The 72,089-nt window shown below is 40.8% G+C and overlaps 1 pseudogene; it reads left to right on the forward strand.

Annotated features, from left to right (window-relative positions):
• The first annotated feature begins 30,908 nt into the window (after positions 1-30,908).
• Positions 30,909-56,740, forward strand: LOC127192355 (uncharacterized protein C2orf78 homolog; annotated as a pseudogene).
• The last annotated feature ends 15,349 nt before the right edge of the window (positions 56,741-72,089 follow it).

A 72,089-nucleotide genomic window follows, 5' to 3' on the forward strand; every position in this document is an offset into this window, starting at 1 on the left:
GAGCCTCTTGGAGGGGTGGCAGGCTCATTTCCATAGACTCTGAGTTTGGGGTCAGTGGTGCTGGAGTTATCACTAATGACGACCATGTCAACTCTAAAGATTCTACCATCTTAAACTTTAAACCCCTACCCAGATCTAGCCAATGGTCATATAGTCTCCACACTTGAGTGGAGAGAGGGATATGACTTTCTCACGTACTCTGGTGCCTCACATTTGACCATGTCCCCTGGAGGGGGAGACCTGGTGGCACTCAGAGGAAGGACAGCAGGTTACCAAGAAGAGACCTGATACCCTATGAGCATATACAGGGGGAGGTAATCCCCCTCAGGAACAGTCATAGGGGAGGGGAATAAGGGGAAAAGGGGAGGGAGGGAAGAATGGGAGGACACAAGGGATGGGATAACCATTGAGATGTAACAAAAATAAATTAATAATAAAAAATTAAAAAAAAAGATTCTACGATCTGATGACAGGTAGCAGAGGTCACCCTCACTTTTGAGGCTTGCTGCTGTAGGGTCAGCCCTTCCAGTTCTGGGAAGTGATGGGTTGGGGCTCACTCCTAAAGATTTTCCTGCATCAAGGTGTGTGCTTGGGATGAACTCACCAACTTTTATAGTTTCCATCAGCGTCTCAGGAATTAAACTCATACCTTCTACCAATGAAGCCTTCATATCTTCAAGTACCATAATGTGGGCTACCTTATCAGAGTTGGTGTTTTGTGAACATTGTTTTGGGGCCAAGTTTACAGATTTTGTATCTTCTAGTGATGGTCTTGGGGTCAACTCCACCATATTGATATCACCTTACAAGTCCTGTGGTGCTGCTGAATGAATGTGTTCCATACCTTGAAATTGTGAACCAGAAATCAAATTTACAGATTTCTTTGTAACTGCGAATCTGGGGCCAACCCATAAGATTGTACATGTTGGGGCTGTGCTCCAACTGTCAGCCGGCCTGGCTTCCCATCTTGAAGCCGAGACTCTGGGGCTGATGGCACAGAACCTGACTTCACACCTTGAAGCTGAGACTCTGGGGCTGATGGCATGGAATCCTTACTTTGTGATTGTGGAATGGGAGTTAATTCCTCAGGGTATACATTCTGCTGATAAAGTTCTGGGGCCAAATTGGTAGGTACCATCGTTGAGGTCAACAGTCCATGTTTTGCCCTTTCTGGGACTAAATCTGTGGGTATGTCCACAGATTTCATACTTTGCAATCGTGGATCCAGGTCTGGGTTCTCATATATTATATCCTGTGAGTTCCAGAGCAAGTTCACTGAATCCATGAGCTTAGGTTGTGGGAATGTGTGACCTCCCAAATATCCCATTTCTTGAAGTGGCGGTGTAGCTGGCACTACTTTGGATTCTGTAACTGGATGCTGTTGGCTCATTCCTATAGGTATTGCCCCTTTATCTGGTGCACCTAGGGTTATTCTCACGTCTTGGTGATATGACGGTGTCATCTCTAGAGTAGTCTTCATTTGTGGCCAGGTCCTGGAGGTCAACACTGCAGTCTTCATCACTTTGTGACTTTGCCTTGAGCTCACCTCTGAATAGCCCAATTCTTTGCGCCATGGGGTGAATTTCGAAGGGTCCATGTCCTGATGAGGTTGTCCTGGAATTGATGGCTTTGGGGAAAACCTTACATATTTGGTCACCCTCAAGTGTGCTTCTGGGCTGATTCCCAGTAAGTCATAACCTGAAGCAATGTCAGTGGCGTGACCTTTATGCTGGCCTTGGCTGAACACGGCATCTTGGGTGCCAGCTCCACGTTAGATACTTGTGCCTTTTGTGCCTGTACCCATTTTTCTGGAAGATCTATGACCCTCTGTTCTATACTCTGTTCTGACATGTGCATTGGGTCCTTTTTCAGTAAATGAAATGATGAAACACCTGGAGATCTGTATGTATTTTCCTCAGCTCTCTGGGTATAAGCAACTGAGTCTTGGGTCTCTCTTGTTCAGAGACCCCTGGTATCTCTGCCAGATCATTGAGCATTTCCCAGGATTTCTTCACAGGCAGAGGTACTAGTTGTTTCTGCAAAGCAGAAACCTTCTGAGATATATGCCCTTCCAGGTCTCCTCTGACAGAAGGAGAGAGCTGGAGTGGAGACCATACTAGGGCTCCCGGGCTCTCATTCAAAATAGAATTTGGCCCATGTAAGGGAGGAAGAACTGAAAAATCCTGAAAAAACAACCTGATTTTTCAGGATCTGTCATCTTAAAAGTACTCTGGGGTGTGCCTTGGTTCCTGGACATAGAGGGTGCCTTTGGCAGGGAAACAGGTCCACTATTGCTGTGGAATTGCAAAGTTGTTCCTTCAGAAAGGACAGGGAGATAAGACCGGCTTGAGCTGTTGTTGGAGTATTCAGAGGACATGCTGTACTCACTATAACACTTTCCCTTTTTGCAGTAGCAGCCAGGTGAGACAACCTCCTGAGCCACAAAGTCAGAGACAGAGGAAGAAGACACAATGTGGGACTCATGTAAACTTTGTTCCACAAGTGTCGCCCTGAAAAACAAGAGAAATGTTTTCATTTTCATAGGAGCCAGTAAGGGAAAATTAGGAAGAAGAAAGGAAATAGTCATTTCAAATCCAAAATATGCTTGGTCTAAGGGAGAGGTGAGGAGGATAAGGAGTTGCGTTCACAAACATCAGTCATTTACATGAAGAATTCCTCCATCAAGAGCAAGATAGACGAGTCAGTCAGTCAAGCGCATGCCACACAATTAGAAAAGCTGAGGCCCATGCCCATAACCCACATGATAATGAAAGGACAGGGTGCCCTGGTGCTGGGGAAACAGAGACAAGTGCATCCATGGGCTCATGAACTGGCCAGCCATAGCCAATCAGTGAATCCAAGTGGGAGACTCTATCTCAGTAAGGAAGGTGGATGGCGCCAAAGAAGTGACACACTCATTTTACACACACACACACACACACACACACACACACACACACACACACACACCTGTGCTTGCCATTAAGCCAGAAGACCTGAGTTTGATCACTAAGACACACATGTTGGAGAAGAGAACTGACTGCCTTGGCTTGCCCTCTGACTTCCACATGCATGATATGGGACAGATGTGCACACATGCACACACACAAAAGAAAAAATATGGGTAATATGAATGTACTTTTAACAAACAAATACACAAAACCTCACTGCTGTGGGAGCTGGATAGATCAGTTAAGAGCAATGACTTCTCTTCCAGAGAACCCAAGTTTGATTCCCAACACACACATGTTGGTTCACAAACTTCTGTAACTCTAGTACCAGGAGATACATACACTCTTCTGGATGTTGTGTGCAGCAGGCATGTCTGTGGTGCACAGACATACATGCAGGCAAAACATTCATACACATAAAACATAAATACATCTAAAAATGTCTATTATCCAAACTTTTCTCTTTATCTCTCCCTTTTGATTCTGTTTTCTTCCTTTCTTTCTTTATTTTAAATCTTTCTCTACCCTCCACCCAGGAACTATTTCCTGACCTTGCATTTTCTAGTTGTCGTAAGATCCGTTCAAGATGCTTGTATATTGCCCATAGTGCGTAAACCTGGGTCCACTTGATATGAAATCCTGTAATACTGGACACAGCAAAGAATGTCAATGGAATTGAAGTGATTAAGTACCAGTAAGCTAACCCAGTAGAAATAGATAGTTAATCTAGGAAGGAGATAATTGCTCTTATAGTAAATGAAGTACAAATATTTTACTTATAGCATTTACAATTAAGATGGTGCCTTCACTAGGGTTTCTATCACTGTGATTAAACACCGTGACCATAAACAACTAGTGGGGGAAAGATATGTTTCATCTTACAATTCTCAGATCATATTCCACTGCTGAGGGAAGTCAAAGGAGGAACTCAGATCAGGATCCATGAGGCAGGTGCTGATGCAGAAGCCGTGGAGGAACTCTGCTTACTGGCTTGCTTTCATGGCTTGCTCACCCTGCCTTCTTATACCACCTACAACCACCAGTCCAGGGGTGGCACCACCCACAGTGATCTGGACCTTACCATACCAGTCACCAATTAAGAAAATGCACCCTGTCTTGCCCACTGGGCAATCTGGAAGGGGCAGTTGAGGTCCCCTCTTCAACACAACACTGGCTTATATCAGGTTGGCATGAACCAAGCCAGCACAGGTATTTTGTCAGTAGGACAGACTAAAGTCAGACTCTGCTTACCCTGTCACTTCGTCACCACTAATAAAACATAGCCTGGCTTCTTCCACCTGTGAAGCTGGTAATAGGAGTAAAGAAGATGCTATTTAGCATAGTGCCTACTGATGTCATCTAAGAGAACCCCCTTCATTTAACAATCAAGAGGGCAAAGGTGAAGTCGTGCCCATCATGGAGCCAATTAGTGACACAGCACAGCTATCACGATGTTTAAAAGTCCATGCTATGCTTTCTCTATCATGTACTGTAAGAGCCCCCATTAGAAGCATGGGACTGGGAAGTACATGGCAGTGGGGGACACAGAGATCCTGATACATTATTCACTCAAAGATGTCTACCCCAAATCCATGCTAAAGGAATACAGGTAACAGACCTCCCTCATCAAACTCTTGGGGGTTATCTTCATCCACTCTCCTGACCCACTGAATTTCCTTCCCATACTTTGGGCTTTACATAAAAAAATACATGGACAGAAAAGCATGAGAAAGGGACCTAAGGAGGAAAATGGACTGTTTGCATGACTTTGGAAGGAAAGGTGTTAGAAAGATGGTATAATCTCCTGTCACATCCCCTTTCCCCACTTTCTTCCACATGCTGTTAAAGACTAGAATGTTAAAGCAGATCTGCCATCAACCTTGAGGTAGCAATAAGGGGTAGAATTGTTCTGACCTGTGAGCTTCTGGGTCTGTTGCTTCGAAGCCTAGCAAAACACAGAAAGAAACATTAAGTCAGGTTTACGTTCTAGGTTGGAGATTTTATTGACAATACATCTCATCTCATCTATGGATATTCTTATGTCCCACATCAAGTATCAACTCAGTTGTCTTCTGTAGCCATATCATTAGTTACCATCTCATTTATTTATTTGTGAATGATTTATTAAATATACTAAGATACCAGCAAGATAATATCTGTGACACCATGTCTGATGACCTGAGTTCCATCTCTGGAGCTCACGTAGTAAAAGGAGAGAAGCAATTTCCACATGATGTGCTCTCACCTCCCCATGCATGCCATGGCATCTGTGCATGCATGCACACACATACAAATAAGTTGTTTTTTTTTAAACTAAGTTCTAGATTATTGTGTGGAGTACTAACTCTAAAGGTAAATATGAGCCATGTACTCTCGAGACTTGCATTAACAAGGGAAACAGCCACTTAAACAGTGGTCAGTGGGTAAAGGTGCCTGCTGTGAAGCCTTAGCAGCCGACATTGAATTCCTAGGACCTTCAATGCAGATGGAAAGAACTGACCCTTGCAGGTTGTCCTCCTCTTCTACCTGCCCCATCACATGTGCACATGCATGTACACACACACACACACACACTTTCAGCACACTAGGAGTCCTCTGTGCTTCTTCCCACTTGCCTTTTTTCTTTCCCCATAGTTAAACTATTTTGATTTTCATCATACTTTTCTTTTATCACTTAGCACATGTATTATTTTGTGATTTTGAATTTTAAATAAGAATCATGTAGTATACATTCTTTCATTTGGTGAAAGTAATGTTTTCAGTGTTATAGAATGTTTGTTTTTTACTATGTCTTAATTTATCCTTTAGTCAATCGACATCATGTATTATGCTTGAAATAGTGCTTAAATTGTTCAGTTTGGGGTTGTTCAAAGAATAAATAAGAAGAGAAAACCTAGGTTTTCTTAATGAATCTTTTGATCCATAAACGTGATTCTTCTCTCTGTTTTATCTTCCTTTTAATACAATAATAGGTTTTTGCATAAATATCTTACACATCTCTTGTGTTATTTATATCTATGCTTGGTCATTTAATATTTCTTTATTTATCTTTATGTTGGGTTGGGGGTTGAATCCCAAGCTCTTGCACATACTAGGTAAAGCCCTTTACCCTACGTGCTATTTTGGGTGGCCTCTTCATAGAAGCTTGATTCTTTTAATTGATTGTCGATAGTGTAAAGAAATACAACTGATTTTTCCCTATGCTGTTGTCATTCAATTTTGCTTAGCTCATATGTTAATTCCAAGATAAAAATTCTACACTCAAATGTTATCTCCAGATAATAAAGTTTAATTTTTCCTTTCCAGCCTTAGGACTCTCTTTCCCCCACGTTCTTCTGTCCTGGCTAGGGCTCCTAGTACAGAAGAGAATGTAAGACCCTCCCGCCTCTGTCTCCCAAGTGCTGGGATGAAAGGAGTGTACTACCATGCTCAGCCTAAAACTTCTAAAGTGAATTAAGAGAGAGACATGCTGTCTCAACTCTCCCTTTCCCTCCACTCATTTTCTCCTATGGCCCAGAGGCTAAGCATTTATACAAACCTACAGGGGTTCAGCATGTGCTGAAGGTCCAGGATAGAGTGGCTATTACCTACCTTTGTCTTGGGTGCCACCTGCTTCTGGCTCTAACTCCAAGTAAACAACTCCCAAATTCCACTAACTAACAAAATGAAAATTATAAAGCTGAGACTGGCAGGCAGTGGGATACCCAGCTCCCAACCTAGCACCATTTCTCAAGCCTATGCCTCTCTCAACTGAAGAGATTCTGTCTCCAGGCTGAGATTCCATGACATCACAATAGGCACACAGTCAGTGTGCATGCTCAGGTCCCAGCCACTGCTCTTCTCTGTGGTTGTCCTCTGTACTGAGATGTCTGATAGCCAAAGAGCAGGGAAGAATCCATCGAGGAATCTTCTGGTGCCTAGCTACACAAACTGTCATTAAGGGAGGAGTGATGAGGCAAAGTGTCAAAGGGCCTCCGAAATGGCTTGTTCTGATTCACATTTTCTTTGGAGCCGGCCACTGTCCTAAGTTTGGACTGGGTACACTGCCATAAATTTCACACTGTAGCTTAGCACACAGAGTCAAGTAGAATCGAAGAGAGTTAGGACAGTTGAGGTGGGAACCCAAATAGACTTCGAGGTGCTTGGTTTTCTAAGACCACGGGTCTCCATGTTCTCTAGTTTCTGTCACCCTGAGTCATCCTCTCTTAGGACCTACAAATACTACCTCAAAAAAAATCAGTGCCTTTATATTAAGTAAATTCCAGCTGTTATTTGGATCTCGTGTTTCTCCACAAATGTTCAGTATCTAATCCATAGTACCATGCTGGCGAACACCAAGCCCAGAGTCCTCTGAGTCCTAGGCTTTATAACTTTGAAAAGAAAAAAAAAAAAAAAAAAAAGAAGAAAAGGAAAAAAGGCCCTAAATTTGAGTGTCTGTGATGTTCTCTTTATGTTTAGACTGAGATTATGTGTTTGGGGTGGATGGGGATGGGGAACACACAGCAGTGGTACGCCCTTCGTATTCCAGCATATCAAGACTGACATACTGTCAATTTGTGACCCCAGTGCCAAGTACTTTTTAGGCTTGTGTGTGGTACATTTCTCTACCTGAAGTTACCATTTCTCTTTGTTCATACTTTGTTCCTGGACGTGGTCTATAGATCTCCTGTTGGGGGTACAGAGGCTAGCATGACTGAGTCCCCATATCTTGGAGGAATAACATAACACACATATTACTTGAAGCTCTTGGGCACGAAACATTAGCTTTCCTTCCTCCTCATTCTTTGTTCAATTATATTTACTGCTGTGGATGTGTGCATATTTCTCTTGTGCTTTGTATTATGGCTCATTACTGTCATTATTCATCTTGGTGCTCCATTTTTTTTTTCAGTTTTTTCTGTGGTAAGTTCTTCTGCCTGCTTGCTTTGGAATATATGCCATCACAGTATAGTTTGGGGACCCTATAAAACAGAGCTCATTTTTGGAGTCAGTCACCAGCTGACAAGAGACCAGTTCTTCCCTCTTCCATGAGGGGAGTGTTTTATAACTAGTTTCTATATGCCACACTAGATTTAATCCATGTCAACAAACACTGCCTTGAGTTTAAGTGGGACACTGAGCATTTAACTGTGTGTGTTGAGACCATTTGTGGAATCAGGTTGGTACTTTCATCCCCTACCAGGTTCAAACTCCCTTCTTTGACCTTACACACTCTATAACATATTCAAGATCCACACTAGCTGGCCTAAGTTGTGAAAATAACAATGGTCACAAGTTCCATTTTTAATATATTAGGCTTCAAACATGTTCAGTATCCAACTGTCTCCTATCCTAAGTCCTCTTGGTTTTGGTCCAGCAAATGGGTATCAGAGAGATCATTTCCTTTATCTTCTTCAGTGATGGATTCTTCTGGGTCAGCTCCTTGTCGCCATTGTGTCATCATCACTGCCTACTCTCTTGATGTTTTCATCCCCTCAAATGTTCGGTTTCTCCAAAGAGTGCTAGTATTGAGTAGCATGCTGTAGCCCATTTGTCTCTGAGGAATTTTTTAACAGGAAGAAAATCTTGCTGGGTAGCCTCCAATTCAGTCTCCTACCACATCCTCTCACGTGAAGGGATCAGAAGTGCGTGCCTCCACAGCACTCCATTCTAACAAATTTCTGAACTTCTTTAGCTCTTTTAGAATCTCCTGACAAAGACCCAACTCTCTGTTATTCACTCCGTATAACCCCTGTAAGCCTTAAAACATTTCCAAGTTTTGTTTGTCTCGTTTTTGCTTTGTTCTCAACCTCCCCTTGTAATATTCCAAGATAGTCCTAGCCACTAAAAGTTCCTGTAACTCCATGGGGGAGGCTCTGGGGCATTTATTTGTTGGCTATTTCTCTACCACAAGGGGGAGCCAGATCTCAACAGTGAGAGCCTTGGCTGTAGACACCTGAAGACTGGATGGGGATGCATTCGGGTGCCTTTGCTATATCAAAACTTATGACAGCTTAAGTCTAAGGCTGTTCAGACCCCTTCCTAGTGTTGTTGGGTCCAACCACCAAAGGGTACCCAGCACCGCCAGAGTTCCTTATACTCTTTCTTGCAAACACAGGGGAAGGTGTAACCAAAGCTCGCTGTCTTTCTCTCACAAATACTATCTGGAACACAGCTTCTCTCTTGCCTGGAATAAATGAAGGCCCCACTTTACTTTTTTCCATGTGCTGAGTTTGATTACTGACTTCTTGGAGGTTAGGTTCCAAAACAAGACATTAGTTTTATTGCTGAAATCAAAAGACACCAGTAAAAGTGAAAACGGTCTGGCCCAGACTCTCCCTTTCTCAGACCTTTGTTTTGTTTTGTTTTTGAGACAGGGTTTCTCTGTGTAGCTTTGGCTGTCCTGGACTCACTTTGTCGACCCTGCTGGCCTAAAACTCAGAGATCTGCTTGCCTCTGTTTCCCCAAGTGCTGGGTTATAGGAATGCAACATCGTACCCTGCTTCCATTGCCCATCCTTAAAAGAGATGTCACAAGTACTTCATGGCTTGCTAACCTCTATGCTATTGGCCAGAGACCACATTAGATTCTAGGCCTTTTAGCTGTAAAACCACTCTCATAATGCCTGTAAAGGAGTTTCTATGTAGACGCACCTTAAGCTTTAGTGTGCACCTGGAAGTGGAATGATTGTTGCCTGGAAACCTTTCCTCAGATTGTACTGTGTTTCAAATCGCTGACAATAAACTGCCTGGCACTGGACTCCCCATGTCCGATCCAGCCTCATGAAGGAGATCTGCACCAGGTTTTCATTCTTATCTCTTCACCTGCTTCACTTCCTGTGTGACACCTGCTGGGACTCCCTCAATGTACCTGTGTGTGCATGCATGCAGACCAGAGGATATTCCCAAGAAATATACACTGGTGGAGAAAAAAGCCCTTAACCCTACACCGCTCCCCGACTTTGCAAAAATACTTTCTGTGGCAGTCCAAGCTTTGGAGCCTCCCATCATGCTCCCACCTGCAACATGGCCAGTGCCCTTCAAAAGAGCTGTGAGTTGGCAATGCAGAGGTCCAGCATGTGGTTCTTTGGGATCTTCCCCTGCAGCACGTGGGTCCCAGTGCTCTCTGTATTCAACACCCACTTGGGACTTAGCTCACGCTGGAACTTCTAAAATGCAGACACACAGGGCATCAGGAGTTAGCGGCTGGGAGAGCACCAGGGTGAAGGAGCCATATTATAACACAGAAAATGTGATAGGAAACCAGACGCCAAAATGCAGACCATCTGATGACAACCCTTTCAACTTATTATTCTATTCCCATGAGGGCTGAAGCTTATGTAATAAATCCTCTGTAATTAAGCTCATGGCATCAGCATTTCAACAGACCAACCAGTGGAACAAAATAGAAAATCCAGAATGTGCCCAAAAGTGGTGGTGCATGCCTTTATTTCCAGCACTCAAGAGGCAGGCAAATCTCTGAGTTCAAGGCTAGTTGGTCTACGGAGTCTGTTCTAGGAAAGCCAAAGCTATACAGAGATACCTTGTCATGAAAAACAAAACAAAGCCAAAAAAACAAAACAAACAAACAACAACAAAAGGGGGCCTAGAGAGATGGCTAAGAGGTTAAGAGCACTGTCTGCTCTTCTAGAGGTTCTGCCTGAGTTCAATTCCTAGCAACCACATGGTGGCTCACAACCACTGATAATGAGATCTGGTGCCCTCTTCTGGCATGCAGATGTACATGCAGGAAGAACAGTGTATAGATAATAAGTAAATGGATCTTTAAAAAGAAACTGAGAGTTTAAGGTGTTCAAGAATGACCAGAGAAGGAAGAAGATGCAGCCGTGGGAGTAGAAATTACAGAGAAGATTGAGAAGCAGGCTCTGCAGAAGGTCTAGAAATGGAGTCAAATATCCTGCAACAAGGTGTCGTGTAGTCTGGTTAGACTTCCCCTCCTTATAAGAACATATTCAGCAAGCACGTGGAATTCCTCTCTATGCAGATAAGCATTCCCAGCACCTCCACCCCAGTCAATGATGTGCATTCACCCTGTGAACCCCTACCCACTCCCCAAGGTTTGTTTGTTCATTTTGGGTTTTTGAGACAAGGTTTCTCTGTATAGCCCTGGCTGTCCTGGAACTCACACTGTAGACTTGGCTGGCCTCACACTCACAGAGATTTGCCTGCCTCTGCCACAGGAGTGCTAAGATTCAAGGTTTGTGCCACCACTGCTTGGCCTCCCCTTGGTTTAAATAGTCTTTATTCACCCCTCAATAAAGAGAGTTATTTCACTGAAAAAAAATACCTCAGAGAAGCCACCACCACCAACTAGCCCATCTGCCCCAGCTAAGCTTCCTTCTCCTCAGCCCAGCCCAGCCCAGCCCAGCCCAGTGCACAACAGTGCCTGGACACCCTGAGGGGAAAGACTGAACAGGGGTGGCAAAGGACTGAAATGCCATGTTTAAGAAATGTGCAAAAAAAAAAAAAAAAAAGAAAGAAAGAAATGTGCTGTTTACCTAATTCTACCTTTTTGCGGTGATTTTCTTGCTGCTTTAATCCTTTCTCCAACCATTCCCAATTCACCTCCAAATAAATCCCCACTTATCTCCAACTTCACCCTTCTCAGATCTATTTGCTGGAATGCAAAAAAACTGTCAAGATCATAAGCCAACAAAAGACCAAACAGTCTAAGAACACACTTGCTGGTCAGACCTGCTTACACAGACGTCTGTCCCAGGTGCCCCATCTGCCAGTTAGGATTTGTGTTCTCCCTTAGCCCCATCTTTTCCAGTTTATCTCCAAAGTCTCTCAGCTTAACCCACACACACACTCTGATGTAGATGCAGACTATCTAAGGACACACTCTGAGTATCTGTGTCATGTACAGGCCAGAGGAACAATACTGACTTACTGACTCCATGGTCACTCCTGATTGTTGCCAGGTATTTAGGCACAAATCTCTTCTCACGGTAGTGCTTTATAATACAGCTCTAGGAGGACAAAAATGCACAAAATTAGCAATATATACTGGAGAGATGTGTGAAATGAACAATTTCTTCATCAGAGTTTCTTTGGTCAACTCAATGAAAAGTAAGTGTTTTCAAATGCAAAAACTAGCTTACACTTCAGTGGATGCTTGAAACTCTAGCCCTTGAGAAAGAGAAACAGAAGCATCAGGAGATCAAGGTCAGCCTCAGCCACATGAGACCCTGCCTCAGAAATAAAACAACTCCCCAAAAGACAAAAGGGAAACAAAACCTCTAATATACCTAAAACAAGTATAAAAAGTGAGGATTGGTTTGTTTTGAGAGAGTCTTGCTCCTAGCTGTCTTGGAACTCACTATGGAGATCAGGCTGGCCTCAGACTCACAGAGAGTGGCATGCCTCTGCCTCCCTAGTACTGGGATTAAAGGCGTGTACCACCAACCAGGTCACAAGTGAAAAAAATTCACTTCTTACCTTCATACTAAATGTGGATGTATTTTTGGTTTTATCGGCAGTCCCTGAGTTCTTCTCTTCCACAGACCTGTCCCAGCCTTACACATTCACACCACTACATCTAGCCTTGCCTCCAGCCCGGGACTAGATCCACATGTCTAAGCATCTGCTCAGCCTCACCAGTCACCATTCTAAAAATTCATATTAAACATGTACTTAGGAGGCAGTGGGCATTAGAAATACATTTTCTTACAATTTCTTCCATGTTATTTACTGTTCTCGATGGTGCTGACCCTTTCTGCCTCTTTTTCTGATATTTGGGGATACAAATAGTATGTACTTTACATTGCTCTTAAGAAAATAAAGGAAATGGGACTGCAGTGTGCCTCAGGGTCAGAGTGTGAGCTCAGCATGCTGGAGGCCCTGGATTCTATCCCTAGTAAACATAGGGAAAAGAAGTAACAGACAAGGATGCTGTCCAATAGCTTACTCAATTATTATTCTGTGTTACTATGTTCCTCATCAATACCAGTTACTAAGTTTCTGTCAGCCTCTGAAAACAAAGGCAAACGCAATGTAAGGTAGGTAAACTAGCACCTTTTATTCTGGAATTTTGCTTAGAAAGTAGGGTTTTCACCTGCTTAGGGAGGTGGTTTCTTTTCCCAGGTTTTCTTCAGTGAGAACATGCTTAGTATGATCATATAGATCCAGTGTATCAGATCAGCGACAAATCAATGAGATTCTGTCACTTCACGTCAGCCTGGAAACTTCCACTGAGTTTGGATTCAAAGAAAATACATCAACAAAGTGAAAAGCCCAGATCTTGACCCATAAATTATCAGAGCCATAGATGCAGCCATAGAAATCCAAGGAAATATAAGATCCTGGCATGAGAATTCTAATGCTAATTCCAGGAGTTAGCGCTCTCTCTCTCTCTCTCTCTCTCTCTCTCTCTCTCTCTCTCTCTCTCTCTCTCTCTCTCTCTCTCTCTCTCTTCCTCTCTCCCCCAACATATAATCATGTTATGTATTAAGTTAGGTAAGAGATTGGACAATAAAAATGCCTAGAACACCAATTCCTTGTTTGCAGTGTAAACATCAATTTCAAACTTGTATCATGACACATGTATCTCTCATATCAGCACTTTGGCAGCAGGAGGAGAATCACCAATTTGAGGCCAACTGAGCCTACATCGCCAGACTATGTCAGATTGATAAATCCTTGGGACTTTGTTTGATATATGTAAGCATACCGTCAAATACTTTCAGATCACCTTTATCTTATGACTGACATGACAGCTCCAATAGTGCATTGGAATTACTGATTTCTCTTAATAAAGGAATTTCTCACAAGTGACTCTGAAAAATGTGTGCCAAGATACACTGTGAGACACTGACTCTGACCATGAGTAGTAGGTATGAGTGGAGGGTGCTAGACCTTTCGCCATAGCTGCTTCTGACATCAGAATCTCATCTCTAAGCTGGGAACTACCGACCTTCAGTGAGCTCATTACATTACAGGCTTATGGCTGGGGATATGGCTCAGTTGGGAGAGAGCTTGTGTTTCAAGCAGAATGCTCTGGATTCAATTCCTGGCACTTACTGTATCTACCATGGTAGTGTTTGCCCATAGCACATCCCTGGAGAGCTAATCACAAGAGTATAAGTTCCAGATCCTGTGGACTACCTAGGTTATATGGTCTTGTTGGACCCTAGAGTCCAATTCAGGAAGGGGGTCGCCGCGAGAGACCACTCAAGTCACACAGGCTGGAGATATAGGTAAAATTTATTACTGACACATCAGAAGTCCAAATTGTTGATATGTCAGGGTCCCTCAGCACTCGGGAGGTGAAGGACCCCGAGTAACTGTTACAGGCTAGTTTTTAAAGGCTAAAACCACAAAGCGGGGGGGGGGTTGCTTATCAAGTTAGACCATATGGACATTGGTGTTGGGAGACCTCTTGTGGGGACTTGGGTGTGAGTCCCTAGGGCGGTTACTAGAAACCGTATGAGACCTTTGATAGTGGGGAGCTCACATGTAGCTATTCTGGGAACTAGGGTGGAACTCCTGAGGCTAGCAGTAACAAGAACTGGGAGGAGCCTCAGGTCTTACATTTTATAATTTTACAATTTTACAGTTTCTCAGTCTAGCCTAGGTCAAATATGGCATTATTTTGGAATGCTCTTAAAAGTATGCCTTGTTTCAAAACATGAAGCTTTTTTTAGTATTATACTAAAAGTTAAGTTATTGCAAAACAGCAGTTTTCCATGCCTTGACCCAATTTTCTTTTCTTCATATGCAGGACTGCACTCATGTCACCATCCAGAACACCATGGTGACCATCACAGATTTGAGATAATTAGAATCCAGCACACCTCTGTCAGTGGGAATTGATTTCTCTGTGTCTGTGTCTGTGTCTGTGTCTGTGTCTGTCTGTCTGTCTGTCTGTCTCTCTCTCTCTCTCTCTCTCTCTCTCTCTCTCTCTCTCTCTCTCTCTCTCTCTCTCTGACTCTGTGCGTGTGTGATGGTGCTGCCCACCAATGGTGATGGGCTGCCAACAACAGTGAAAAAAATCTGAAACATCATTACCTTAAATCACTTTCTTAGCCCTCTATGTACATGTATACACCTTATAACATGTACACACCTTATAACAAAAGTTTAGACCATCACAACTTAAGCTGTTAAGGCCTCAGACCTTTACAACTTGCATTTAGATAAGTTACATGTTAGACCTCCAGTACTTAACATCACCTTGAAATCCTTTTCTTTTTTTCATCCAGTCAATGCCTTTGCCACCCAGATGGCTGATTGCTGAGCAAAGTCATGGAAAGCAAGTTCCTTTAAACAAAGGAAAGCTAAAAGGTTACTTTGAAACCTGTTGTGTAAATTTACCTCTTTGGAGTGAAGTGTGTCAGCAAGGCACACTGAGTTTGCCTTTCTCAGCAGGAGGCCTATAAGCTCTAGGAAAGGGAGGCCTGAGGCCTGAGTTAAGTGTCTAAAGAGGTAGCTGAAGCCTTGGGCAATGGAGTTGATCTGTTTGCCTCACTAGAGCTACAGTTAGTCAATATCATCAGAGATTTGAGAAGGATAGTTTATCCCAGGAACTATAATCCAAGTGGCCTCTAAATTCATTAAAATGACAGAGCCTTACCCACTAACTAGCCATTTGCTCTAGGTCCTGTGGTCTTGATGGCTTCCTTGGTCAGTCTTTGGCTGTAATGACTGACGACATTCAATCTTCTGCTGCTAGACAAGGTAGGATTGGCCTTCAGCCACCAGACAGAGAAGGTCCCAGAGCTTTCCCTGTAGAGAAGGTACGTGGAAAACCTGACCTTACATTGACCAGGCAGAGTCAATCCAACAGTGAACACAGTTTGGACAGAGCCCTGGTGGAGTGGGAGGCATGAGGTCAGTTCTGTTCGGTGGTTAGCACATTACCACAATCCAGGCAGAATTCTCGTGTCCATTTGTTCTTTGAAGGCTTTGAGCCTTCTGGCATTTCTGCTATCATGGGAAGAATTCTCATCAAACATTTTAGTTCCCATATTCAGCATTAAATATCTGAAGAGTTTGAGGACCATCTTTGAAGTGTTTTAAATAAACTTTACTTGTTTCAGTGACTAGCTTTACGCTTAGCCTTGAAGATATATACAGGAGGCTGAATAAAGATTTTTATTAATATAGATTTCGTAGCAGTTTACAAAGTAGGTATCTCTCATAAAGTTGTCAAGTGACAATTTTGTTTCTGTTAAAATGGAGCCCTAAAAATTTTAGTCGAATACCTAATTGAACAGCCTTTGGCATAAAAATAAGGTATTTAACTATGAATACAGTCCAATCCTTTTTATAGTGAACTATGATAGAATATCACAGCTTCTTATATGACCCAGTTTCTTTGAATAGCTAAAGCTTAACAACATGAGCAAAACAAAGACAATAACCATCTATCTTTAAGTCAGTTTATATTAACCTGAGTAGACTTTAGCGATTTATAAACCTCATTTATTACCTATATACTTAAATTTCGAAGCCTGGTATTGAACAAACTTAACCTAGACTTAAATAGTTAGATGTAAGTCTCTAAGTCAGTTTTTGTCAACCTGAGTATGTCTTCATAACCTTTGGAACTTACTACCATACAAAAACACTCACTCTAATCCAAATATTTTGAAGACATGCTGTGGCTTTTTTAATCTATAAAAGTTCTGCTTTAGTTGTCTTAAGATGATGTGGTCATCTTAAGGTGGAGATGAAGTCAAATAGTTTTGCCTAGGTAAAGATGCTGCCAACCATTTGGTTGCTATTTAATATATCTATTGTAATAGAAAATGATTTTTTAAAGAATAGTGGAATCCAAGTCACATATATACTATTTTTTAAATAAGCGTTTACAGGTTGTAGCAAATTAAAATTACTTATGCATAGATTTTTACCTATGTGCTATTTGTTATAAGATTTAAGATATATTTTATTACATATTTTTATAATTAATTAATTAACTTTATATTCCAACTGCAGTTTCTTGTCCCTCCTTTCCATCCAGCTCTTCTCCCTCACCTCCGTCGCCATCTACTTCTCCACTGTTGTTCTTCAGAAAAGAGAAGGCCTCCCATGGATATCAACTGGCTCTGGCTTATCAAGTTGAAGTAAGAGATGCACATCCTCTATTATTAAGGCTAGAAGTGGAAGCACAGTAGAAGGAAGGGATCCCAAAGGCAGGCAACAGAGTCAGACACAGGACCTGCCACTGCAGTTTGGAGTCCCAATTGAAGACCAAGCTACACAAATGTAACATAACCACAGAGGACCTAGGTCAGTCAGTCCCATGCAGGCTAGATGCTTCCATAGATTTGTTCATGGTGTCCTTGATCCTTCTACCTCCTACATTCCTTCTTCCTCCTCCTCCTCACATCACCAAGCTTTGTCTAATGTTTGTCTGGGGGGGGTCTCTGGATCTATGTCCATCAGTTGATGGCTAAAGCCTTTCTAATGATGATTATGCTAGGCTCATATCTACAAACATATCAGAATTAACAATGCTGGTGTTGGGCTCCCTCTCAAAGCACGGAATATTTTGTGTGTGTGTGTGTGTGTGTGTGTGTGTGTGTGTGTGAAGTCAAGGTGTCCATATCAATGTATATACAAGCAGTCTCTCAGTCAAAAAATTATGTGAATTGGGAAAGTAAAAAATACTGGTGGTGTGAGGAGCTGAATTCAAGAGGAAAGAATGTGGTTTTGAATTTTATTAATAAATATCATATGAATTTTTAATACTTCTACAAAAGAGACTGGCTCTGGGGGCTCATGCCCATGAGTCTATCCCTTAGAAGGCTTAAGCAGGTGAACTCATAAGAGGGAAGAGTCAGGTATATAGTGAGTTCCAGGCTAGACTTGTAATGCCCAAGTCATGAAACGTCACAGACTACCAGACACCAGTCACATGCGATATACACAGGGTCTTTTTAATTGATCTTCCTCCGGAGTGTCCTCCCAGAGGCTGAGGAAGGTGGTGGCCTTGGTTCCTTTGAACAGAAGGTTTTTAAAGCCAGAAACTACAAGCAGTACTTTCCCAACTTTGGCATCACATAATTGGGTAAGGGGTTTAGGGGAAGTTGGCCTTAATTGGTAAGATATAGGGCAGAGGAGCTTTGAGTCATGCTGCAGGGGGACTCTTATCTAAATATTTTATCTGCTGTAGTTGTTACACTGTGGGTCTCCTACACAATTGGTTAAGGGGAAGCTGGCCTTAATCTGACAAAGTGAATTTTTGTTTGGATCTCAGGGAAGTAAGCCTCTCATTTAGCTCCCAAGGAAGTTGACTTCAAGCTGATTGAGCATAGGGTGGGGAGGGGGCTTCTGCTCAGAGAAGCTAGCCTTTGTCCAGTTCCCACAGACTGTGTTGTACCATAAAACCCCATCTGGAAACAACACAAAGGAATTATTCAGTGCTCTTATGATACAAAGTTTGCAATTAAACACATGATTTAGTCTATACTACAGACATGCTATGTCCTAATGTGATAATCATGAGCCTCCATCATATGGAGACCATGCAGACCTCTGACTCTACATTTTTTGAAAAAATCAGACCACTTGGACAAAGACAGAGTGTCACACCATTCACCTATTTACCAATTTACCCCTGGATTAAAACAGACCACTGAAGTTCATTCAACCTTCTTTTTTGTTTTGTTTTGTTTGCTTTTGTTTTTTGAGACAGGGTTTCTTTGTGTAGCCTTGGCCATCGTGGACTCGCTTTGTAGACCAGGCTGCCCTCGAACTCACAGCAATCCACCTGCCTCTGCCTCCGGAGTGCTGGGATTAAAGGCATGCACCACCACACCCGGCCTTCATTCAACCTTCTTATGAATAAAAAGAGATGAGATCAGGTTTGACCTTGGGAGAGTTGAGATCAGTGGGGATCCTGAGGACCAGAGAGAGATAAGAACAGTGGTGATGCTGAGTTTCAGCGAGAGATAAGAGCAAGAGTGAATCTGAGTAATAGACACAGATGGAATCAAGGGTAATTCTAGAATCAGTGCTTGTCACCAGTAGCTTGGCATATGTCCATAAATTTATAGAGTTATTTAAACCAAAAAGCTGCTCATTTGTCTTAAAACAGGGTTTCCTGCTGCCCAAGGAGTGCTGGGACTACAGGTGTGAGCCACGATGCCTAGATAATGCAGGGCTTGGGGTCAACCCAACAATTTTGTGCATCTAGGTAAGCACTTTACTTTACCGATCCACATCTTTAATCTCAAGCCATTTTGTTATGGGCTAATTTATAGTACTTAGGATTAATGCCAAGATATGTCACTGACTCACATTTTTATAGTCTACTGAGCTGAGACACACAGACTATAAAGAAAAGAAGCATAAAGAAAAGTATTGTATATCAACACAGTGAAAGTCACTGTCATTTTGACAATGAGGTGCAACATGAAACCCCTTTGAAATTACGTATGTGGTGACCCTTCTTTTGTAAGTGTCTTCCTGTTATGGTCGGCTCGGATAAACTCTGCCCTTTCAAGGAACTGCAGAAGCTGGTATACATCTCAACACAAAAATTGACAAATCTTAGTGTGTACTTACTTTAAAATAATAATATATTTTAACAATATAATTTTTAACTTTCAGTCAAAAATCCCTTGTAAAAAAACTCTTTGATAAATAACCAACTTGTATATTCTGACTAATATACTTATTCTTTGAATGAAGACTAGAAATAAACTGTTGAGCATCACTCAACAGAGATGATGTGTGAGAAGGTACAAAGTATGTCAATGGTAACCAAAAGTACTTAAAGCCACAAACCAGCTGATAGTTGTGGTAGACTTATGAAAAGAGAATGTTTTACTGAGGTATTAATAGGCCTAGGCTATCTTTATTGTAATGTTGAAACATAAATGGTTCTGTTTGTAATGGCTATCATTATCCATTATACATTTTGCAATATGCAGTACTTAAATATGGTGTGGTCTAGTTTTGGGGTTAAGTGGAAGGGACACTTCAATAATGGTTGAGACTTATGTCTAAAATCTCAAACCTCAGAATATAGACTGTGTAATGTATTCATTGATTTATAGAGTTAAGATATTATTTATGAATCTTGCCAAAAAATGTGCCTTCTCCAATTATGGGCATAAAATTATCAAAATTAATGACTCATATATTCATATAGAGCTAGGTGAATATTTATAGATTTTCAGAAGTTATCATTTAATAAGCCATTTTTTTCTTTTAGGCTTAATTAATTTATATTTTTTCCATACATGTTGTTTTTGGCTAGCTCAGAATTTTCTTAAATTAATTTGTGATGGAATAGTGAAGAAAAGTATAAGAATGTCAATGAAAATGTCTACATGTCAAAAGTCTTAAGAATTCATAAACAAATCATACTCTTTATTATTTTGCTAAAAGAACAGATTCCTAAGAAGCAATAAAACATCTCTTTTTTTTTTCTTTTATTAGAAGAAATTTTCCAGAGCTGTGAGGTCTCTCCTGTGCCCTCTGCATGAACCATTTCTCAGTTCACAGCTCTACCTGAAATCCCAGAGATAGGGAGCCATCAGAGACTATTAATGGCAGCAGCAAACAGGGACTAACAGAGGCCTGAAGCCAGCAGGGATTACAAGAAGTCAGCCACCATCAGTCACAGAGGCTTGCATCCATCAGGGCCTACCAGCTCTACCTATAATCCACAGACTTACTGTCATCAAGGACCACCAGGTTGCCACCACCAGGGAGAACCAGATTGCTCAGGCACCACAAGATCACAGCTATCCTACTACAGCAAGCTCTGGATATCCTAACACACCTGAATAAATCAGAGTTCAACCTAATCTTATCAGGATCATAGAGGCTTTTAAAGAGGAAATAAATAAATCATTCAAAGAAATACAGGAAAATACAACTAGACAGGTGATGGAAATAAATGAAACTGTCAAAGAACTGAAAATAGGAATAGAAGCAGTAAAGAAAACAGAAACTGAGGCAATCCTGGAGATGCAAAACCTAAGAAAAACAATAGGAACTGTAGACATGAGCATAACCAACAAAATACAAGAGATGGAAGAAGGAATCCCAGGTGTAGAAGATCTAACAGAAGCCTTTGATCCACCCATCAAAGAAAATGCTAAATCCAAAAGGTTTCTAATACAAATCATTCAGGAAATTTGGGACACTAAGAAAAGACCAAACCTAAGAATAATAGGAATAGATGAAAGAGAAGATTCCCAAATCAAGTGCCCAGAAAAGATCCTCAATAAAATTATAGAAGAAAACTTCCCTCATCTAAAGAATGAGATGCCTATAAACATTCAAGAAGCTTACGGAATGCCAAATAGATTGCAGGAGAGAGAGAGAGAGAGAGAGAGAGAGAGAGAGAGAGAGAGAGAGAGAGAGAGAGAGAGAGAGAGAGAGAGAAATACTCCTGCCATATAATATTCAAAACACCAAAGGTCAGACCAAGAAAAAAAAGAATATTAAAAGCTACAAGGTACAAAGACCAGGTAACATATAAGTCAGACCTATTAGAATTACACCAGACTTCTCAACGGAGACTTTAAAAGCCGGAAGGTCCTGGGCACATATCATGCAGACTTTAAGAGACCACAGATGCCAGCCCAGACTACAATATCCAGCAAAACTTTCAATCAGAATAGATGGGAAAAGCATGAAATTCCTTGACAAAACTAAATTTAAACAATATGTTTCCACTATCTCAGCACTATATAGAATACAAAAAGGAAAAAATGCAACACAAGGAGGTATTGATCATAAATATTTCTCAAATAGTGGACACAATTCCCCAATACAACAACACAGACTAATAGACTGGGTGCAAATACAGGCTCCATCATTCTACTGCCTACAAGAAGCACCTTAGCAACAAAGATACAGATTACATCAGTTTAAAGTACTGGAAAAAGGTTTTCCAAGCAAACTGACCCATACAACAAGGAGTAGTCATTCCAATGTTCCCGACCCGCGGGTTCAGTTATTTGTGGAGTGGCGAGGAGGGTCGCAACCTGTGAATAAAGAATAAGGCGAGAGAAAGGCACGAGCCCAGGAAAAACTTGCTTATCGAGGGCCGTTTATTATAAGGGGGTATCCAAATTTATAATAAGCTTCTGAAAGGGCGGGGGTGAGAAGGAATGCAGTGGAAAGTTACAAAATCTTCTGGGCCAGGCCCAAGGACAGCAGGTGTGGAGTGGGGCGACTATACAGAAGTCTCGATACACCGAATGTTCTCTTTCTCAAGGTCAGGCTGGATCTTTGTGGTAGCCAGGCAGAATAATTATCTCAAGTATGCAGACAGCTGTGGCTTTCAGCCAGCAGGGCCTCTCAGCCACTGGGGCAGGTCAGGCAAGGTCCTATGGCTCCTGACATTCCAATGTCTAATAGCACAGACATTCCAAAAGTTTATCTTTTCAAAAATACTTTACCAAAAATAATCAAAAGAGACGGAGAAGGACACTTCATAATCATTGAAGGAAAAATATACCATAATTAAGTCTCAGTTCTCAACATAAATGCCCCAAATACAAGGGCACCCACATTCATAAAAGAAACATTATGAAAATTTAAATAACACATTGAGCTCTACACAGAAACTAAACAAAAGTTAAGAAACTAAGCAATGTGGTGAATCAAAGGGACCGAAGAGATATCTGAAGAGTGAACATTTCATGCAAACAGGAAAGAATATACCTTCATCTCAGTTTATCCAAAATGGACCATATAATTGGTAAAACAAGGAGGAGGGGTGAGGAGGAGGAAGAGTTATGAATAGTTGTAAAATTATGTGAGTGCTGAAACTGAGCCTGAGTCCTCTGTAAGAGCAACAAGTGATCATATCCTCTGAGAGAAACCCTGTCTCGAAAACAAAAACAAAACAAAACAAAAAAGAGACTAACCTTGGGATATAGTTCCATGTTGTGATATTATAAAATCATAAATATACAAAAATTAATTTTTCTCAAGATCAAGGCAGTTAGCCAACTAAGATATCCTTCATTCTCACCAGCCTGTATAGACATTGTTTCCATGAAATAGAATTCAGCCTGAGTTCTAATCTTCAACTTATACGGAATTTTCTAAATAAATATTTACCTTGTCAGTATTGTTTGGAATCATCATAACTCTACAAAGACAAATACCGTGTAACTTTTACTGTAAGTTCTCTGACTAGATGGTACAAATGGAAGTCACTCTGTCAGTCTGGGGATCTGTTGGTGATGAGAGGGCTCAGATTTGGTATTTTCTATCTGTAGCTTTGGACTCCTGGCCTGTCAGGTATCTGGCCATGCCTAGAGGGTTGCAAGTACTTCAATCCATCTGCTGACATGATTGCTGCTTCCTGCCTGGGCAGGGGTAACATTCTGATTATGTAAATAGTATCAGGTGACTTAATGATTGCTCTTTTCTATTGGTTCTAAAACATTCATGGTCACTTCTTATCTATTCTGGTTTAATAATTTTCTTTCTCTCCTTTACTCCTAGCTTCTTTGTTTCCTTACTTGCTTGCTTGCTTCCCATCTTCTTTTCTTTCTTCTTTTTTCCTTCCTCCTTTTTGTCACACCAGTTTTATTTGAATAAAAAGCTTTCTCTGATGTATATACATTCAGGACATTTGATCAAAAGACAGCACTGCAGTTCTATCTTCTCTGCTTTTTGTATTATTCAAAGGAATGCAATTTGAAATTATCTCATTCTATCAGCCTCAATTTCATTAACATATGAAATGGGAAAACATGCCACACTGGTACTATAGGTGTTAAAACTGATGAGAAAAGCATGTGCCATTTAATGACAATTTTGAAATACTTGTATGTGATTAAAAAGAAGTTTAAAAATATTCCAGTGCCATGGCCAGAGAATTGGTTCTAGGAGCAAAGATGTTGGCCATGCAACCTTAGCAACTCACAGTCAAGCCAGTAGCAGATGTCCACAAAGAAGAATAAGTTGTCCTCTGATCTCCAAATGTGTTCTATGAAGTACATAGTGCCCCACACATGCACATACACATGCACACACACATACACACACACATGCACACAGATGCAGACAAGACACAGACACACACACACACAGAAACACACACACACATGAAATATTGTCTGAAATAGCATATAATTAACTTTCAGAAAACTGCTATTACAGTTTTTATGCTCTTTATAATATGACTGATTCTTACCAGCACTCTTATTTTTTTGTCATTGCAAAATCACAACCAGTCCCCACAGCTACACACTCAAATGTTTGTCAAAAACAACAGCATCCATCTTAGAAGACCAACACTATCAATAGATGTGGTAGCCATTGTCCCTTCTCTTTGACTGTAATTCAGCAGTCTCCAATAATAACAGCACTTTCATGTTCTGTCTTTACTGTGAGAAATGCAAATGGAGGATAATCACCCAGACTGTGTAATGAAGGCTCTCACCTGGTAGTTTTCATTAACAGACTCTAAATAGCAATGGCGACCATAGAATTGCTATGGTTCTCTCTAATTAACAAAGCAGGGCACCAACTTTAACTAATAACCAATAGCAAGTAATTTAGTTTTAGAGTTTGCTTGCTTTGTGAGCATTAAAATAAAAATATGCTTTCCTCACCACAGCCTTCCATCGTGTTTGGCAGTCAGGGCTTTGGAAGTTCTTGCCAAAGCAAGGTTTTCACTGCATTGGTGTCATGCTTTATTTTATGTTCATATATGGGATATTATAGAGAAATTATCTAGGTCAGTGCCTGTTACCTTCTTGCTCTGACAGTCAACAGGTACTGTTCTAAAGTTTATTCCTAATCTCCTGAGATCTTTTCCTTCAGCACTTCCTCATATCCAAAGCACTGTTTATCAATAGAAAAAAGACTGCAGATGAGAAAAGGACACATATAGGCCAGATGTCAGCATGTTGGACAGCATGGGCCCTCTATAGATGACATAATAGTGTATGACAACTTTGGAACAGCATCTTCTCTCAGCCCAGAATCAGTCTCTACATGCCAAATTTAATGCCCATGATATTAATTTCTCTGAACTTTACATCAAGATTTCTCATGAAGAGCACTCAGAATATCAACCCAAAGACACACTATATGTCCTGTGGAGTATTGATGCCATTGTAAGTGAATGGCCTAGAAGTAGTTTTGTTTTTGTAAATATAGTTAAACATAATATAAAAGATATCCTCTGTATAAGATTTCGCTGTCTCTAGTGGAAATTCTGCCTGATACCTGCAGCAACACAGTGAGTCAAATGTTTACACTTAGAATACCGTTAGCAAAGGTAAAAGTAAACATGGAATAAAAAACATTAAATGGGTTAGGTGTTGAAAGGGCAAGAGGGAGGAAGAATTATTTTGGCAGGATTACATAGTAAGAAATATAGTTCATCTCATGGGCCAGGAAAATGAGTGAAAGGCTGGGGTCCCACAAGTATCTTTGAAAAAGATCTTGGGCCCTAATGTAGACCATTTGGTTCTACTAAAACATCAGCTCCTCAAGCCCCATTGCAACATCTAAGAGCATCACCCAGGAGTCAGAAACTGTGATGCCTCTGCCCTGAGGACTCACACCTATCATCTGTAGAAGATAATTAATGAGTGATTGCACAAATTTATTATTTATTTGGATTTTCTGTTTCCTTGTTTATTTCTTCTGAGCTTTCCAGTTTGATTTTTTGTGTTTCAATAATCTCTCTTGAACCTTTGCATTTCTGTGGTATCCTTTGTCTTCATTAATATTTTTACTTGTTATTCTCTTTTATTTCAAAAATCATTTGCAACTTTGTTTAGTTTTTCAAAACAACTGTTGTGTTAATATAGCCAACTGTTTTCCATGACCTTTCTTTTGTCATCTACATTTTCTCTTTGAAGTTTTTGCTTTAGATAAGCCTGAGGTAAATGAATGCCTGCTCTTCATTGGTGACAATCTAAATGAATCTCTTTACCTATTATTCATCTTCTGCATATATTGGTTCTTACCATTGGTCTCTTGAATGCAGAAAAGGATTAAATCTCATATTTTATCCATTTACTAAACTACATCTTTATATTTGACAATTCATTCTCATCCATGGGCTGGAGAGATGGGTACGAAGTTAAGATCACTCATTGCTCCTGTGGTAGACCTGGGCTTGGTTCTCAGTACCCATGGTGTCACTCACAACCATCTGTAAATCTAACCTCTCTAGTTACTGCACACAGCTTGTGCACAGACTTACATGCAAACAAGAAACACACAAAAAGAACCATACTACAATTCACATACCCAAATCATACAATGGAAAAAAGATAGCATCTTGAACAAATGGTCCTGCCATAACTGGATATCTACTTGCAGAAAATGCAAACAGATCCTTACTTATCAGCTTGCACAAAACTAAAGTCCAAGTGGATTAAAAATCACAACATAAAAAGCCAGACACACTAAATCTAAATGTAGAAAAAGTGGAAAAAAGCCTTGAGCTCATGGGCACAGGAGACATCTTCCAAAACAGAAGACCACCAGCTCAGGCTCTAAGATCAACAATTAATACATGAGACCTCATGAAACTGAAAAGCTTCTGTAAGGCAAAGGACACTGTCAACAAAACAACAGCATACAGACTGAGACAAGATCTTCACCATCCCTACATCTGACTGAGGGCTAATATCCAACATATATAAAGAAGTCAAGAAATTAAACACCATCAAGCCACATAATCCAATTAAACATAGGGTATAGAACTAAACAGCAATTTAACAGAGGAGTATTGAATTGCCAAGAAATAGTTTTAAAATGTTCAAAGTGCCTAGTCATCAGTGAAATACAAATTAAAATGACTCTGAGATTCCACCTTACACCTTTCAGAATGGCAAAGATCAAAAACTAAAGTTACAGCACATGCTAGAAAGGATGTGGAGAAAGAAGAATACTCCTCTGTTGCTCATGGGAGTACAAATTTGTACAATAACTTTGGAAATGAATCTGGCACTTTCCCAGAAAAGTGGGAATATTTCAACCTCAAGATCTAGTTATACCACTCCTAGGTATATACCTGAAAGACACTCCACCATATAACAAGGACATTTGCTCAACTATGTTCATGGGAGCCTTATTTGTAATAGCTAGAATCTGGAAACAACCTAGAGGTCCCTCAACCAAAGAATGTATAAAGAAACTGTGGTACATTTACACAATGGAATACTACTTAGCTATTAAAAATAAGGAAATCTTGAAATTTGCAGGCAAATGGATGGAACTAGAAAATATCATCATGTGTGAGGTAATCCAGACCCAGAAAGACCCACATTGTCTATACTCACTTATAAGCACATAGTAGCCACAAAATACAGGATAATAACACTATAATACATGCCTAAAGACACATAATAACAAGAAGGATCCTAGGGAAGATGCTTATTTCTCATTCTGAAGGCCAAACAGAATAGTCACCTGAAGCAGCTGAATAGAAGGAACAAGACAGGGGCCTGCCGTAGATGTCTTCTAAAAGACTTCACCCAGCAAGGAATCAAAGCAGATGCTGAGAATAACAGCCAAATGTTGGGATGGAGAGCAGGAAGTATTATGGACGAGTTTGGGGATAGAAGAACCTAGAAGGGACAAGAGCTCCACAAGGAGTCCAATGGAACATACAAATCTTGTCCTGGGAGAAGGAGGTGGGCTGCAGAGACTGATGCACCAACCTAGGACTATGCATGGTGAGGACCTAGGCTCCCTCTTCAGATGTAGTCAACAGGCAGCAAGGTTTCCTTGTGGGTCCCGTAAAACAGGGATCAGTGACTACTTCTAGAGTAGACTCTGCTGCCCATTTGTTGATCAATTTCCCTTGCATAGTTGGTCTTGCCAGGCCACAGAGGAAGGTGATTCATGCAGCCTAGATGAGACTTGATAGGGTTGGGTCAGATGACAGGGGAGGAGAGCTCCCCCTTTCTGAGGACGGGGGGTTGGGGGAACATAATAAAGGAGGGGACCATATGTGTGTGGATTCATTTCTGGGTCTTCAATTCAACTCAATTGCTATGCCAGTACCATGCTGTTTTTAATTTACAGATTCAATGCACTCCCTATCAAAATACCTACACAATATTTAAAGACATTGAAAGATCAATTATCAACTTCATATATAAAAACAAAAAAAACAGAATAGCTTAAACAATCCTGTACAATAAGAGATCCTCCAGAGGAATCTCCAGAGGATCTCAAGCTGCATTATAGAGCAATAGTAATTAAAACACCATATAGTTACTTGATTTTTGACAAAGAAGCCAAGTCTATTCAATTGAAAAGGGATAGCATCTTCCACAAATGGTGCTGGTCTAAGTGGATGTCTACATGTAGAAAAATGCAATTAGACCCATATATATCACCATGCACAAAACTCAAGTCCAAGTACATTAAAGACCTCAACATAAAACTAGAGACACTAAATCAGTTAGAAGAAAAAGTGAGGAAGAGCCTGGAACATATTGGCACAGAAGACAACTTCCTGAACAGAAGACCAACAGCCCAGGCCTTAAGGTCAACAATTAATAAATGGGATCTCATGAGGCTGAGAAGCTTCTGTAAGGCAGGAGATACTGCCAACAGAACAAAACAACAGCATACAGACTGGGATAATATCCACTTATAAGTGAGTATATACCACGTGTGTCTTTCTTGGTCAAGGTATCTCACTCAGGATGACCATTTCAGTTCCATCCATTTGCCTACAATTTTCAAGTTTTCCTTGTTTTCAATAGCTGAGTAGTATTCCATGGTGTTAATGGGCCACAGTTTCTTTATTCATTCTTTGATTGAAGGACATCTGGGCTGTTTCCAGATTCTGCCTATTATGAATAAGGCTACTATGAACATACTTGAGCAAATGTCTTTGTTGTATGGTGGAGCACTTTAGGGAATATGCCAAGGGTCTTGAGGTAGCACTATTCCCAATTTTCTGAGAAAACACCATATTGACTTCTAAAGCGGTTGTCCAAGTTTACACTCCCATCAGCAATGGAAGACTGTTCCCCTTTCTCCACATCCTTGCCATCATGTGTTGTCACTTGAGTTTGTGGTCTTAGGCATTCTGATAGTGTAAGATGGTATCAGAGTTATTCTGATTTGCATTTCTCTGATGACTAAGGACATTGATCATTTCTTTAAGTGATTTGCAGCCATTCAATATTCCTTTGTTGAGAATTCTGTTTAACTCTGAACCCCATTTTTTAATTGGGTTATTTCGTTTGGTGGTGTTTAACTTCTTGAGTTCTTTATATATTTTGGATATTAGCCCTTATTCAAATGAGTATTTCTTTAAGTGTTTCTCAGCCATTCATTATTCGTCTGTTGAGAATTCCCCATTTAGCTCTAAACCCCATTTTTAACTGGGTTTTTTGGTTTGATGGTGTTTAATTTCTTGAGTTCTTTATACATTTTGTATATTAGCCCTTTTTCAAATGTAGGATTGGAAAAGATCTTTCCTCAGTCTGTAGGCTGTTGGTTTTTTTTTTTTTTTTTTCTGCTGATAGTGACCTCTGCTTTACAGAAGATTCTGTTTCATGAGGTCCCATTTATTAATTGTTGACCTTACAGCCTGAGCTATTGGTGTTCTGTTCTGGAAGGTGTCTCCTGTGGCAATGAGCTCAAGGCTCTTCCCTACTTTTTCTTCTAACAAACTTAGTGTATCTCATTTTTTTTTATAGAGGTTTCTAATCCACTTGGTTAATTATTCATTTTACATCCCAGTCATAGGCCCCTCCCTCCTCTCCTAGCAGTCCTATGCTTCCTCACTTTTTCTCCTAACCCCTGGATGAAGCGCACCCACCCACCCACCCACACCAACATATCCAGTGGCATCATGCCTGAGAGCATCCTCTTCCCATGTGGCTTGGCAAGGTAGCTCCACCAAGGGAGAAAAGGTAGAGCCATAGTATGTGGCATCTATCCTTCATCAAGTAGTGCCCACTAAGGTCACCAGAGTCAAGCATGTCACTACTAATGCTAATCAATCCAATGCATTAACTATAATCATCACCTTCCTCGTCTATTGCTCGGTGCTCTAGAAAACATGAAGGGCTTTTCATTTGCATGCCACTAGATTTCCCATGAGTTGAAATCCTCCTCCAGAGTACTGCAGCTCAAATCTGACCTGGAGAAGGTACTCCTCCCACATTCCAAGCACTTCTCACAGCATTCTCTTACACAAAAACTGTAGAGACAGGATTAGGGGCAGCCCATGGACAATTCCTATGTTGGCCAAAGCTGCTGCTTCTTTTTTCTTCTGCTGTGGTACTTCAGAGGTAATCCATGGCCAAGATTATACAATAATAAACATGTTCTCTAATACTGTATCACACCAAACCCAAAGGTTAATTTCTTAAATCAAATGTCATGTACTTATAAGAAGTTTGTGAAATGTGGTCTCAAGGAAACCTTGTTTTGTGAAAGGCTTGCCTCACAGCAGTGTCCAATGAACCTTAGATGCCTAAACCCACATTAAAAAACCAGGCATCTGGGGGCATCTGAGTAATGTCATAAAATGAAAGAAGTTGGCAGAGTCAGGTAAGTTCTTGTGACTAATGGGCCAGATAACCTGCCTAATAGCAAAGTTCTTAGAAAATGAGAATCACTGTCTGAAAGAGAAATGGGAAGGCAACAGAGGAGAACACATCAAGGGAATTGGGTTACCATACCCATGGTGACTATGCACACAGTACCCAAACACAAAGCAACACCAAAACGTGAGAAAACATCACAAGGCATCGTAAGCAGAAATGGAACATTCATCATCTGCCTGTGGACAGAAACACTATCAGTCCTGCTCAAGTAGAGCGCATAGGAATGCCTTCCACACAGATAAAAGGGCCTGAGTGCTGTGGTGTTGTGAAAGGAGGGTGGGGGAGTATCTTACTTACAAGGCCCTGACTTCTTCCTTGACTCTTTTTCAGTGGAAAAGGAGATGTCCCTCTGATTGCCACTTTCAGATCAGACACTCTGTCTGTTGCAGAGTCCAGAATTATACAACACCTGTACCTAGGTTTCTAAAATGAGGACATCAACTGTGGACAAAGACAGTACCTCATCAGCCACCATCCACAGTTCTTCAGATTTTCTAGCCTGGGCTCCATCTCCAAGCCTGGAACAAACAGAGAATAAAAGATTGAATGAGACTAAAGCTTAGCTTTCAATGCCTCCAGATGTGGATGAGAGCATGAAAGAAAACCAAGAAACATCACTCCTCCCTTTAGGACACCCTGACATACAGCAGCATCTGCACTGCACTGATGCTGTGAGTTTAGCACAGAAGCCTGCTTCTGACAATAACAGCATGGGAGGCAGCATCCTTGGTCTAGAAGAGCAAGGGAAATGGGACAGTTTGATGATGTCCACTGTCAACTTTGCAGACATCAAAACACTGGTTGCAGATGTCCAACTTCCACAACTAATGAACTCCCTCACAGACCTAGAAGTGCAAGATCCCACAGCAACCAAATCTAAAGTCTCCACAGTTATCAGGAGGGATTGGGCCAAGAGCATCTCAAGGGTTATTAGTGGACCATCAGAGCAGGTGAGGAAGAAAGACCATGAAGTCTCTGAGTTGCTTGATGGAGCTCCTCAGGCCAAAGTCCAGCACTGGGAACTGTGAAGGGAGGGGGATCTGTGGGCAGTGCTGGAGTCATTGACAGGGCTATTGTCAACAGGGCCAAGGCCTTGGAGGGAAAAGCTCAGAAAGGGGCACCCAGGCTCAACACACCTAGGGGACAGGAGCACAACATGACCAAGTAGACCAGAGAAAACAATTACAAGAAAACAGAGGAGCTTATGCAGTCGAGGAGCAGAGTCAAGGCAGAAGAGAAGCCCACCATCCCCAAGACCAGGAGTAAGAAGAATCCTCCTGAGCTCAGTCATAACAGCTTTAAAAAGCCTAGAACCCACTTCGGCATGCACATGCTGGAGTCCGTGCACATCTTTCACCCACTGGGGAAGAAGAGTGAGAAGAAAACAAGCACATGCTTCTCCTGGGCTCTGGGAACCTCAAGAAGCAACAAAGATCCCAGGCCAGGCCTACCCATTGCATTCCTGATGGATGTGACACTTGAGGGCCAAGACCCTGACAAAACCCTAGGCAAGGCACAGAGATCAGAGAGCAGTGCTCACATGGTGTGTTCAAGCTCATCCCACTATGAGCTACCCCCATGTTGGAAAGTCAAGATAGCACCTCTGCCTTTCCCAACCCTGGACAAGCCTCAAGCCAGATGTGTTTCTAGAAAGAATCTTTCCCTGGCTGCAGGGAGGCCCACTGCAGCTTACCTTTCACAGCCTCATTCCTACACAGCTCAGCCTACTCCACTCAGGCCATCCCAGCAGCCTTCTGCCAGCACAATTTTGATGGTCTTTGCTAAGCCAACTCTGCCCATTTCCAGCAGTGCCTCACAACCTAATGTACCCAACGCCATCCAGTCTGGCACTGTGCCTCAGTCTGCTGCATCAAGGCCTGCACCCGACAGAGCATCATTTCACACTTCACTCCAGAGGGAGCTTGTTTCTGCTGCCAGGAACAAGGCACCATCACCTGCCAAACCTCAAACCCAGTATCTGCTGCAAGACTTCAGCCGGCAACCAATTCCATGGAGGAAAGTTATCCAGGGCCAGTTATCTCACAGCCCATCACAAAAGAGCAGAGGCCAGAGAGGGAGGCCATGAAGAGGAGGGCTCAACAGGAGTGAGAGAATGCTGCCAAGTACCCCTCTGCTGGGAAACTGCAGCTTTTCCTTCAGAGGGAAAGGGATATGGAAATTCTCAATATTATGGCTATGCAATGTAAGAGCAGGCCAGATGTTTGTAACAAGTTCCTTTTCAGCATGGGCAAGGATAAATATAGACATCAATGTAGATTTATTCATGGAATATAGAGTGTTATATGAATGTGTACAGATATAAGTGTATATGTAAGTATGTAGATGAATATTCTGACCTTTGCATTTACATAAACAGACCTATTTTCTACAATACTTGTATATATTTGAAGACAGTAAAATTGACTAGAGAAATTTAAGTCATTTAATCCATAGTATATATAGAAGCCTTTTTGTTTTCTCATAATTCATGTATTATTAATTGTTATTAAAGTTGGCAGTGTAATATATGTATATAAATATAGCTTATGACATAAAACTCTGAAAATGTTCATTTAATATTAAAGCAATTCATCAAATCATTCAGTTGTAATGAAATTATTCTCCTTGACTTTTCTTTCATTGTACTAGACACTGAACATGGTACATTTTCTAAAGTTTATATATAAACTCAACACACTCAAGCTGTTACGACAGTTCCTCCCATTTGGAAATTCTCACCTCAGCCCTTAGTCATCATTATTAGGAGAAAGATCTCTTCCTGATATTTCATGAAATTAAATACATGCTTTCATCTATATACAATCTAGTACTCACATATGAGAAGAAACATATCAGGATGACTATTTTTATTAGATGGGTTTTGTAATGTTAATATGTTTGTCTCAAGTTGCATCCATTTTAGAATGCATCCATTTAATATTTTATTTATTTTTTGTATCCCACTGTATATGTACCTTGGCAACACATGTGTTCCATGGCCATACATGGCAAGGGGGGGCATCAGAACTCTGGTTTTAGGATTAAGAAAGGTTGAAAGCCCCTATGAGAGTGTAGGAAATTCTGCCTGGAGACCATGCAAGAACAGCAAGTATTCTAATCTGCTGACCCATCTCATCAGGCCTGAATGAAATCCAGATTTCTTTTTTTAATGTTTTATTATTTTAATTTATTCACATTACATCCCTATTGTAATCCCTTCACTCTTATCTTCCTGTCTCCACCCTCCATCCCTCCCTTTTCCATTCTATTCCCCTCCCCTAGACCTCTAATAGGTGGAGTCCTCCTCTCTCACTGACTAACTGCAGCCTGTCAGGTCTCATCTGGATGGTCTGTATCCCTTCCTCTGTGCTCCCACTGGGCTTCTCCCCTAAGGGGCAATGAACAAATCAAGGGCACCAGAGTTCTTGTTAGAGGCAGTCCCCCTGCTCCACCCTCTCCTTCTGTAGAGAATAAGATGTACTTTGGCTACATCTGAACAGGGGTCTAGGTCCTCTGCTTGCAATGTCCTTTATTAGTGCATCAGTTTCTACAGACCCCCTGGGTCCAGATCAGCCAGCTTTGATAGTCTCCTTGTGGAGCTCCTGACAACTCCCCCTGAACTCCTGTCTTTCCATCCCCAAACTCTCAAACTCTTCCATACAATTTGCAGCTCTTCACCAAGAGTCTGGCTGTGAAATCTCTCAGAGGATGTCACTGTTGGGCTAATATCCACTTATAAGTGAGTATATACCATGTGTGTTTTTCTAGGTCTGGGTTACCTCACTCAGGATCATCATTTCTAGTTCATTTGCCTGGAAATATCAAGTTTTCTTATTTTTGATAGGTGAATAGTATTCTACTGTGTAAATGCACCAGTTTCTTTATTCATTTGTTGGTCGAGGGACATCTAGGTTGTTTCCAGGTTCTGGCTATTATGTTTAAGGCTGCTGTGAGCATAGTTGAGTAAATGTCTTTGTGTGGTAGAACAGCTTTCAGGTATATGCCAAGGAGTGGAGGAGCTGGGTCTTTAAGTAGCACTATTCCCAATTTTTTTTTTTTACTTTTTAAAAATTATTTTATTTTTGTACATATACTTTTATATTATTACACATATAAACAATAGATTACCTATGGCAAGAACAACCATGACACAATCAGGAATTATATAAATGTTACATTCTTAGTGTTTTGGCTATTTGTACTTGACAGGCTTGAAGAAAATATCTTTCCTATCTTGGTGCATCTAACTTTCTGACTATAAATTAATCTCCACCACATATTATCATTATCAATTTTGAACATCTACCTAGACCTAAAAACATCTTAGCCCCTAAACAATTAATCTTCATTGTAAAACTAAGCTACATGGTCTTCAACTATTCCCAATTGTATGAGAGAGTACCAGAGTGATTTCCAAAGTGGTTATACTTTGTACTCCCACCAGCAATGGAGGAGTGTTCCCCTTCCTCTACATCCTCACTAGCATGTGTTGTCATTTGAGTTTTTTATCTCAGCCATTTTGATAGGTGTAAGATGGAAAGAACTCCAAAGAGATTGGAAAAGATTTTCCATGAAATCCAGGTTTCCATATACAACATAATTTCACTTTCTTTATGGCTGAAAATACTTCCCTAGGTACATTCCATTTTCCTCACCCAGACCAATGCTCTTGGACACCAAGCTCAGACTGTGGATGACATCTCCTGGAGCTTCACTGTTCATTTCTCTGATTCCTCCTGAATCTGAATATCTTCATGCTGCATTCACACTTTTTTGAGGACTGTCTATTTTTACCCTCAACAGACTAAGTTGCCTTGTATCCTATGATTTAAATGTATTATGAAATTGTAAATATTCTAGATATTAATCCTCTGCTCCACTCTCTTGGTCATATTACATTAGTATTAAAGCAATTAAAATATTGTACTTATATTAAAATTATTGTTGTTGATTTTACTTCTGATTGTACTATTCACTGAACATGTTTTATTTTTATTGAAGTGTATTTTCCTTACTGAGCACTGTAACTCTCTTACCAAGACCTGCACATTCCTTACTTCTCACCACAATCCATAGTCACCCGTGTTCTTCTGCACAGCATTGCCTCCAGTTTCATGAGTGGATTATATGTCTTGATAATCTACATTCCATATATGAGAAAAATCATAAGGGGATTTTTTTGTGGGCCTGAATGCATTTGGTGCAAAAAATTATCTCCAGCTACATATATTCTCTTGCAAACAATGTGACTTCATTACCATTTTAGGTGAAAATCATTCCACTGTGTGTGAAACTTCCTTATCTACTCCTCTGTTTTTGGACACCAAGTTCTAGTCCTAACACAAATATTGCTGACATCTACTCTGATATGTAAATCATTAATATAGCCCATCCCATAGAATGGTATGCATAGGACATGCATTAGACCTAGTTTCTATACTTAGGGAGACTTCATGCCAAAATACAAAGAAGGTGGAATACTTCATATTGCCAACACCATATTATATGAGCAGTCTCTTGTGGAAGCTTTATTGGAAGAAAAGGGGAGGCCTCCAAAGATACCAACCCTCTCTTGGCATATCAAGTTGGAGTAGGACTAGCTGCATCGTCTCCTATGATCGATAACCACAGCTGCCTAGCTAGGATAAAGGTATACAAAGGCAGGCCCTGCTCCTGCTCTTAGGAGTCCCACAAGAAGACCAAGCTGCACATCTGTAACATATATGCAGAAAGCCTAAGTCTATACCATGATGATCTTGGTTGGAGGTCCAGTCTCTGTGAGCCCAGGTAAATTAACTCAATAGATTTTTTTGTGTTGTTCTTGCGCTCTTGAGGAGTGCTCTTTTTAAACCACATCACAGGAATTTCTAGGACAAACCTGTCAGATGAAAGAGTAAAATGTATCTGAGATAAGCATGGTGGTACATGTGTATAATCCCAACAACTAGCCCTTAGAACCCTGAGACAGGACAGTTGTGGGTTTGAGACCACTGTGGGATACGTAGTGGATTCAAAGACAGACCTTGTCTCAGGAAAGACAGAAAGAAACAAAGAAAGAAACAAAGAAGCAAGAAAATGAGGGAGGGGGAGGGAGGGGGGATGAAGACTGATTAGCAGCATGCAAGAGGTCAGGGGTTATGGATCCATGGTGAACTACTTGCCTGGCATGCATTAAACACATCTGAGTTTAATCCCCCAGCACTATAGAGTAAATAAAAGGGTCATCCAAAAAAGCTTTGATCTTTCATACTAACCCAGTCTTCCTTCTCTGAATAAGGGTAGTAATTATCATAGTTAGATAAGCCTTGGCTATTGTACTCACTCCTAAGAAAAAGTAGCTATTTTTTCTGGTTTTGTGTTTCATCCCCAGGTGTGATCTACTGTGTCTTTTCTCATAAAAAAAAAAAAAGCCAAAGAGCACAATGTGCAAGTACCATATTTCAAAGTTGGACTGGGAGCAGTAGAGGTGATGGCAAAGGTGCTTAATGTCTTCTAAGACTGGTCTAGCTGTCCTTTTCCAGGGAATACTCCTCATCTTCACAGTCAGTATATTAGGCTCCAGCAAGATCTTTTGTGCTGATGTCTTCATGTGCCAGGCTTTTTTCTTAGTGTACCAGAGTCAGCTCTGAGGGACTTGGACTTTTTACTTTCATGTCATCTCCCACTCTGTAGAAAATGACAGCCAGTGCCCACCTAAAACCTGTTTTTATCTTGCTTCTGTATCCTGCTCAGCCCTCAGCACAGTTCATAAAAAAATGTTATAACTTCTATTTGGCTGTTTCAGCATACTTTGCCAGGCTTTGACAGGGCTTACCTTTGGCTCATAAAGAGAACATATCCTTGAAATAAAGGTTTTAAGTGGCCAATAAACCTTGAATTTTACTTGCTTGTGAAAGAAACACCAGGTATGTAATGAAAAGAGCCAACTTGTCCTGATATCAATGATGGATTGTTTAGCTATCCCTGCTTTGTATTTCCTCAAAGATTGTATGTTCTGTATTTTCACTCCCTGCTTTAAAACAGAGAGGGCATCAGTCACCATTGACACACAAACATAAAGCTGGCAGTTAGCTTTAGTCTTGTCTTTGTAGTCAGGTTGGTACAAAAATGGCACAGACAAGAGACACACCCCCAGGAAAGATGCAGCAGATGAAGGCAAAATGAGGAGCCTGTTGCCCAGTGAGGAACAGACTGTTGCAACCCCAACTTTAGAAGGGGTGAAACTAGAGTGTTTTCAGGGCTGGTGCAACTGTGAAGGCCTTTCACCCAGCCCTCCCTAGGAATCCATGTAACTTGACATTGCTGTGTCCTGTTGCAGAGAGTGAATAGTGCCTGAGGTGTACTTCGTGGTTTTTGCCTGCAAGTGAGCTTGGGGCTAACCTTTCCAAGAGTAGCCACACACAGTTCAAAGGCTGAAAAGGAAGGAAGGAGCAATGTGATGCTCACTGTCAGAATTCCTCCTCAAAGGACATGTCCCTCTTAGAACCTCTAGACAGTTTCTCCTAGTGCTGGAATGGCTCACTTCCCTAACAACCCCAGCTCCCTTCCACTTTAAGCTGGCCTAGTGGTCATGACTGATTAAACTTCCCACCCCACAAGGATTAGACTAGTCTGGCATTACAAAAGAATTTTGAATCCCCAGTACAGTAACCTCAAAGAAGCAGGACAGGAAGTCAGTATTTGACCTAGTTATAAGGTGAGACAGTGTCACAACTGGCATATAACTGTTTCTTTTACATCTTGGCTGTTGTGTTTAGCAAACACTTAGAAGAGAAAAAAAATTGAGAGCCTCGGTGGATAGACAGATGGGCCACCAAAGATAGCCGCTCTCAGGGACTGGTTATGAGGGCCCTAGAGTCTGAGAGTAGAACCATGAGCCACACCACCATGTCTCTGAGCAGAAGCTGGAAACCCAGTGGGGTGAGGACCTTGTAAATGCCTTCCTGAAGTCAAGCAGAGCACACTTGAGGTAACAAGACAGGGTCATCTGCAGTGCAAGGCTGTGATCTTGAAATACTTCACTCACCAGAAACCAAATGTGTAAAGGCAGTCTTTACCAGTGTTGTATAATGCTCTTTAGCCACACAGCCTTCCATGCCCCAGAAGGCATGTAGTGTTCAAGGCCCTGGGTTAGCTTCTCTGGGGACTTTGCAGGAAGAGCTTGTTTCAGAGTTGAGCCTGATGTTCTTGACCTTCTTACCCTGTTTTTGTGTGAATGGCCAACAAGACAAATGATAATGACCCCAGAGAAAAGCTTTTGGTTCTCCATCCTCACCTTACAGACAAACCTTCCTCCTTACACAAGGACCTACCTGACAGCATGCACCTCCCAGTGACTTTTAGGATAAACCTCCTGTATCAGTGGGATAAGCATGTCTGATGCTCCTCTGTTCATTTCTCTTGTGCAAAGGAGTTTGGGTGAACAGCTCCTGGGTTAATACGACTGATGTTGCATCATCACCTTCAGATTTTCCCCTTGGTCTGAGCCAAGAGCTCATTGTGAATATACCTGGCCAGAAGGAAAGACTTGAAGGCAAAAGGCCACCACTACTCTTTTAAAGAGAAGAAATCTAGCCTTGAAAAGCTTCTACCAAAAAAGATATTAAGACAAAAAGGGAGGATCCGAGATGGTGGTGAGCAGTGTGGACCGTGTTTGGAGGCTCCAGTGAACAATTCAGGGAATTGCACAGATTTCTGAGCCAGGAACACCGGGGTCCTCACACCGCGGCAGCAGGAGTGCTCCACGGTTCAGAGGGACTAGGGTGCGGAGGACCTGCATGCCTCTGCACATGGGAGGAGCGTGGATTTTCTGGGATCAGAGCAGCAGCAGCAGAGGAAGCAGCAGCAGTGGCACCAGCGGCACCAGCGGCGGTGGCTGAGGTTTGCAGCTCAGAGCCTTCCTGCAGAGGCAATTGGTGTGGTGGCTGGTGGGTGTTGCTGTGGGAGAGGGGACTCTGGGCAGGATTTGGGTTGTGTGGTGCCTTGGGACCCAGACTGGACTCGGGGGACAGTTCGGCCCCAGAGTCCCGAGTTCTGGCTCATCTCAGCAAGCAATTCTGCCCGGGGCACTGACTCAGCGCAGCCACAGCTCCTCTGCTGTGGTGCAGGCTGCGCAGAGCGCTTAGTTCCACCCTAGGCACCACCTCAGCTCAGCGGCAGCTCCCCTGTGGTGACACAGTCTAGACAGAGCACTCGGTTCCACCAGAGACGCTGGCTAGGTGCAGCTGCAGTTCTCCTGCTGTGACGCAGGCTGGGCGGAGCTCTCGGTTCCACCAGTGGTGCTAGCTCAGCGCAGCAGCAGTTCTCCTGCTGTGACGCAGGCTGGGCAGAGCGCTCAGTTCCACCATAGGTGCTGGCTCAGTGCAGCCGCAGTTCTCCTGCTGTGACACAGGCTGGGCGGAGCGCTCAGCTCCACCGGAGACCCTAACTCGGTGCAGCCACAGTTCTCTTGCTGTGATGCAGGCTGGGCAGAACACTCAGTTCCACCAGCTCTAAGACTCCGGTTGGACACAGTGTGCAGTTTGAATCCAGAATTCCTGGCTGAGATTGGCAGACAGTTCGGGCCCTGAGTCAATAACTGACTACAGCACGCACTTTGGGCCAAAAGCCCCTAGCTGAGCTTGGTGCGCAGTCCTAGCCCAAAAATTCTGGCTGGACTCTGTGTGCATTTTGGGCCCAGAATCCCAAGCTGAGCTCAGCAGATGGTTCAGGCCCTGAGAATCTAGCTGAGTTCGGCCCGTGGTACAGGCCCAGTGTTCCTGGCTGGACTTGGCCGGGGACACAGAAGGCTGTGGACACCTTGGCCTGACCCAACGCTCATTCAGAGACCCAGAACGATTGCAGGACCCACAGCACAGGGGAGCTGAGGATCACTGGCTGTGAGAGTCCAAAACAACAGGGCTAACCTCCTAACATCCACACTAATGAAGCATTAGAGCTTCCAGCCTAGGGAAATCATGAAAAAAACAAGTGAATCTATTATCAGACCCCCTCCATCCAACTCTGGAAGCTACCCAACAAAAACAAAGATGGCAAGATGTCTAAAGGACAGCGAAAAAGCATACGCAAAAAAACCCAAAACAGCATGGCGTCTCCAGTCTCCAGCTACCCCAAAGAAAACAACCCAGAGAACTCAAATACAACGGAAATACAAGAAAATGATCTCAAATCCTTAGTAATGAGTATGATAATGGAGGAAACAAATAAAATTCATAATCAAATGCAGGAAGACACAGCCAAAAGGGTGAGATAAATAAAAGAAGCACATAGAGTGGAACTGGAAAAATTGCAAGAAAATGCAAACAACCAGATGAAAGAAATAAATAAAACGGTTCAAGCTCTGACGACCTATAAAGAGGCAATGGAAGAAACTCAGGAATATACAAACAATCAGATGAAAGAAATCAAAAAATCAGTTCAAGATCTGAAAATGAAAATGGATTCAATGATAAACACACAGACAGAAGAAAAACGAGAAGAAGGCGAGGAACACAGAGGTGAGCTTTTCTAACAGAATCCAAGAGATGGAAGAATGAATCTCAGGTCTAGAAGATACAATCACAGATCTTGAAGCAACCATTAAAGAAAATGCCAAATCTGGAAAACTCCTGACACAAAACATCCAAAAAATTAAGGACACCATGAAAAGAAGAAATTTGAGGATAATAGGCATTGAAGAAAGAGAAGATATCAGACTCCAAGGCCCAGAAACTATTCTCAACAAAATCATAGAAGAAAATGTCCCCAATCTAAACAAAGAGATGCCTATAAACATACAAGAGGCCTACAGAACACCAAATAGAATTGACCAGAAAAAAAACTGCCCGCCACATAATAATCAAAACACAAAACATGCAGAACAAAGGAAAAGTATTAAAAGCTGCAAGGGAAAAGGGCCAAATAACATTTAATGGTAAACCTATCAGAATTACACCAGACTTCTCAGCAGAGACCATAAAAGCCAGAAGGGCCTGGACAGAGATCCTGCAAACCCTAAGAGACCACAGATGCCAGGACAGACTACTTTACCCAGCAAAACTATTAATAACCATTGATGGAGAAAACAAAATACTCCATGACAAAAACAAATTCAAACAGTACCTATCCACAAATCCAGACTTACAGAAGGTACTAGAAGGAAAACTCCATCCCAAAGGGTCAAGCTACAACCAAAACTACCCAGGAAATAGATAACTATCCCATGGCAAAAACACAACTACACAAACGCTCAACTGGAAACAACATCAAAATTAAGACTCTGAACAGTCACTGGTCATTAATATCTCTCAATATCAATGGGCTCAATTCTCCAATAAAAAGACACAGACTAACTGAATGAGTGCATAAACAAGATCCAACATTCTTCTGCATTCAAGAAACACATCTCACCCATAATGAAAGGCATTACCTCAGGGTAAAAGGTTGGAAAAAAAATATTCCAAGCAAATGGTCACAAGAAGCAAGCAGGCGTAGCCATTTTAGTATAAAAAAAAATAGACTTTCAACCAAAATTAATCAAAAGGGATGAGGAAGGACACTTCATACTCATCAAAGGTAAAGTCAACCAAGATGACATCACAATTCTGAACATCTATGCTCCCAATACAAGGGCACCCACATTTGTAAAAGATCTCCTAAAAAAGCTTAAACCACACATCGATCCCCACACAATAATAGTGGGAGACTTCAACACCCCACTCTCACTGAAGGATAAGTCATTGAAACAGAAACTAAGCCGAGAAATAACATCATTAACCAATGCCATGGGTCAAATGGATATAACAGATATCTATAGAACCTTTCACCCAAACAAGAAAGAATATACCTTCTTCTCTGCACCCCATGGAACCTTCTCCAAAATTGATCACATCGTAGGTCACAAAGCAAGCCTCAATAGATACAAGAGGATTGAAATAATACCTTGTATCCTATCAGATCACCATGCTCTTAGGCTGCAATTCAACAACAACAGAAATAACAAAAAGCCTACACGTACATGGAAACTAAACAACTCTCTGCTAAATGACACCTGGGTCAGAGAAGAAATAAAGAAAGAAATCAAGGAGTTTCTGAAATTCAATGAAAATGAAGGAACAACATACCCAAATTTGTGGGATACAATGAAAGCAGTGCTAAGAGGAAAATTCATAGCACTAGGTGCCTTTAAAAAGAAATTGGAAACATCGCACATAAGCATCTTAACAACACAACTGGAAGCCCTTGAACAAAAAAAAGAAGCAGAAACACCCAAGAGGAGTAGACACCTGGAAATAATCAAACTCAGGGCTGAAATTAACAAATTAGACACTAAGAAAACAGTCCAAAGAATCAACAAAACCAAGAGCTGGCTTTTGAGAAAATCAACAAGAGAGACAGACCGTTAGCCAAACTAACTAAAAGGCAGAGAGACAATATTGAAATCAACAAAATCAGAAATGAAAAGGGAGACATAACAACAGACACTGAAGAAATTCAAAGAATCATAAGATCCTACTTTGAAGGCATATACGCCACAAAATTTGAAAATCTAAGGGAAATGGATGATTTTCTTGATCAATTTCACTTGCCAAAGTTGAATGAAGAACAGATAAACAAGCTAAATAGTCCCATTTCCCCTACAGAAATAGAAGCAATCATCGATGGTCTCCCAACCAAAAAAAGCCCAGGGCCAGATGGTTTCAGTGCAGAATTCTACCAGACCTTCAAAGGCGTGCCAATACCGATACTATTCAAGCTACTCCAAAAGATAGAAATGGATGGAAAATTACCAAATTCATTCTATGAGGCCATAGTCTCATTGATACCTAAACCTCACAAAGATTCAACAAAGAAAGAGAATTCCAGACCAATTTCTCTTATGAACATCGATGCAAAAATACTAAATAAAATACTTGTAAAACGAATACAGGAACACAGCAAAGATATCATTCATCATGACCAAGTAGGCTTCATTCCAGGCATGCAGGGATGGTTTAATATATGGAAATCCATCAATGTAATCCACCATATAAACAAACTAAAAATAAAAAACCACATGATCATCTCCTTGGATGCAGAGAAAGCATTTGATAAAATTCAACACCCATTCATGTTTAAAGTTTTAGAGAGATCAGGGATACAAGGCACTTTCCTCAACATAATAAAGGCTATATACAGCAAGCCAATAGCCAAAATCAAAGTAAATGGTGAGATACTCAAGGAAATTCCTCTAAAATCGGGAACAAGGCAAGGCTGCCCACTCTCTCGATATCTCTTCAATATAGTACTCAAAGTGCTAGCCAGAGCAATAAGACAACAAAAGGAGATCAAGGGTATCCAAATGGGAAAGAAGGAAGTCAAATTATCCCTATTTGCAGATGATATGATAGTGTACATATGTGACACTCAAAATTCCACCAGAGAACTCCTACAGCTGATAAACACCTTCAGTAAATTGGCTGGATAAAAATTAACTCAAAAAAGTCTGTAGCCTTCCTATACACAAATGACAAGCTTGCAGAGGAAGAAATTAGGAAAACCACACCCTTCACATTAGCCACAAGCAATATAAAATATCTAGGAGTTACTCTAACTAAGCAAGTGAAGGACTTGTTTGAAAAAAATTTCAAAACTCTGAAGAAAGAGATTGAAGATGACCTGAGATGATGGAATGATCTTCCTTGCTCATGGATCAGGAGAATTAACATAGTAAAAATGGCCATCCTACCAAAAGCAATCTACAGATTCAATGCAATCCCTATCAAAATACCTACACAATTTTTTAAAGACATTGAAAGTTCAATTCTGAACTTCATATGGAAAAACAAAAAACCCAGAATAGCTAAAACAATCTTGTACAATAAAAGGTGCTCCAGAGGAATCTCCATACCTGATCTCAAACTGTACTATAAAGCAATAGTAATTAAAACAGCATGGTACTGGCAGAGCAACAGGCTGGTTGATTAGTGGAATCGAATCGAAGACCGAGATATGAATCCACACACATATGGTCACTTGGTTTTTGACAAAGAAGTCAAATCTATTCAATGGAAAAAGGATAGCATCTTCAACAAATGGTCCTGGTCTAACTGGAGGTCTATGTGTAAAAAAATGCAACTGGACCCATATTTGGCATGTTGCACAAAACTCAAACCCAAGTGGATTAAAGACCTCAACATAAAACCAGAGACATTAAGTCACTTAGAAGAAAAAGTGGGGAAGAGCCTGGAACATATTGGCACAGGAGACAACTTCCTGAACAGAATACCAATGGCCCAGGCCTTAATGTCAACAATTAATAAATGGGACCTCATGAGGCTGAGAAGCTTCTGTAAGGCAGGAGACACTATCAAGAGAACAAAGCGAGAGCCTACAGACTGGGAAAAGATCTTCACCAACCCTACATCTGACAAAGGTCTAATATCCAAAATATATAAAGAACTCAAGAAATTAAACACCATGAAACCAAATAACCCAATTGAGAAATGGGGCTCGGAACTAAACAGAGAATTCTCAACAGAGGAGTATCAAATGGTTGTGAAACACTTCAAGAATTGCTCGACCTCTTTAGTCATCAGAGAAATGCAAATCAAAACGACTCTGAGATTCCATGTTACACCCATCAGAATGGCTAAGATCAAAAACTCAAGTGACACCACATGCTGGCAAGGATGTGGAGAGAGAGGAACACTCCTTCATTGCTGGTGGGAATGCAAACTAGTACAACCACTTTGAAAATCGATCTGGCACTTTCTCAGAAAAATGGGAATAGGGCTTCCTCAAGACCCAGCTATTCCACTCCTTGGAATATACTCAGAAAATGCTCCAACACACAGCAAGAACATTTGCTCAACCATGTTCATAGCTGCCTTATTCATAATAGCCAGAACATGGAAACAGCCTAAGTGTCCCTCAGTAGAAGAAGGGATAAAGAAACTCTGGTACATTTACACTATGGAATACTATTCAGCTATTAAAAAACAAGGAATTCCTGAAATTTGTGGACAAATGGATTGAATTAGAAATTATCATCATGAGTGAGTTCACCCAGAAGCAAAAAGAGACAAATGGTATATACTCACTTATATTGAGACACTAGCCCATGGGGTATGTCCCATGAAAGACCTTACTTACCAGGAAAGTGGATCAGAGGGAAGGACATCCTATTGGGACTTTAGGTGAGAGAAGCATGGGAGAATGGGGAAATAGAAGGATCCAGAGGGTCTTGGAAACCTATAAGAAAAACATTATGATGGGCGGATCTGGGTCCTGAGGTTCTGCTCAAACTATGGCACCAGCCAAGGAAAATATAGGCAGTAAAGTTCAAACCCCTACCCAGACCTAGCCGATGGACAGGACATTCTCCACCATTCAGTGGAGACTGAGGTCTGACTTTCATACAAACTCTGGTGCCCCACTTCTGCCCATGTCCCCTTGATGGGGAGGCCTGGTGGCACTCAGAGGAAGGATGACAGGTCACCAAGAAGAGACTCGATACCCTATGAACATATAAAGGGGAGGAGGCCCCCCTCAGTCACCGACATAGGGGAGGGAAGTAGGGGGGAAGCGGGAGGGAGGGAGGAATGGGAGGATACAAGGGATGGGATAACCATTGAGACGTAATATGAATAAATTAATAAAATAAAATAAAATTAACTTGCTATATAATCCAGGCTGAACTTGAACTCAGATACCTGCCGACAGCTACCTGGCATTATCTCCTAAATGCTGGCATTAAAGGTGTATGCCATGACATCTATCTCACTTAATAACAAGATACATCACAGGCATATATGGGTTCAAATGAAAAAAATCACTTTGTACTTCTGCTGGTTGAAAGGAAATGTGGCATTGTAAATCCCTCACCATATGGCCACCTGCCATCTCCTTTTGCTTTCAAAGTGAGGAGCAACATGGAAATGACTGGAAGTCATTATTGGTCCAAACTCTGATATGCCTATATTTTCTTTGCTCATCACATACACAGAAGCATGGAGAGCTTTCTAGATGGCTCAAGGCTTCACTGCAACAGTCAGAATGAGGCAGGGGTCCAGATCTGCTGGTTCCTGTTGGCCACCGTTTGGGCCCAGATAAGCAAACCTACCAGCCAGCTTCTTCCTGAATCCCTGTGAGTCCAGGGATAGGACAACAGCATCTCTGGTCTACCCTAAAAGGGACAAAGTCTCCAGCAACAAGACCTTTGGAAACCAGAGTTCCTTTTTGCTGATGGAATTGTTACTTTTCTAAGACCAGAAGAGGGTGGGAAAGAAGGATCAAGGATCAGGTGGAGAAGAGGCATATGTAGAGTGAATATATATATTAAATAATAAAAATAAGAAAGAGATAGGGAGGTAGGAAAGAAGGAAAGAATGGGGTAGGAAGGAAGGAAGGAAGGAAGGAAGGAAGGAAGGAAGGAAGGAAGGAAAAGAAAAGCAAGCACAGAGAGCACACATGAAATGGACCTAGGCCCTTGGAAAATATATAACAGTTTTGCAGCTCAATCCTCATCTGTAACACCTAAGAACAAGAGAGGGAGGTGTATCTGACTCTGTTGCCTGCCTCTGGATCCCTTTCCTCTAACTGAGATGCCTTGCCTAACCACAATAGAAGATGTGCTCAGTCCTCCTACAACTTGATATGCTAAGACTGTTCATATCCACTGGAGGCCTCCATTTTTCTGAGCCTCTTCTGTGGAGAAAGGGAGGACAGGTGGATAATAAGTAGGTGAGGTGAGAGGGAAGGATTTTAAGCAGAGGAGATGGGGGAGCTGCACTTGGGATGTAAAATTAATTAACTAGTTAAAGATATAGAACATAATATAAATCTCCAGAAAATTTAGTATTAAAGCAATTTCAAAATGTTATATTTGTCTTAAAATTACTCTCATTGACTTTAAATCTCATTGTATTATTTGCTTACTCTTAAATGGTACCACCTATAATTGAAAAGCTTCTCTAGGGCAAAGGATGCTGTCAATTGGACAAATCTATATTCTACAGAATGGGAGAAGAGTTTTACTGACTCCACATCCAAAAGAGGACTAAATTCACAAATATATAAAGAATTCAAGAAACTAGGTATCAAAAGTTCACATAATCCAACTGAAAATGAGGGACAGATCTGAACAGAATTATCAATACACAAAACTCAAGTGGCTGAGAAACACTTAACCATCAATATCTTTAAACATCAGAGAAATACAAATCAAAATGACACTGAGGTTTGATCTTCCACCTGTCAGTATGCGTGATATCAATAACATGAGAGCCATATCATTCTGGTGAGGATGTGGAACAAGAGGAACACTCCTCCATTGCTATGGAGAGGGCATAGCCACCATTGAACTCAATATAACAGTTACACAGAAAGCTGAACTCCATCTACCTCCTGATCCACATATATCACTCTTGAGCATATCCTCCCCTCAGAAAAAAATGTCCCATCCTGCAACAAGGATACTTGTTCAACTGTTTGACATTCTTCATAATAGTCAATAACTGTAAAAAATCTAGATGCCCTTCATCAGAAAATGAAAAACAAAGTGTGGTACATTTACACAGTGGTGTCATACTCAGCTATTATAAAAAAAAAAAAAAAAAAAAAAAAAAAAAAAAAAAAAAAACAATACATTATAAAACTTTTTTTTTTTTTTTTTTTTTTCCAGACAGGGTTTCTCTGTGTAGCCTTGGCTGTCCTGGACTTGCTTTGTAGATCAGGCTGGCCTCAAACTCACAGCAATCTGCCTGCCTCTGCCTCCCGAGTGCTGGGATTAAAGGCGTGCACCACCACGCCTGGCCATTATAAAACTTTTAGGCAAATGAATGGAACTAAAAAAATATTATCCTGAGTGAAGTAACCAAAACCCAGAAAGTTATTGATGGAATATATTTACCCATAAGTGGACATTAGCATTTTAGTAATTTATAACCAAGCTACAATCCATAGATCCAGTGAGGTTGGGTAAAGAGGAGCAGGTTAGAGGGAGGGACACTTGGATCTCTTGGGGAGATGGTAGTATAGTATGTTCTAAAGGCATACTTGGGCTGAGTGTTGATGGCAGTCAAGATGTGGTAGAGGAAGAAAGTTCAGAAAGTGATCACTATGGGTGTGGTATGGAAACTGGAAACCTCCGTTTATCACTGAAGGGGATACATATGAGGACTCATAAAAATGAAGGAAATGGAGTCTCAACAGGCCTTGTCACCTGATAAGTCTTCCAGTGATGTTACTCCATAGCATTCAATTGAGATTTTTGCCATAACCACATGAAATCAGTAAAACAGGCTGTTGCTAAGCAAAGGTATGTTCTTCCCAACCTGACAGAGAGGGGTGCTTTGGATAGGACAACACCAATATTCTCATTTTATAAGAAGATGAGATGATGTCTACATGGAGCTTTCAACCCTCTATTCTAGTGTCCTTACAGTAGGAAGGTATTCTACAGCCTACTGAAAGAGAAAACTAAAAACCAACTCAGCTACAAGACCTTAGACAAAAGATGCAGCCTGAAAAAATATGCTAGTGGAATGTGAAAACTGAATTTGTAAGAGTAGACAAACAATGTCTGCTTTGATTTAGCACCACTCCACAAGAAAGAACGAAGCTATACCTGAAACTGCTTGAGTAACCAAGAAAAAGAAATTTGATAGCTCAGAGAATGGGGGTAAAACCAAACACTACAGGTATTTTACTAAAAGTGTACCAGTAAAATGACAATAATACTATATGACTACACTCACAGGTCAGTGCTTTGTCCTGTCATCATCCAAGGCTTTTTCTGAAACAGTTGAGAAGAGGTGCAGAGATGGTCTCAGACCCAAGCATTGCACAAAATGTGGTAATCTCAAGATTCTACAAAGCCTGCTGCAGTAAGGATGAAGCTACAGTAACTGCCACACTCCTTTCACTTGGAAACAAAGAGAGAAGGGAGCCAGACTCAATGGCTCACAATAATGATTCTAAAAAAAAAAAAAAAAAAAGGAGAGAGAGAGACAAAAAGAATGTCTAGGTGTCTAAAGCAAGAGGGAAATGCACACTGCATTCAAGAACATGAGTCACAGAAGAAATCCTATCTTAGGAAAAAAATATTAGAGAAGAGACAACATCCAGAGGTAGCAGAGTCTGGGGAGAAAATTAGCACCTTGTGCAGCCAGCCTCCCCTCATACGCTCTGCTGTTTGCCTCTAAGGGCAGAACCTACCTTATAAGCATTTCAAGATGAAATTAAGCCCACTTCTTCTGACTGTTCACAGTGACACCACACACTAGTGTACAGGTGCAGTGACAAGCTGGTCCAAGAATCAAAGCCTACAAAGAAGAGATGAAAACAGAATAAAAATGTGAGCCTAGCCATGATCACCACAAGTTGAAGAAGGACTCCTTTATGCAAAATCCAAGAAGAATAATCTTGAAGTTCATCATCCCCTACAAGATGCATTCAATGCATTCAGTCCTGCCCTTCAACACAGTCACAAAGGAGCCCTTTGTTGTCTTCCTTTGGTCATGGACAGATACTGGCAGCTCATAACTCAGATCAACTGAAGGGGTCTCTCAACTGAGTTGCCTCATCATAGATGCCCCTCTCCTTCTACCCAAGTCTATTCTCTGTATGTACAGTGTGCACAGATGGGATACATTCTGTTACAGTGTGAATCTTCACATGCAACTATAAACAGGTTCACCAAGAAACCTGATAAGAAGTACTGCCACCATCTCCTTGGCTAAAAGTCATGGGAAGAGGCTCTGCCATGCCAAGATTACCACCTTTCCACCAGCCCACACCTCAGTTTTTGTGGCTTCTGTTTGTCTCCTGGCATCTTCTCCACCCAATCCAGTCTTTTAACTCAGAATCTGAACTTCCTATTGGCTACTGCCTGATTTATGACATTCTTCCTCTCAACCTACCAGCACTTGGTAGAAGCTTGGGGTTTCCTTGGTATCACATGTAAATAAATTTGCATCTTCACAGATCACATGTAACCAGTGAACAGTGATTGCCCCTAGACCAGTGTGGAATGTGTATCACCAGTATTGGCTGAGCACTTCTATGAAATGAGGGAGGAGCCCTGGCACTTTACAGTTCAGTTTTTCTGAACATGTAGATTGTATCTGCTGATGAGAACTGTAAAGTCTCCTCATCCTCTACAAAGATAGCTTCAGTGTTCAGGGAACTGCTACACCATACACAGGGCTAAACCTATTTCCTTGGTGTTCCCTTCCCTGGCTTGCTCTTAGATGCTTTACCACTTTATAGCTACAATATGCTTGTTTCTTTGAAGAACTCAGAACTGTCAAGAACTTTTATATATAACGTGACAATAACAGACCAACAGATCAGCACAGGCACTAAAATCCCACTTCACTGCCAGGTTGAATTAACATCTTTCCTAAGACTATCATGAATACAGGACTACCCATCTCTGGGTATTAGACAGAAAGTCTACCCACAATGCACTCTTCCATCAATAACTCTATCCTCTGTGTTCTTTCCACTCCCTGCTATTAATGGGAAATGCAGACATGAAGAATAGAAAGAAAACAAGACTTGAAAACAGCTTGCCACGTCATGTTACTATGAACACTGCTGAGAGGCAAGAAATAGAAGACATTGTCTACAACCAGAGAAAACCCTATGCACACTGTACTAGTTCATTTTTCTCAACACAAACCAGAGTCACAAAGAAATAGAAAGCCTCCATTCAGTAGTTGCCTCTGTGCGATTATTCTGTGTGATTTTCTGTGGAACAGGGTCTTTATTAATACTTAATAGAGAAGGGCTCAGTCTACTCTAGTCAGTACTATATATAGGGTGGTGGACTTGGACTACATAAGAATGTTAGTTAAGTAAGGCAGGCTGAACATGCCAGTCAGCAAAATTCCTCTGTGGTCTCTGCTTTTCTCAAGGTCCTGCCTTGTTCTTCTCCCTGGTCTTCCTTAGACAATGAGATGTAAAGTATAAGATGAAAGACTCCCATTCTTACTCCAACTTACTTTTGTTCAGTGGTTTATCATACCCAGGCAGAAACAAACTAAAGTGCACATGTGCGCATACACACACACACACACACACACACACACACACACACACACACACACACACTCACATATGCATCACAGCAGAGTGGAATCTATAGTTTTATTTGTAAATACCAGGAGTGCTTAGATTAATCTATTTAACACACAAAGGCACTGACAGACAACCTAGATTATTATATTGAGCACAGATAACCTGCATGCTTGAAGGAAGTAAAACTTCCCTTGAAGACACAAACTACAGAAATAAATACCCACTGAGTCTAAACTTGAAAAGTTGAGACAAAAAGACCTATGTGCTTAGGAGAGAGATGAATACACTTATGAGGCCACACAAAGGAATTAATGCATTACAACAGTAAAGAAGTAAATGAATATTAGGGAATTGACAAACACTACAAAGTTGGCACAAATTAACATTGATCCATTGAGATGAACCCAGAATAATAATGAAATCAACTCTCTATGAGGACTTACCTGAAGGGTCCATGTAGGCTACATGATTCCCCAGAATTATGCCCCAGTCACATCCACAGCTCTGCAGAAAAATATCATTGCCAACCTTCCCTGCCTATAATATTCCCATCTCCTGTGGATCCCACATATCTTCTCCTTTGAAGGGACAAGAAACATTTGGAACAAAAAAGAGATGGGACCAGAAACGTAAGCCACTCACCACATAATAATTAAAACAATAAACATACAGAACAATGAATGAATATTAAAAGCTGTAAGAATTTTAAAAGACCAAGTAACAGATAAAGACAGACCTATTAGATTACACCTTAATTTCCAATGGAGACTCTAATTGCCACAAGGGCCTGAAAAGATGTGCCTCAGACGGTAAGAGATTGCAAATGCCAGAACAGATAACTAGAACATGCAAATACTTCAATTTCCACAGATGGAGAACATGAGATAATCCATGGTAAATTGAACTTTAAACAATATCTATGAACAAATTGAGCCTTATAGAAGTTACTAGAAGGAAATTTCATTCTCAGGAGGTTAACTGCACCTATTAAAAGAGAGAAAATGAATAATCTCACACATTTGAAACTAAAAGATGGGAAAAATCATATTTGGGCCTGAGATCAATGAAATGGAAACAAACAGAACAAGAGAAGAATCAATGACTCCAACAGTAGGTTCTTTGAGAAATCTGACAAGATAGACTAATGCTTATGCACACTAACTAAAAGGTAGGGAGAGAATATCCAAATTCACAAAAACAGGGGGAAACATAGACATAAAAGACACTGAGGAAATCCAGAGTATCATGAGGACATACTAAATATCCTGTCGCTCATCAAATGGAAATTTTTAGAGAAATAGATCACTTTCTGGATAGGAACCATTTATCTAAGTTAAATCAAGAGCAGATAAACAAATTAAATAAACCTATAACCACTAGTGAAATAGATGCAGTCAGTAAAACTCTACCAAACAAAAACCCTAGTGCTAGATGGTTTTAGTACAAAATCTAACCAGATTGTTAATAAAGAGTTAATGCTAATACTCTTCAAATTATTGCAGATGTTGAAAACAAAAGGAATGTTGCCCAATTCAGTTTATGAGGTCAGAATTACCAGGACACCCAAACTTATGAACACACAGCAAAGGAAAAGAATTATAGACTAATTTCTCTTACGCACATGGAACAGCTCCCAGGTCAGCTTTGAAGAAAGTTTCCTATCCCAATTGGTCTAGCATTTCAGATGGCTACTCTCAGGACTTCTATTAACCCTGGAATTTCTGAACACTTTGTTTAGCCATTTTCCCCAATTTTATTTGGGCCCCTGCAAAAGAATTATTTGCACCAAATCAGCTGGGAGAAAACTTAAGAGAACTATGCCCCATTTCCCCTAAGTGGGGTTGGTTAGGTTTTGGGTTGCCTACCTGGGCTACAGAAGTTTATTTTCTTTTAAAGTTGGTTATAAGTCTTATTCCGAGAGAAAACAAGGTAAGACTAGGGAATGTCTCTTTTCCGTTATCTATCTTTCATAGTTATGGAGATAGGGACTGAAAAGAAAAAAAGGGGAATGAAAATATATATATAGTATTGATAGGACAAAAAGTAGATTATTGAAGCTACTCCTTAACTTAAGGCCTTAATCGTTACTCACAAATAAGGTTATTTTTAATTCATTGGCACAGATTTTGTATATTGATGCAAAATAAGTTTAATTATGTCGGGGCTGGAGAGATGGCTCAGTGGTTAAGAGCACCCCCTGCTCTTCCAGAGGTCCTGAGTTCAATTCCCAGCAACCACATGGTAGCTCACAACCATCTGTAATGAGATCTGGTGCCCTCTTCTGGCCTGCAGGTGTACATGCAGGCAGAACACCGTATACATAAAAATAAATAATAATAAATAAATAAATCTTTTTAAAAAACACATGAGTTTAATTATGAATTAATTAATGGTATTGAATTCAAATTTAAGATCATTCTCCACACACATCATATATATTTATACTCTAATATGTGGTATTCTACCCATACAAATCAATTACTATACACGATTTACTTCCAACACTTTGAAAGTGCTATTGCAAGCTGTTTAGGATAATTAAGTAATACAGGTTAATTGTTAGCTGATCAAATCATGGTCATGTCAATTACTATTTTTATCACAGGAATACACATCCCATGTTTTACAGATAGATGTGATTCTATAGATAGATAAGGTAAAATAGATAATGTCTTCATAAAACTCATGGACCTACAGAATATGGCACTTATAGATGTTTTATTATTTATAAGATTCTTTGACAACAAGACAGGTTAACTACTGGCAACACCCAGCCTACCTCAAAGAAGATGATGAGCATCTAAGCATCTCCTTATGAAGATGGCTTCAAACACAGCAAACCAGTCACTGGGCAAAATGTCATAGTATCAGCCACAGACAGAATTCTGCCCTGAAACTGGCAAGCTTGGATGCAGACAGAGTTGAAAGCCACACTCTGCCAAGACAGGGTAAACAAGTCCTCAATAGTTCCTGCCTCACAAGTATGTCAGATATACTGAGTCACAAGGCTGAAGATCATGCTCCAACATTATAGAGTTTTGGGTGAATGTTCAGGCAGTAAACTGTCTCTGTCATTTTTTCATTTTGGAAGTTGCTAACCTGCACTTCCTGTTTACTCAAGTAATTAATTTTTATTCCTTCTCAAATCTCTGATGGAGTAGAATCCAGATAGTTTAGTTTTACAATTGAACTTAGTTGTTTGGACATTAAGATGTTTTAAGGTCTAGATAGATGTTTTAAGTTGATAGAGATGCGATATGATAGATATTGATTTACATTCAGAATTTTAGACTCATCAAGATAGAAAAGATGTTTTCTACAAGATTGCCAAATACATATTGCCATAAGATTATGAATGTAATATTTTTATAATTCCTGATTGTTTCATGGCTCTTCTTGCTACATGTAGTTTATTGTATTTATGTGTAATAAGATAAATGTGTATGTAAAATTAATAAATAAAATATTTTTAAAAGTTAAGAAGTTACTCCATGAAGCAACAATTCTATATCTAGGTGTAATATACTCAATATAAATGTATATGTATATTAACCAAATATTTATATCCACAGAGGAACAATGCTATCAAAGCTTGAAACTATTCATACAAATATGTGGATAACACAGACTGTTATATATTCTGCTTGCTGTAAAAATCAGAATTGTAGTTATTTTAATCATGCTAGTGAAAGTAACAGAAGGATGTATTGCTATTAAAATTCTTTCCTATAATTAACCAGACATTTTATTGACACCAAGAAATACTCTGTAGCTTTGCTCTACATCAATTTTACATTAGCAGTTACCCACTCTGACCTATAGATCTTTGTCAAACTAATAAAATGATGATCTAAAAAAATTTTAAGAAGAAAAGAAATGTAAAAAAAAGGGGGGGGGGAAGCATGTGGTACATTTACACAATGGAACACTATTCAGTTATCAAAAACAAGGACATCATGAAATTTGCAGTCATTGGTTGAAGCTGGAAAAGATCATCCTGAGTGAAGTAACTCAGACCCAGGACATGTATGGCATACACTCACTTCCAAGTAGATCTTAGCCATATAATACAGGATAACCACACTATCATCCACAGAACTAAAGAAGCCAAATAATATGAAGGACCCTAGGTAGGACAAATAGAACAGAACCTTGAAACAGTTGAAAAGAGGGAAACGGTGGGAGGCTACTATAGAGGTCCTCTGAGAGACTCCACCCAGCAGATCAAAGCAGATGCTGAGTGTCAATGACAAGCTTTGGGCAGAGATCAGGGAGTATTATGGAAGAGTGGGGGATAGAAGAACATGGAGAAGACAGGAGCTCCACAAATAGACAAACAGCCAAGGAATCTGGGCCCAAGGAAGACCTGTGGAGACTGAGGCACTAAACAAGGACCATGCATGGAGAGGACCTAGGCCTCCTGCTTAGATGTAGCTGATAGGCAGCTCAGTCTCCATATGGGTCTCCTAGTAAGGGAGCAGGGGCTGTCTCTGCCATGGCCTCGGCTACTTGCTCTCTGACCACTACCCCCTGGCAGGGTGCCTTAATAGGCATAGAGAAAGGCAGTCCTGATGAGATTTGATAGGCTGGCATAGGTTAATATGAGAGAAGGGCTCCCCCTTTCTCAACACTGGGCAAGGGGCATAGTGGGGAAGAGGGAGGGAACGTGGGACCAGGAGGAGATGATGGAGGGTTCATTGAGCAGAATGTAAAGGGAATAAATTTTTTTAATAACTTGAAATTAAAAAAAAATGAAACATTGCCATCAGTGCCATCAGAAGAGGGTCTGCCATGCCAAGATTATCCACTTTTACCAGCTTACCTTTTGGACTTCATGGCGGCTGTTAGGCTCTAGGCATTTTCTCCACCCAATCCTGTCTTTAAAAAAAAAAAAACCTTCCCATTGGCTACTGCCTCATTTATGACTTCATTCTCCCTCCCAACCTACCAGCACCTGATAGAATCTTGGGGTTTCCATGGCGCTGCCTGTCAAGACTTCAGCTGCCAACCAGTTCCATGGAGGAAAGTGAACATTCCAGGGCCAGTTATCTCACAGCCCATCACAAATGAACAGAGGCCAGAGAGGGAGGCCATGAAGAAGAGGGCTCAACGGGAGTAAGAGAATGCTGCCTAGAACCCCTCCCCTGGGAAACTGCAGCTTTTCCTTCAGAGGGAAAGGGATATGGAAATTTCTCAATATTATGGCTATGCAATATAAGAGCAGGCCAGGTGTTGTAACGATGTGCTTTTCAATGTGGAAACGAAGATATATAGACACAGATACAGCTGTATGCAATGACAGAAATGATTTGAATATAGAAAACTTAGTAGATATAGACAAAATATTTATACCCATATATGTTTGCATACTCAGTAAAATTGCCTTAAAGTATTAAGTTTGTTATTTTACTTATGACATATAATATATATATATATGTCTTCTGATGTTTCTCTTAACATTGATAATGTAATTTGTTTTCAAAGAATTGTATCAAAGAATGTATCATATTTTATGTGAAATACAACTCAATATTTTTATTAATTTATTCATATTACATCTAGATTGTTAGCCCTTCCCTTGTTTCCTCCTATTCCTCCCTCCTTTCCACTTCCCCCTTCTCCCCTCCCCTATGTCTGTGACTGAGGGAGACCTCGTCCCCCTATATATGCTCTTAGAGTATTGAGTCTCTTCTTGGTAATTTGCTATCCTTCCTCTGAGTGACGCCAGGCCTCCCCATCTAGGGGACGTGGTCCGAAAAGGGACACCGGAGTTCATGTGAGAGTTAGATCTCACTCTCCACTCACCGGTGAAGAATATCCTGTTCGTTGGCTAGGTCTTGGTAGGGGTTCAAAGTTTACTGCCTATATTCTCCTTGGCTGGTGCCTTAGTTTGAGGAGGACCCCAGGACCCAGATCCGCCTGTCATAAAGTTCTTCTTGTAGGTTTCCAGGACCCTGTGGATCCTACTATTTTCCCATTCTTCCATGCTTCTCTCACCTAAAGTCTCAATAGGATGTCCTCTCCTCTGACCCACTTTCCTGGTAAGTAAAGTTTTCATGGGACGTATCCTTTGGACTAGTGTCTTGATATAAGTGAGTAATACCGTTTGTCTCTTTTTGCTTCTGGGTGAACTCACTCATTATGATAATTTCTAGATCAATCCATTTGTCCACAAATTTCGGGAATTCCTTGTTTTTAATAGCTGAGTAGTATTCCATAGTGTAAATGTACCACAGTTTCTTAGTCCATTCTTCTACTGAGGGACACTTAGGCTGTTTCCATGTTCTGGCTATTATGTATAAAGCAGCTATGAATATGGTTAAGCATATGTCCCTGTTGTGTGATAGGGCATTTTCTGGATATATTCCAAGGAGTGGGATAGCTGGGTCTTGAGGAAGCCCTATTCCCATTTTTCTGAGAAAGCACCAGATAGCTTTCCAAAGTGATTGTACTAGTTTGCATTCCCACCAGCAATGAAGGGGTGTTCCTCTCTCTCCACATCCTCGCCAGCATGTGGTGTCATTTGAGTTTTTGATCTTAGCCATTCTAATGGGTGTAACATGGAATCTCAGAGTCATTTTGATTTGCATTTCTCTGATGACTAAAGAGGTCGAGCAATTCTTGAAGTGTTTCTCAGCCATTTGATATTCCTCTGTTGGGAATTCTCTGTTAAGTTCCAAGCCCCATTTCGCAGTTGGGTTGTTTGGTTTTTTGGTGTTTAATTTCTTGAGTTCTTTATATATTTTGGATATTAGATCTTTGTCAGATGTAGGGTTGGTGAAGATCTTTTCCCAGTCTGTAGGCTGTCGCTTTGTTCTACTGACAGTGTCTCCCACCTTACAGAAGCTTCACAGCCTCATGAGGTCCCATTTATTAATGGTTGACATTAAGGCCTAGGCTGTTGGTGTTCTGTTCAGGAAGTTGTCTCCTGTGCCTATGTGTCCCAGACTCTTCTCCACTTTTTCCTCTAACTGAATTAATGTCTCTGGTTTTAAGTTGAGGTCTTTAATCCACTTGGACTTGAGTTTTGTGCATGGTGACAAATAGGGGTCTAATTGCATTTTTCTACATGTAGACATCCAGTTAGACCAGCACCATTTGTTGAAGATGCTATCATTTTTCCATTGAATAGATTTGGCTTCTTTGTCAGAAATCAAGTGAGCAAATGTGTGTGGATTCATCTCTGGGTCTTCAATTCGATTCCATTGATCCACCATCTATTGCTTTGCCAGTATCATGCTGTTTTAATTACTGTTGCTCTGACAACTCAATATTTTTAAAACGTTAAATCAATCAAAAATGCTATAGTTGTATTAAAATTATTCTTCTTGGGATTTGAATTCACTGAACATGGTATGTTTTGAAGTACACACTGAATATTCATCACACTCTCCCTCCATTACCCTAGTCCTGCACAAGTCTCACCTGTCACAACAGTGCTTTTTCATCATTTTTTGTTACCATGTTTTGCTTCCAATTTTATGAAACATACACATACAGGATATCATTTCTGCAAGTATAACCTAGGATCCACAAAAGAAAGAAAATATAGTTAACCGAGTCTGCTTAATTCACATGATAATATACACTGAATTTTTCCTAAAAACAACAGAATTTTATCTTGTGAATAAGTAGTTTTCCATTAGGTTTACACATCACATTTTCTTTATCCAGTTCTCTGTTGTGGACACTGGGGCTATTAACCTAATGTAGCTGCCTTGGACTGTTGTGATTGACTATTTCTAGTGCCAACCTGACAGCATCTGGAATTAGCTAAAACTTACTTTTCTAGGTAAACCTGTGAAATTTAATAATTGAAAATTATTAAATCATTTGAAATCGTCTGTGGGAAACCAAACATAAATCTGGATCTTTTTATGTGGGAAGATCTCCCTTTAATTCCGCTGGCAGCCTGAATAAAGAGTATAGAAAAAAGAAGCTGTTTGCTCTTTCCTTACTTTTCCTTGTTCTTGCTGGCACGTCCAGTCCTTCCCTTGCATTAGAGCTTACCTCCTTGCGATTCCAGACAGTTATACTAAGACCAGCTGATATGAACAATGACTGGCCTTTTGTGTAGGCTACTTGGACTGTCTGTTAGTAGGCAGCCATTGTTAGATTCACAAGACCACAGGCTGTAATCCATTCTAATAAAGTCTCTTCCTATAGATAGATAGATGGATAGATTCATTCCATCAGTTCTGTTCTCTGGAGAACACTGACTAAGTGATATTATGACTATTCAAAGTAAGCCAAGTACAAGTGTGTTGCAATCAACCTTGAAGTGCAAATTTGTGTCTAATATAGGGAATTGAAATCCTTTTTGTAACTACCCAGGAGTGGTATTAATTGGGTTATGGGGTAGATTCATTTTTAATTTTTTGAAGAACCTCCATTGTGACTTTGTTTTATGATATTCTCACAAAGAACACACATAGACACAATCAAAGCTGAATAGAAATTCTGCATTGCTGACGGGCAGCTGCAAGGGGAACTTGTACAAATTATGCAGCCCCAAGCCTCATTGCCCTTGGTCTTTAAGCATGAAAACTCTATCCTGATTTGACACAATTCAATTAGCAATGAAGTTAGCAAGAGGCTGAACTATAGATGCCAAAAGGCAAGGCTAGTACATTTAGGGACTTTCCTGCATCTCAGAACTATGGACAAGGTCTTTGATGGATTAGGTCTTTGTTCCCATTTTGAGAGGTGTTGAAAGCCTACATGCTGGGTTCTCAGATCAGCATAGTGCCTCAAGCATGGCATCTGTTGTGTTTGGGTCTGGGGACCTGTTACAACTCCTATACATGATGTAAAATTTTAAATCCTCATCAGTAACACAGAAGGTTTTCTTTAGCCTGTGCTCTTGACAATGTTTGTCATTTCTTGACTTGATTGGTGCCATTCTGACTGGGTGACACGAATCTCCATGTAGCCTATATTTGTACTTCTCCAATGGACAGTGAGGTTAAAAATGTTTTTTGTGGGTTTTGGCCAGGTGAATTTATTTCATCTTTTGTAAACTATCATTTAACTTGTAAGCACAACTATTAATTAGGTTGTTGGTTATTAATTTTTTAGTTCCTTGCACTCTAGATATTAATTCTCTTTCTCTCAGATGTAGAGGCATAAAGACTTTCTCCATTCAGTGGGCTGCCTCTTCAGTGATTGTATCTCTTGCTTAGCAGAAGCTCTTTGAGTTTCTGGGTTTCCACTTGATAACAGTTGGCATCTTCTCCTGAATGACAGAGGTTCTTAGCACACTTTGTTTGGCCCTGTATTGAAGTGCATTCTTTACTTTTTCCTCTAACAGTTTCAAGTGTTACATTAAATTCTTAGGAGCATTTGAACTTGAGTTTTTAAACAGGGTAAGAGACAAGAATCTAGTTTCAGTCTTTTGCAAGTGAATATTCAACTTTTTCCAGTAACAACTGTTTATGATTCAGTCTTTTCTGCAAGGTCTATGCTTGATATTTTTTGTCAAAAACCAGTTGGCTCTAGCTGTGTGGGTTTATATCTCAGTCCTCTACTCTAATTTACATGTCTGGTTTGGTGCCAGTGCTATGTTGATGTTGTTACTGTTGCTCTATAATATTACTCTATGTCCCAAATGGGGATATCACAAAGATTAATGTTCTTGCCAATTATTAGGCTATCTGGGGTATTTTGTGTGCCTATACCTGGGGAAAATGACATTTTGATTTTGATAGAGAGTACTATTCAATTTGCAATGGACTTGATAGTCATTTTCACAATAGTAATTCTTGCCATCATATACATAGCATGGTTTTAGTCTTCTACTGTCCTCTTAACAGTTAGTTTAGTGGCCATGATTGACTTTTGTCAGTTTACATCAATTATGGCAGGGGTCTTGCAATCTAGGGTTCAATAGATTGCAAGTTGTCTTTCAGAGCATGAAATATATTATTCCAAGCCATCCTGACTTTTCCATTTTATGTTATGCTGAAGGCTCTCCCTTCATATCCCACTTAATATTTCTCTCTTTCATCTTTCAATGCAACATGTGTTTTATATAGTTAGTGTTTTGCATGTACAGTTACCTGGGGAGTGTTTCATTGAATCTCTCTCCTTGATGTTCAAAATAATAAATACATCCTGAACATTAGAAGGAATCTCTTCTCCATATTTGAAACAATTTATTATGAGTTTATTGATACTGCCTTTAGCATGAAACTGTTGCCGCCTTTCCATGCTTGTAATTCACATAGTTGGGGTCTCCATTTGGTTTCTATTGCTATGATAAAGACTGTACTGGCTAGTTTTATGTGAACTTGACACAAGCTAAAGTCATCTGAGAGGGAGAACCTCACTTAAGAAAATGTCTCCATAAGATCAGGCTATAGCGGATGGAGAATTGGCTCAGGGGTTAAGAGCACTGGCTCCTCTTCCAAAGGCCCTGAGTTCAATTCCCAGCAACAACAAGGTGGCTCACAACCATCTATAATGATATCTTCTGTTGCGCAGGTATACATGCAGGCAAAACACTGTATACATAATTAATAAATAAATCTTTTTTTTTAATGAACAGGCTGTAGGCAAGCTGTAGGGCATTTTCTTAATTAGTGATTGATGGTGAAGGACCCAGTCTACATACCTGGTCTGCTAGTCCTGTGTTTTATTAGAAAGCAGGCTGAGGAAGCCAGTAGTCAGCACTCCTCCACAGCATCTGCATCATCTCCTGCCTCCAGGTTCCTGCCCTGACTTCATTCAGTGATGGAATATGAGGTGGAAGTGTGAGCCAAATAAACCCTTTTCACTGCAACTTGCTTTTGGTCATGGTGTTTCAGCATAGCAATCATAACCTTAGCTAAGACAGAAATTAGTGCCAGGATCATGGGGTATTTATGTGAGACCTGATCATGTTGTTTTTGGGAGGACTATGGAAGAACTTTGGAACTATGGGCTAGAACAGCCATTGATGTTGAGAGCTCAGTGGGCTGCTCTGTAGGAGCTTGGAAACTACGAATGTTGAGAGCAGTGTAAATGATGGAGGCGTGTTTTGTGAAGATTCAGAGGGAAGTAGATATTCTGTGCAGCCATGTGTGTGAAAATTCTCTGATGCCTTGTCAGCTAGAACTGAAGAATCTATCATTAACAAGAGACCAGAACCACTAAAGTAAGACCTTTGTTCTACTGGGACATTTGATGCTGGCTATCTGGAGCTGAGAAATTAGAATTAAATCAACAAAAGATTTACATTATTGAGGTGAAATCTCCAAGTAACTGTATTCATAGAGTCAGCACACAGAAGTTGTCTTCCAGAGGCAACCAAGTTCATACCTTATGCTGGCAGTGGAACATAGTAGTGAAGAGTCTCCTGAGGTACTGGTTTTGAAGGCATGAAGTGGTCACTGAGAAGACTTCAGGCTTTGCACCATGAAGACAGGCCAGGAGAAGCTATTGGGGTAGCCCACCTGCTGTAGAAGACCCCAGCATTTTAGGTGCCAGTACCGTGTGACCACCACAAAAAACAGCAGCCACAGTATGGTGGAGCTGGCGAGGGATCATAAATGGATCCCAAACAATATACATTGTGTTACTTACACAGGGGGGGGGTTGGTTTTGCTTTAATCTGGTTGTGACTGTACCCTATTTTATTTTATAGGAGCCAAGAGTTGAGACTTTAAATTTATGAAGGTATTTTCAAATTTTTCAAAGACTTTAGATTTTCAAAAAGGTTTGGATATTTTAAAGAGAAGTTGAACTTATGAATTTATAAAGAGTTTGGAACTCGTAAACTTTTAAATATTGTATATTGTGGTGTTCATAGTAATTTGGTATTGTGGAGATGAGTAAGAAAGAATGTATTGCTTTCAATGATGTGTTTTCCTGTCAAAATGACAAAGGGCCAATTGAGTTGGCTAGTTTTATGTGAACTTAACACAAGCTAAAGTCATGTGAAGGGAGGATCCTCCAAGTTCTTGTCCTGACTTCCTTCAGGGATATACTCTGTTGTGGAAGTGTAAGTCAAATAAACCATCTACTCCCCAACTTTCTTTTGGTCATGATGTTTCACTATAGCAACAGTAACCCCAACTAGGACAATGACAAAGAGCAGCTTTGGGGAAAATAATTTACTTCACACAGTACATCATTGAAAGAAGCCAGGGCAAAGGAACTCAAGGCAGGAGTCTGACCTCAGGGACTAAAAGAAGACAGTGGAGGAATGCTGCTTATTACCTTGGCCAATGTGCATTACTATAGCATTGAGGAAGACCATCCAATAGATGGAACTGCCCATAATGGGTGGAGGTTCTCAATAGACAACTACATTGAGCTAATATCCATTTATAAGTGATTAAATACCATGTGTGTCTTTTTGGGTCTGCAGTACCTCACTCAGGATGATCATTCTAGTTGCATCCATTTGCCTGCAAATTTCAAGATTTCCTTATTTTTAATAGCTAAGTAGTATTCCATCGTGCAAATGTACCACAGTTTCTTTATCTATTCTTTTCTTATGGGACATCTAGGTTGCTTCCAGATTCTGGCTACTACAAATAAAGCTGCTGTGAACATAATTGAACAAATATCCTTGTTTATGGTGGAGCATCGTTTGGGTAAATGCCTAGCTGGGTCTTGAGGTGGATCTGTTCCCAATTTTATGGAAAAAAAAAAACAGATTGATGTCCAAAGTGGTTGTAGAAGTTTGCACTCCCACCAACAATGGAGAGGCATTCCCCTTTCTCCACATCCTGGCCAGAACGTGCTGTCACTTGAGTTTTTGATTTTACTCATTCTGGTAGGTGTAAGGTGGACGCTCAGAGTTGTTTTGATTTGCATTTCCCTGATAACTAGAGATGTTGAACATTCTTTAGGTGTTTCTTAGCCACTTGGTATTCCTTTGCTGAGAATTCTCTGTTTAGTTCTGTTCCTATTTTTTTATTGGATTATATGGTTTGGTAGTTTCTAATTTCTTGATGTCTTAATATATTTTGGATTTTCAGCCCTCTGACAGATGCGGAGTAGGTGAAGAAATTTTCCGAGTCTGTAGGCTGTCATTTTGTTCTGTTGACAGTATCTTTTATCTTACAGAAGCTTTTCAATTTCATGAGGTCCGATGTAATAATTGTTGATCTTTCTTGATCTTTCTGATTGTTTGTTTGTTTGTTTGTTTGTTTGTTTTTCAAGACAGGGTCTCTCTGTGTTAGCCTTGGTTGTCCTGGACTAGCTTTGTAGACCAAGCTGGCCTTGAACTCACAGTGATCCACCTGCCTCTGCCTCCTGAGTGCTGGGATTAAAGGCGTGTGCTACCACACCCTGCTTAATTGGCATTCTGCTCAGGAAGTTGTCTCCTGTGCTAATGAACTCAAGGCCCTTCGCCAATTTTTCTTCTAACAGACTTAGTGTATCTGGTTTTATGTTGAGGTCTTTAATCCACTTGGATTTGAGTTTTGTGCAGGATGATAAATAAAAGTCTGCTTGCATTTTTCTACACACAGACAACCAGTTAGACCAGCATCATTTGTTGAAGATGCTGTCTTTGTTCCATTGTATGGTTTTGACTTTGTCAAAAATCAAGTGTCCATAGGTGTGTGAGTTTATAGGTATGTGGGTGTTTGACTCAATTCCATCAATCTACCTGTCTGTTAGCATGCCAATACCATGTAGTGTGTATTTCTGTTGCTCTATAGTACAGCTTGAGGCACATATACAAACATAGTAAAAGCAATATACAGCAAGTGTATAGCCAGCATCAAAGTAACTGGAGAGCAAATTAATTCCATTGAAATCGGAGACAAGAAAAGGCGATCCAATCTCTCCATATCTTTTCAATATAGTACTTTAAGTCTTAGCTAGAGCTATAAGACAACTAAAGGAGATCAACGGGATATAAATTGGAAAATAAGAAGTTACAGTATCACTATTCGAGGATAATATGACAATATATATAAGTAACCCCAAAATTTCTACCAAAGTACTCCTACAGCTGATAAACACCTTCAGTGAAGTGGCTGGGTAGAAAATCAGTTCAATAAATCAGTAGCCCTCCTTTACACAAAAGACAAACAGGATTTAAAAGAAATTATGAAAGCAAAGCCCTTCACAATAGCCAAAAAGCAAACAAACAAACAAAAAACATAAAGTATCTTGGTGTAACTCTAACCACACAAGTGAAAGACTTGTATGAAGAAAAACTTCAAGTCTCTAAAGAAAGAAATTGAAGAAGATATCAGAAGTTGGACAGATCTCCGACTCTCATGGATTGGTAGGATTAACATAGTAAAGTCGGCCATCTTACCAAATGCCATTTATAGATTCAGTGCAATTCCCATCAAAATACTAAAACAATTCTTTACAGACCCTGAAAGAACAATTCTCAACTTCATATGAAAAAAAAAAAAAACCAAATAGCTAAGACAACCCTATACAATCAGAGATCTTCTGGAGGTATCTCCATCACTGATCTCATTTTCTGCTTTAAATCCTTTCCTCTTCACACTCAGCTGCTGGGTAAGATACCATGATCATGATGGTTTCATGCCCCTGGCCATTGATTGTTTGTTAGTTTCTTTGTTTGTTATGGTGAGATATGGAACATCCATGTCTTAGTTAGGGTTTCTATTGCTGGGATTCTGGCTGTGAATGTCAGCCCTGCCTCTGGGTAGTGTAGGGGACGGGCTATATGGCCAATGTTCTTCCATCTTGTCAGAGCCTAGGGTCCTATTTCTCCAGCAGTCTGTCATTTACCAGAAACCAGCTGACCCTATCATGGTTCAGCAGTTAGACACCTGCTGTGGTTTATTGTGGGGAATGGTTATTATACAACCCCCGAGCTACTCCTTTCTGGCTATAAACTAGCTTTTTCAGTAAGACTACTGGTCAAAATCAGATTAAAGGCCAGCTGCCTGTGAGCAGCAGTCCTGGGAACTTTTTCCTGACTAACCAGATCTTTTACAACTTCCTTTTCTTTCTTGAATTTCTCTCTCTTCTGCAATTATAGACACCTGCTGGAGCATTCCAGAGTTAGGTATCCATAGTAACCCTTGTTTATGCAAATACCCATGCCCCCGTGCCTATAAAAACTCTGTGAAATTTTTCAATAAACGGGGCTTGATCAAAGACTTGCTCCCCTTTTTCATGTCTTGTGTTCTGTCCCTATACAGGAGAATTCTCCTCCTGAGCATTAGTCGAACCCCAGCAGGTCGGGTCAGGGTAGTCCTACCCAAGTCACTAAGAACCTAAGTTTATGCTCCCTTGAAGACTCTGTCACTGACCAGGTTTCTACCTCACTGAATACCCCCGGGTTGTGATACAGAGCTTCTTTCTTTTTGTTTTCCAGGTCTCAAAATACAGTCACATGGCTGGTTGCTCTGAATTCTCCAAAAGTATAATTCACTGAGAGTCTGGAGTTGGCAAGCCTCTGACTCAGTGGGAGAGATTTTGAAATGGTATGTCTTGAGGGGCAGAAGAGATGGGTCTGTGAATAAGAATGCTTCCTGCACAGTCATGAGGACCAAATACATCTGACAAAGTCAGTTGAATTATGATTCAAACACAAAATAATAACAATAAAAAAATCATTCTTCTGCACAGTGATGGTGAAGGTTTTTAAACCTAGCACAACAGAGGCAGATGGAGCTCTGTCAGTTTGAGGCCACCTGGACTGCCAGGTTGGATCAACATTTGCAAAACAATAAATGTGATACATCAAATAAATTATATCAAGGATAGAAATCACATGATCCTATCTAAAGATTCAGAAAATTCCTTTGTCAAAGTACAACATATGATTATGATTTAATAATACTTAAGATCCTAGAAATAAAAGTAACAGATCTGAAAACATAATAAAGACTAAAAGAATATATTCAATATTATGCAATCTAGGAAAGAAAGAATTTTCACTAAAACAGGCAAGGGTGTTTACACTGTTCGTTCTTTTTCAGTATGGCATTTGCCGTCTTAGAACACTAAGCGAAAAAGAAAGAAAGGAAAATAAGCAGAAAGGAAGGAGTCTGCTCCTGCTTTCAGGTAACATGATATCTATGTAAGAGGTTCTATGTAAAGAAGCTCTCAGAACAGATAAGCATTTTCAGTAATGAGGCAAGACACAAAATCAAAATGCAAAATAAGCCATCTTTCTATACACCAATAGCAACCATACTAAGCATCAAATCCAGAAAGCAAACCCACTTACAAAGCAACAAAAAATAAAATGCCATGGAGTAAATTTACTAAATTTGCCCCAGTGCTAGGCCAAGGATATCTCCTTCAAAAGATCCTACTTCTTGGAAAGCATCCCACTCAGAAGGCCCTGCATCCCTGTAAGGTTACTCACATCACAATCTGCTCCTTACATCAGAATCTGAAAGGACTGTTTGAGCGGGTGGAGACTATGCAAAGCAAGCTGCACCTGCCAAGCAACACCAAGAGGGAAATCTGATCAAAGCCTGTAAGATTCTTCAGGTTCACTGCCAGGCAGCAAGGACCATTGTCAACCAAGTGGTGCCCTTGCTCATGGCCAGTGCTGCTGGACTCCATCTCCACCAAGCCTGTGGAAAGCCACAGTGAGAAAGACAAGTTAGAGAAAGAGAACTTCAATGCTGCCACTTCACCTCCTGCTGGACAACAAGCATGATGGCATGAAGATATGCATGCTTATGATACAGCCATGACAAAGATGAGGTAGGTGACCAGAGCTGGACTCTGCATGGCACAAGTCCCTGTGTAGGAACAGAATGCCATTTTCCTTCAAGCACATGCATGGTATCAGTGACAACCTTTTGATATTGCTGACATGACAGCCATGTGAAGGGCACAGGACACAAACAAGTGCCATACAAATTGGTAAGCTAATGAGTCCTAGAAAAGGGAGAAAAAAACCACCTAGCCCATCAGAAAGTGGGAGCCCAAAGAATGCACATGGCCAGAGCTCTGTCAGCCCTGAGTCAAGGAATCCAAAGCAGTAGACTGTCCCATCCAACAGGACCAGTAATTACGGGGTCGCGAGGGGAGCCATACCTGAAATGATGAGACCAAGTAGCGTTCCTATCAAGGTCCGTTTATTGAAGCAAAAGCAAACGCTTATATGGGGTGGTGGAGGCAGGAACTAAGCAGTAGGAGGAGCCTGAGAATGTCTCCAGATAATACCATCAGGTCAGGGGAACAGTTTCTATCTTATCTTAGCTAACTATCTCTCGGGAAGTCCCGAGCTAACCTGCTAAACAACATCTGCAGAAGCTGAAAGGAGGAAGTTATGCAGAGGCTGAAAGAAGGAAGTTATGCAGAGGCCGAAAGAAGGAAGTTAGCATTGGAACGGGGCATCAGTATTCTTTCATAGCCAGTAGACTCTTTTAACCTTGAAAAACCCCAGGCTGGCTCCAAACAGTAGACACTGCAGTTCCATGTCAGCATCACTCTTGGGGGTCTCTTCCAGCCACTGGCAGGGCCTGTAAGGATTTCCAAAACATCATGCACTTTCTTTTTTTGTTTGTTTGTTTGTTTGTTTTTGGTTTTTTGTTTTTGTTTTTCGAGACAAGGTCTCTCTGTGTTAGCCTTGGCTGTCCTGGACTTACTTTGTAGACCAGGCTGGCCTCGAACTCACAGCAATCCACCTGCCTCTGCCTCCTGAGTGCTGGGATTACAGGCATGCGCCACCACGTCCTGCTGTACATCATGCACTTTCAAATTCCTCTTTCTGTACTCATCAACTGAAGGGAAATAAATAAGGCCTTGCATAGGCATGGACCTCCAGGTCAGAGATGGGGAAGCATCTACCTCCATGGTCCTTGGAGAAATGCACAGGACTCTCCAGTCATGTCTTAGTGGTGTCAAGTCCCCATAGTTTATACATTTTCTCTAATCTTGGGCATCTTGTTTCTCTTTATGAGATTATAATATGTAAAACTCACCCACACCCAAATTTGATCTCCACCTACTCCTTTCTTCCCCTTCACATCCTGACTCTTTCAGTGGCACAGGCTACAGATTTACCTTGTGACATAACAGTGTATACTTATTGCCCTCTCCAGGCACATTTGCATTTCAGAATATGACCCTGAAAAAAGCCTTTTGGTAACTCTGCTTGATTGAAGGATGCTCCTCTCTGCTGTTGGGGTCTTGGGTCCTGCAGTTTCCTGGAACAACAGCTTGCCTTTCAATACACCAATAAGGATAGGGAATGTGGTAATTATGGTGTTCTCTGGAATCACACCACTTAGAAATCTACCAGAGCATAGGCCAGCTGCTCAGTCACTGAAGCCTGAACCCCACCTCCCACTTCAGTACAGTAGGGCTCCGCTGTCCCCTCTACCTTAATGCCCTTTCATGTGAACTTGACTCGCACGGTGATAAGGAGAAAAATTAAAATCCCATCCAAGATTGCACCAATAACCGTCATCATACACACACTCTGAGTGTCAATATAGATAAATAATATCAACTGGTAACAATGTCCCTAAGGTACTTCCACTCCCTCTGTATATGTTCTACCTGTTATAGGAAAATGACACTTGCACTTTACATTTATGAGCTCATGGTCATATATAGTGCTCAATGGTGAACACATATACTGTTCAATGTATAGACACTGTACAGATATGATTGTCTCTCCATGATGATAACAAAGTCATTAGTTAGAATATCCTCTCACAGAAAAGGCAGAAATGATACATTCAAAAATAAATTTAAAATCTGCACTCTTCCTTTATATAATAAACAAACAAGCTGAAAAAGAAATAAGGAAACAATACCCTTCACAATTGCCACAAATAAAACATAAGTTATCTTCTTGTAACTCTACCCAAGCAAGTGAAAGACTTGTATGAAAAAACGTCAAGTCTCTGAAGATCCGTGCAGCCTTGCTGGTTAGTATTTCTCCAACATCACCACTTCTACGTCCAAGATCTCCAGGGAGAGATCTCAGGGCTGGCAGAAGATAATTGAGAGGATCAGGCAGGGACCTCACACTTTGAAGCTAGCCTGGGCAAACTACTCTGAGCTCTAATCTAAAACACACACACACACACACACAAAGAGGGTAGGCTTTGAGCTCAGTAGCAGAACACATGCCTAGTACATGTAAGCTGCTTGGATCATTCTCACATATAACTTGTTATCAGAAAACTAAGCAGGAAGTGTGTCTATGATCTTGGGTAGAATTTTGCTCAGTAATTATTATAGTGATAACTTTACACATGCAGCCACCACCAGGGAGAACAACAAGCACCGTCTTTAGTTCCTTTTCTGTAACATTTGTTTAGGTGTTGAGTCCATCTTTCTTCTAAGCCATCTGATGTGTTTGCTACAGTATCTTATGGATCTTTTCCTTCAGTTCAGACATTTGGAACATGCACAGCTCTGTCCTCCCCTGATATAACTTGAAGTTTCCTGTTACTGATGGAATTGTTCAGTCCTGGTCTACCCTGCAGTTTTCTGCTTCTGGTGGCATTGTTCTCTCATGGTCTCCTTACAGTTTCATGCTTCTGCACATTTTTCTTCCACATTGCTTTTGCATAAATACCGCTTTGAAACTTTAAGCTGCATGTTGCACATTAAAGGACAGAAGAGGCAGGAGGAGCTAAAGCTATTTCCACCTCTCAGAAAGCATAGCTGTGCTGAGGTGCTCTTTTCTTCCAGAACTAGATTTCAGTAGCTCTAGGTCTGCAGTGGCTTTAAGGAAAGGTTGGGCTCTTCCTTCCATTAGGTGTTAGGACACAAGGTACACAGGCAAACTTTAGTTTTGCTTCCACTCCTTTCTGTACCCCATGTCTCAGTACTATGAACCAGCATGAAAGCGGGCACAGGGAACACAGAGGCCTACAGTGTGGGGACCCTTGCTAAATTCTGCCATGCCGGAAATCCCGTGCTTAGGCAGCACACTGTGAGCTTCCAGCTGCTGAGCTTTGCCGGAGAAGGTCTTTGTCTTCCAGGCTATCTTTGGACTATTTACCTTTGAAAGAAGTAGGGAAATCCCTAATGAGTGACACCCAGAGGATTAAAGAAGTCCTTACAGAGAGCTACTCAGGCTATTGTGTTCTTCTTGCCTGGGACCTAGGGAGAGAGGGATCAGAATAGATCCTATTGACCTTGCTATAAAAAGTCTTACTAGTAGGTATTAAAGAAAGTCAGAAATTTCCAGACTTGACTCGTTATTTCTCGTGTCTCAGTACCCTACTTTCAATCCCCATTCCCTCTTTCAGGTGAACCCTGATTCAATTTGTCCCATGGGCCAGGACACATCACTGCAGCCAGTGGCTCTTCTCTGAGACTGCATTGTCAGAAAGAGGAGTGCAAGTACATTGCATGCCCGTGCCCATGCAGCCCACATGAGGGCACTGGAAAACCTCCAGTGTCTCAAGACTGAATCAAAAGAGCTTCACATTCAAGTGAACCCCTCACCAAAAAACAAACCAAGCTTTACCCATATGCTCAGCGCACAGCAAGACCTACTAAGAATGTGGTATAGTGGTTCACAGCTTTATCTGAACCAGAGCTGCAGAGAGAAACACCACAGAAAATAGCAAATCTGTTGAAGCTCTAGTATATGCAACATGGGGTCAAGAGAGCCTTGAAGAATCACTTTCACAGGTGGAAGACTAGGGAAT

The sequence above is a fragment of the Acomys russatus genome, chromosome 7 (assembly GCF_903995435.1).
Source record: "Acomys russatus chromosome 7, mAcoRus1.1, whole genome shotgun sequence".
NCBI classification, from domain to species: Eukaryota; Metazoa; Chordata; class Mammalia; order Rodentia; family Muridae; genus Acomys; species Acomys russatus.